The sequence below is a fragment of the Staurois parvus genome, unplaced genomic scaffold (assembly GCF_062004578.1).
Source record: "Staurois parvus isolate SC_StPar_1 unplaced genomic scaffold, SC_StPar_1.0 ptg000591l, whole genome shotgun sequence".
In the NCBI taxonomy this organism is placed as follows: Eukaryota; Metazoa; Chordata; class Amphibia; order Anura; family Ranidae; genus Staurois; species Staurois parvus.
The window spans coordinates 1,546,424-1,618,512 of record NW_028318387.1 but is presented as its reverse complement, the minus strand read 5'-3'; positions in this window follow the sequence as shown (position 1 = coordinate 1,618,512).

Sequence of the window (72,089 nt, the reverse complement as noted above, 5' to 3'; positions counted from 1 at the left end):
ATGGGATAGTGAGGTGAAAGATAACGCGGAGCGGAGAACTGAGAAAACCTGGTCTCCTGTAGACATACCACATCAATTTGTTGCGACTTGAGATGATGAAAAACTTTAGCCCGCTTCTGAGGCGAATTGAAGCCTTGAACATTATGTGAATATATTTTCAAAAGGGGTGAGGCCATGGCGGTATCAACGCAACACGCTCAGCAGAAAAAAGCCCAAAGCAGCCAGCAATTTCCACTCCCAATGGCGATCGGACCATGGCGTCCCGGAACCCTGCAGAAAACAAAAACAAAAAAAAAATAGAGAAAAAGAGAAGAACAAAGAAAGAAAAAAGGAAAAAGACACAAAAAGTATACACAACAGTGCAATCGTGTCACACCAATGGTGACGTGCATCCTACACATGAAGGATACAGTTAGGGGTAACTCTACCACCGGACAAATGGCTGCAAATGGAAACATCAAAACAGAAGCCCTCAGGGGGCAAAAAGGCAATGTACATAATAGAATATAGTAAATCTTAATAAACTAAAAGTCCCAGGAACAGGAACCTCCGCAACAACCTCCCCAGAGAAACCCGGAGAACCACAGGGGCCAACCCCCCTCCACCCAACCAGGCCCACCGGGTCAACCTCCCACCCCGGAGCCCAAGGGAACCATCACCCAAGGCCACAAACGTAGACCCAAGCACCATCACATGGACCCAAAACAGGCTGTGGCAGCAAAAAGTCCCGATTCCTAAGTCCAGGAAGAGACCCCCCCCCAACCCGGGATGAAACCCAAAGGGGCAAGCCGGAGCAGTCTCAACCTAGAATGTTGACAAACCGGGGAGACCCTAAGGGCCAAACTCACGATCTCGTCAGGGTAGTCCCTCGGTGAGACAATATGTGGGAGTTCCAAGGCGCATCTTCAGCCTGGAGAAGAACAGGAAGGACTTGATCGCGAAGGGGTCTGAGGGAGAGCCCCCCTCCTGGTGGACGACCGCTCCCAGATGCGGCCGGCCTTGCCGAGGATCCAGATGAATGAGCCGGGCTCCGATCAGCAGCTTCCGGCGAGAGAAGATGTAGAGATTCCAAGAGAGAATGGGCCTCCTCCGGCGTAGCCACAGAATGACTGCGGCCCTGGTAGGTGAAGGTGAGGCGGAACGGAAAGCCCCAGGCATATTTAATTCTGTGTTTCACCAGGACCGAAGTGAAGGGCTTCAACTGGCGTCGCTTCTGGAGAGTGGTCTGAGAGAGGTCTGCGAAAAGCTGGTAGTGGTGCCCCTGGAAGCTAAGATCAGGGTTATTTCTGGCCGCCAAGAGGATAGTTTCCTTAGTGCGGTAATAAGTAAACTTGATGATAATGTCCCTCGGGGGCCCATCCGGTCGTCTGGGGCCCAAAGAACGATGTATGCGGTCAAATTCGAGCCGGTCAATGGGAATAGCGGGTGTCAGCTCCTGAAACAGAGCAGTAGCAGTGGAGGTAAGATCCGTGACCGTTTCCGGAATACCCCTTAACCGCAAATTGCCACGGCGGGAACGGTTTTCGAAATCCTCAAGCCGCAGTAGTGCGTCCGCCAATTCCTTCTTAAGGTCGCACAGGTCCTGTTCGTGATTTTCAATGACCGTGGTCGCAGCGTCCATTTTATCTTCGAGATCATTCGTCCGATTGCCCAAATCCCGAATTTCCCGCGAAAGACGGTCGGCCAGCTTGGAGGTAGCGGAGGACAATTCTGATTGCAACATACTTTTAAAGCGGCGCAGGAGCTTGGCATCCCGCAGGGATGGAATGTGCGACTGCCGGGATGGCTCGGGATCCAGGTCCTCCCCACTGCCAGGATCCATCTCACCTGCAGGTAGTGATGGCAGGGGACCCAAACTTGCAGCCAGGGCTTCAGCTGTTGTCCCGGGCGAAAACCGCGAATCCGCGGCCGGGGTCCTGGAAGCCTCCGGCGGCCGGCCCAAAATCGAGGCCGCGGCTTCACCCGCGATCTCCGGCGGGTAGGCCGCAACCTCCCGAACGGTCCGTCGGACGCTGGAGGTGCGGGCAGCCGGGGTTTTTTTCCCCATCAGGGTGCTAGAAGGACAGGGGGACAGGGAGGAAGCGGAGGGACCCCCCCTGAGGGTCAGAAATCAGCCGATTTGTCCGGTGGCCGAGACAGTAAGTTAATAGGCAGCCATCCTGGCTGCTGCTCACGAGCGCCCCCCCGGCTTCCGCTTTTTAACCGAGGCCTGTGTTTGGCTTCCGAATACTGCTGCATCCACCGCCACTCTGCGCCATGTGCCTCTGTCGTCTGCTCACGCTGCTGACGGCTTCCGCTTTTTAACCTAGGCCTGTGTATGGCCTTCAATTGAAGCTGCTTCTGCTCCACCACTCTGCCATTGGACTCTTGATAGTCGTCGACTATCAAGACTATCAAGTCGTCGACTATCAAGAGTCCAATGGCAGAGTGGCGGAGCAGAAGCAGCTTCAATTGAAGGCCATACACAGGCCTAGGTTTAAAAGTCCCTCAGTTAATTCCAATAACGAACTCTACTCCTCCGTGCAATCTACTTACGAGACCCTGGGCAGGTCTGGGTCCAATTTGTGGTAGAGACTGGTTTTGTTCAGCCATGCTTAAGCGAGTAATAACAGGTCTGTTCTGCCCTTTGGTGTCTGGCTTAATGCGCACAACACTGAACGTCCCAGCGTTTGTCAACGATTTGCCGTTAAATGATGCAAACCCGCTGAACCACGTTCATGAGGAGCCGGTACAGGGGGCCATGAATCAGTATGGACCTGGCAGCAGCGTGAGCAGACGACAGAGGCACATGGTGCAGGGTGGCGGTGTAGGCAGCATTATTCTGAAGCCATACACAGGCCTAGGTTAAAAAGCGGAAGCCGTCAGCAGCGTGAGCAGACGACAGAGACACATGGCGCAGGGTGGTGGTGGATGCAGCAGTATTCGGAAGCCAAACACAGGCCTTGGTTAAAAAGCGGAAGCCGTCAGCAGCGTGAGCAGACGACAGAGGCACATGGCGCAGGGTGGCGGTGGAGGCAGCAGCAGCAATGGAAGGCCATACAGCACCCTATCACAAAATGGAACCCACCAACAGTGTAAGGAGACCTGAAAGTGGCACATGGCAGAGTCTGGCGATGAAGTCAGCAGCAATGGGAGGCTGTACAGGGACCCATGACACACTCTGGACCTGGCAGCAGCAAGAGGAGGCGGTACAGGGGCCCATGGCAGAGTGGCGAAGCGTAAGCAGCTTAAATTGAAAGCCATACAAAGGCCTATGTTAAAAATAATAACATGTTTGGGGCATGATTCATGGCGGATTTAGTCAGTTGTGTCAGGAACTGGTGGTTTGAAATCCAGACTAATCCACGCCTGATTCATTTTCACAAACGTGAGTCTCTCCACACTTTGGGTGGACAGTCGTGTCTTCCGCGGAGTTACAATACCTCCTGCCGCACTAAACACGCGCTCCGATGCCACGCTACTGGCCGGGCATGACAGCCTTTCAAGGGCAAATTCAGCTAGTTGGGGCCAAAGGTCAAGTTTCGTTGCCCAGTAGTCAAGGGGATTGTCTACCTCGGTTGGCAGGGTGCTGTCCAAGTAGGCCCAAGCCTGTTGTTTGAGGTCCTGGTCCAGGTCCACCTGATGCTGCTGCTGCGGCGGCTGGTTAGTAGTTTCCTCACTGCGCTGGTGAAGAAAGCTACTCATCATGGACTGCAGACTGAGGCAGCCGCTGCTGGTGGAGCTGCCACTGCTCCTACCACCCCACCCCTCCCCTGCTGCCATGGCAGCGGAACGCGAGCGCACAGGGCCCACAGTGTCTGAGGATGGACGTTGGCGCAGAAAGGCAGAGACCAACTGACTACATAGGTGGTTTTTATAGTACTTTATTTTGGCCTCCCTCTCAGCAGGTGTGAAAAAGGCCACCATTTTTGAACGGTAGCGAGGGTCCAACAAGGTGGACAGCCAAAAGTCATCCCTCTGTCTGATGGTTATTATTCGACTGTCGCTACGCAAGCAACCGAGCATGCTATGGGCCATTTGTGCCAAGGAATGAGAGGGACTCCCTGCCTCCATCTCCACAGCATACTGCCACGGTGCGTCTGGGTCCTCTGTCTCCTCCTCCTCCTCCTCTACCAGATGCTCCTGCTCCTCCACTCCTGTCCGCTGAGTGGAAAAACCACCCATTTCACTCAATAATTCCTGAGCACCAATGTCCTCCTCTACCTCCTCCTCTTCTTCCTGTCCTGCCCCCACAGGGGTCATGTGGCATTGAGATCTGTGCGCCACGTCTACTGCACCCTGACCAGCCATTGTTAACAGCATTTGTTCCAGGACGTGCAACAGAGGAATGACGTCGTTCATCCCATAGTCCTGCCGACTCACGAATAGCGTGGCCTCCTCAAAGGGCCTGAGCAAGCGGCAGGTGTCACGCATGAGCTGCCAATGGCTGACATCGAAGTTACACAGGGGAGTACCTTTATCCGCTTGTAACATCAGGAAATCGGTGATGGCCTTTCGCTGTTCGTAAAGGCGGTCTAACATGTGTAGGGTTGAATTCCACCTTGTTGCAACGTCGCAGATCAGGCGATGCTGTGGAATTCCGTTCTGCCGCTGCAGCTCAAGGAGGGTGTGCTTTGCGGTGCAGGAATGGCTGAAATGCATGCAAAGTGTACGTGACATTTTAAGGATGTCTTGCAGTGGGATGGTGGATTTTAGGAACCGCTTGACAACCAGATTGAACACGTGAGCCATGCATGGCACAACCTTCCTTGACGCAGAGCAGACACCATGTTCTTTCCGTTGTCGGTCAACATGGTTCCGATTTTGAGTTTGCGCGGAGACAGCCATCTGTCGATTTCTCTGTTCATTACACTGAGAAGTTCCTCCCCTGTGTGACTACGTTCGCCAAGGCATACCAGGTGCAGCACAGCGTGACACCGTTGCGCCCTGCACATGTGATATGCCGGTCGGGTAATGGGACTTGGCACGGGGGTGGCGGCTGAGGACACGGCGGAAGAAGAGGTGGTAGAGGCGGACATCTTTGCCGGACCAAGGACATGCAAACGTGGAGGCAAAAGCGGCGTGACCTGTCCAAGTTGCTGGTGCGGCTGTGCCGGCACCACGTTCACCCAGTGGGCCGTAAATGACATGTACTGTCCCTGACCGTAGTTACAGCTCCACACGTCGGCGCTGCCGTGCACTTTGGCAGAGACCGACATGCTCAAAGACTGGCCCACCATCTCTGCTACATGTGAATGCAGGGCTGGCACTGCCTTTTTGGCAAAGAAATGCCGGCTTGGCACTCTCCACCGCGGCGCGGCACAAGCCATCATTTCTCAGAAAGGTGCTGAGTCCACCACTTGGAAAGGGAGGGACTGCAGCACCAGCTACTTGGACAGGAGGACGTTCAGCTTCTGCACCGTCGGGTGCGTGCTCGCAAACTGTTGTCTCTTGGAAACGGATTCCAAGAAAGACTGCTGACGGAATCCGTGAAGAGTAGCAAGAGAAGGAGCATCTGAACGAGCGGAAGATGCCAACGAGCGACAACTCCCCTCAGCAGAGGTGTTGGAGCCTTGACTGGCTGATAGAGGGCGATTGACGTCGGGTGACGGAGCAAGTAACGGAGCGGGTGATGGAGCGGGGGCTGGGGCAGGCAGAACCGCCGTATCTTTATCACGGTTTTCCCAGGCCACCGAATGGCGACGCTGCATATGCTGACGCAACGCTGTAGTCCCAACATGGGCCCCCTGGCCACGCTTGACTTTCTGGCCACATAGTCGACATACGGCTACGTTTACTTCCTCGGGCGGCTTGACGAAAAATTGCCACACCGCCGAGTAGGAAACTTTGCCCCCGATACTCCTCACTGGCTGACTGCTACTTCCTCCGTGCACACCGGCACCACTACTGGCCGTGGTGGTAGGCTGCAGTGGAGCTGGTGCTCTACTCCGTGGCCGTTTGCCTCCACTGACACTGCTGTGACCCTGCTGCCTCCTGGGCAACCCACCGACTGTTTTGCTCGCTGCCAAGCTGGCACCCTCTTCTCCTGATGATGCGGAAGCAATAGCCTGATGACGACGAGGCTGCCAAGTGCGATCAGCCTCATCATCATCAATTAGGGTCTCCGCGTCACTACTAGCCCCCTCGGCTGCGTGTGGGTCAGGAGACAGACCTGTCTCTAGACCGGCTACCGAGCCACTCTCCTCGCCAGTACTTCTTCGCCTGGCTCCTGAAGAGGCGGATGTCTCCCCCCGTTCCTGACCGCCCTCTGTTAGCTCTTCCTCACTGTACAGTGGGGCTGAGCCCACAGCATGCGATACTTCGCTTGGTGAGGGAACACCAAAGGACAGGGGCAGGTAGAGGACACGTGATTTCAGTGGGCTTGCTCCCGGGCCATGCCAACTAACGGTTGTGTCTGACGTACCCACCGACCGTTGGCTGTAGGTGTCAGAGGTGACCTGGGAAGAGGAAGACGACCGAGTCAACCAATCGATGACGGCAGGGTTGTCGGTGGAGACACGACCGCTGGATGACACCGGGAGCACTGGCCTCTGGCTGCGACTAGTGCTGCCTCGACCCCTTCCTCTGCTGCCACGTCTGCTCGCTCCTGAAACATTGCCTCCTCTGCCACTCCTCTGCGTGTTGTCTGACATACTCTTTAATTCAATAGTGGTTGTGAAGCAGAAAGTAACGATTCTGTGTCCCTGAGTAACAATTCTGTGTCCCCGAGTAACGATTCTGTGTCCCCGAGTAACGATTCTGTGTCCCCGAGTAACGATTCTGTGTCCCCGAGTAACGATTCTGTGTCCCTCAGTAACAATTCTGTGTCCCTGAGTAACGATTCTGTGTCCCTGAGTAACGATTCTGTGTCCCTGAGTAACGATTCTGTGTCCCTGAGTAACAATTCTGTGTCTGTCCCTGAGTAACGATTCTGTGTCCCTGAGTAACAATTCTGTGTCCCTGAGTAACAATTCTGTGTCCCTGAGTAACGATTCTGTGTCCCTGAGTAACGATTCTGTGTCCCTGAGTAACGATTCTGTGGCCCTAAAGTCTCTGTGGCCCTAACTCTGTCCCTAATACAGACAGGTCTGTCTCTTTTGAATGACCGGAGGCTAATGGAGAATTCTAAGATGGCCGCGATTTATAGCTCCACCATTACACAGTGCTGGCTGGCTGGCTGCTGATTGGCTAATGCGATCACATGTCATGAATGAATGCATTATGGGTCAGCGCGCCTTGTCTGCGCGCCTTCCCAGAGATCCCCGCTCCGTCGCCACACATGTCGCCGCCATTTTTGGGAAAATTCGATTCGTGCATCCGAAGTTTGCTAATTTTCGGATTCGGCGCAAATCGAATTTTTCCTGATCTTCGAAACGAATTCCACTTCGCCGAGTTCGATTCGCTCATCTCTAGTTGCTACATTTAGAAAATAAAAAGGGTAGTGCATACTGCCAATGCCTCGCCGACCACCACAATAGTGGATTGTTCAGAACAAGGCTCTTTGGACGGTGTTGCTCTTTATGTGTCTTAGTACAAGGGCAAGGAATGTGAAAACAGTATTTTATTTTATAAAATAATCATTGTGTATGATACACAGTACACACAGCAAACTAAACGTCGTTCAGTTGGGGTTCACATCTACTTTAACTAGTTCGGTTAACAGCCAAAGTTTACATTTCCATTAGTGGAGGTGATAGGAACATCTTGGCGTTCTTTGAATTTTTCCAGAAATGTCTACAAACGCTCAGATCTGGCCATGGAATTTTGCCAAGGAAACTTTTGTTTTGTGCCTCCTTTGCTGACTTCCATCTGCCAGGCCAGAGCTATTGGTGCTGCCGGTTCATCAATCATCCAGGACCGGGGGCCGATACACGCTCTATACCGTGATTACAATTCTGTCCGCGGGGAGCCGCCAATGAAGTCGCACCGGCTGGGTTAATGGAAGCGTCCAGCCCGAGGCGGCAGTCCAGGCCCGTGTCCAAATGTTTTGTTTGATTACAGATAAAACCCTGACATCATAAAAAGAAAGGAAACCAATTAAACACAAAGTTTTAGTCCTGGACATAATAAAGAAAGATATACAAAAGAAACCTATGGGGGCGTATTTATAAAGCAGTGAATGTGACTCTCAGCAAACATTTACTGGTGGTGAATTAATTGTTGTCATTTACAACATGTGTGCCAGGAAGATTCACCTGCAGTGAATGTTTGATTCACTGTTTTATGAAAAAAAAACCCTCATACATCCCCTTTAAGGCATCCGATGAATTTTTTTCCAGGTAGTATCTTCTAGAGGTTGCATGGGACAATTCCTCATCAGGTTTTATAATAACATGGCTAACCAGGCTGGAAAAAGGCAAATGCCCATGCAGCTCCAACTTTCACAAACAGCAACAGTTTTGGTGTGGAGAAAGCAAAATAATAAACCCCAAATCCCAATTGTAACCAACTGCCACTGGGCAACTGTGACCAACTCTAACCATTGGGCAACTGTAACCAACTCTACCCACTGTGTAACTGTGATCAACTCTAACCACTGTGTAATTGAACAACTCTACCCACTGGGCAACTTTGACCAACTCTACACACTGGACAACTGTAATCAACTCTACCCACTATGTAACTGTGAACAACTCTACCCAGTGGGCAACTTTGACCAACTCTACCCACTGGGCAACTTTGACCAACTCTACACACTGGACAACTGTAATCAACTCCACCCACTATGTAACTGTGAACAACTCTACCCACTGGGCAACTTTGACCAACTCTACACACTGGACAACTGTAATCAACTCCACCCACTATGTAACTGTGAACAACTCTACCCAGTGGGCAACTTTGACCAACTCTACCCACTGGGCAACTTTGACCAACTCTACACACTGGACAACTGTAATCAACTCCACCCACTATGTAACTGTGAACAACTCTACCCAGTGGGCAACTTTGACCAACTCTACCCACTGGGCAACTTTGACCAACTCTACACACTGGACAACTGCAATCAACTCTAACCACTGTGTAACTTTGACCAACTCTAAACACTGTGTAACTGTAATCAACTCTACCCACTGTGTAACTGTGACCAACTCTAACCACTGTGACCAACTGTAACCACTGTGTAACTGTGACCAACTGTAACCACTGTGTAACTGTGAACAACTCTAACCATTGGGCAACTGTAACCAACTCTACCCACTGTGTACCACTGGGCAACTGTGACCAACTCTACCCAGTGGGCAACTTTGACCAACCCTACCCACTGGGCAACTTTGACCAACTCTACAGACTGGACAACTGTAATCAACTCTGCCCACTGGGTAACTGTTGTCAACTCTACCCACTTCAGTAACCATGACCCACTCTGTTTGCTGGACAACTATGAACAACACTACCCCCTGAGAAACTGTGACCAACTCTAAACCATGGGAAAATGTGACTGATTTTACCACTTGATCAACTGTAACCAATTCTACCCCCAGGCAATTGTAAATAATGTAACCCCCTAACAACTTTGATTAACTCTTACTTCCAATCATCCATGAATAATTCTATCCTGGGAAACTGCCACCAACTCTGCCCCATGGGCAGCTGTGAACAATTCTACTTCTAGTTAATGGCGGTCAACTCTACCCCCTGAATCCTTTTGACTAATTCTACCTCTGAGCCCCCTAAATGTGACCAACTCTGTCCACTACGCAACTGTGGCTAATTCTACCCTCAAACAACGGTGACTAAGTCTGTTGGGCAATTGTAAGCAATTTGAACCCAGAACAACTGTGATCAACTCAACTCCCTGAACAACTGTGAACAGTACTACCCCTGGGCAAATGTGGCAAACTGTCCAATGGGCAGCTATGACCAACATATCTCTCTCTTTCTCTCTCTCTGAGCAATTGTGACTAGTTCTACCCCTAGCTGGAAAACTGTGACCAATTCTACCCCGAGTTATTTGACCAACTCTACCCACTGGACAACTGTAATCAACTCTACCCACTGTGTAACTGTGACCAACTCTAACCACTGTGTAACTGTGAGCAACTCTACCCAGTGGGCAACTTTGACAAACTCTACACACTGGACAACTGTAATCAACTCTACCCACTGTGTAACTGTGACCAACTCTACCCACTGTGTAACTGTGACCAACTCTACCCACTGTGTAACTGTGACCAACTCTACCCACTATGTAACTGTGAACAACTCTACCCAGTGGGCAACTTTGACCAACTCTACCCACTGGGCAACTTTGACCAACTCTACACACTGGACAACTGTAATCAACTCTAACCACTGTATAACTTTGACCAACTCTACCCACTGTGACCAACTCTAACCACTGTGTAACTTTGACCAACTCTAAACACTGTGTAACTGTAATCAACTCTACCCACTGTGTAACTGTGACCAACTCTACCCACTGTGACCAACTCTAACCACTGTGTAACTTTGACCAACTCTAAACACTGTGTAACTGTAATCAACTCTACCCACTGTGTAACTGTGACCAACTCTAACCACTGTGACCAACTCTAACCACTGTGTAACTGTGACCAACTGTAACCACTGTGTAACTGTGAACAACTCTAACCATTGGGCAACTGTAACCAACTCTACACACTGTGTACCACTGGGCAACTGTGACCAACTCTACCCAGTGGGCAACTTTGACCAACCCTACCCACTGGGCAACTTTGACCAACTCTACACACTGGACAACTGTAATCAACTCTGCCCACTGGGTAACTGTTGTCAACTCTACCCACTTCAGTAACCATGACCCACTCTGTTTGCTGGAAAACTATGAACAACAATGCCCCCTGAGAAACTGTGACCAACTCTAAACCATGGGAAAATGTGACTGATTTTACCACTTGATCAACTGTAACCAATTCTAACCCCAGGCAATTGTAAATAATGTAACCCCTAACAACTTTGATTAACTCTGACTTCCGACCAGCCATGAATAATTCTATCCTGGGAAACTGCCACCAACTCTGCCCCATGGGCAGCTTTGAACAATTCTACTTCTAGTTAATGGCAGTCAACTCTACCCCCTGAATCCTTTTGACTAATTCTACCTCTGAGCCCCCTAAATGTGACCAACTCTGTCCACTACGCAACTGTGGCTAATCCTACCCTCAAACAACGGTGACTAAGTCTGTTGGGCAATTGTAAGCAATTTGAACCCAGAACAACTGTGATCAACTCAACTCCCTGAACAACTGTGAACAGTACTACCCCTGGGCAAATGTGGCAAACTGTCCAATGGGCAGCTATGACCAACTTATCTCTCTCTCTTTCTCTCTCTCTCCTCTCTCTCTGAGCAATTGTGACTAGTTCTACCCCTAGCTGGAAAACTGTGACCAATTCTACCCCCTGAATCATTTGACCAATTCTACCATCTGAGCAACTGTGACCAATTCTACACCAGGACAACTCTGAACAATTTTGTCAAATCTGACCAACTCACTCATACAACAATGTATCACTGTAACTGCATCATCCTTTGAAGGATATAATAGAGACTTCTACATCACATCCAACAACGCCAATATCAAACCCGCTCTGCAGGCCAGAGTACTTGGTGTCATTCTGGACTCCAACCTATCCTTCCAGCCCCAAGTCCAATCTTTAACAAACTCGTGCAGACTCCACCTCCACAACATCGGCAAAATCCGCACGTTCCTAACCCCAGAAACCACTAAACAGCTCATCCACTCCCTCATCATATCACGACTCAACTACTGCAACTCCCTCCTCACTGGCCTGCCTCGCCGCTGGCTATCCCCGCTTCAGTCGATCCTGAATACGGCTGCCAGACTCATTCACCTTTCCAAACGCTCCGTTTCTGCCACCCCCCTCTGCCAATCCCTCCACTGGCTTCCGATTGCGCAACGGATCAAATTTAAAATCCTAACACTGACGTACAAAGCTGTCCACCATACTGCCCCGAACTACATCACTGACCTAATATCCAAGTACCGCCCAGCACGCACACTCCGCTCCTCACAAGACCTCCTTCTATCTAGCTCCCTGGTCTCCTCCTCCCATGCCCGCCTCCAGGACTTCTCCAGGGTGTCACCCATCCTCTGGAACTCCCTGCCCCAACCCATCAGATTATCACCTACTCTCCTCTCCTTTAGGCGCACCCTGAAAACCCATCTCTTCAGGGAAGCCTACCTCACCCCCTGCTAACTTGCTGACCTCCTCCACTCTTCCTACCACTCCATCCCCCACAGCTATCTCCTCCTGTACCACTATCCCATCCCTTCTAGATTGTAAGCTCGAAAGAGCAGGGCCCTCGATCCCCTCATGTTTTGCATTGTATTGGTATTGTTCTGTCACATGTTCTGTCCCCCTTTGTAATGTACAGCGCTGAGTGAACTATTGGCGCTTTATAAATACTGTATAATAATAATAATAATAATAATATATTTCTGTTACTGATTTTGATACTACTGACTATATGTGGTTGGACTTTCCAAGGTGAGCTTCTAGAGAAGCGAGAAATAATTTGGATGAATCAGACCTTGCACAGAATGCAGGAAGTTTGATCTGAGACAGGATTTACTGGAAAGAGAATGTTCAGTTTGCCAAAATAAAACCTCAATTCAAGAGGAACTCTTAACAATTAACTTCTGAGCAGTAGGGGCCCCCAATCCTTGGAATCCATGAATGACTTCTGCTCACCAGTTAGGATCCATTGAGGATTCTACCATTTAACTCAGAGTTATGGGTTAGAAAGTGGTCTAGTAAGAAAGTATTGTACTTCCTTGGGTGATAATGTCACACATGGGGCACCCCCTGAATTCCTGTTTGGGGGCACCACTGGTCACTCTGTTGTTTGGAAGGGAACTGCTAAGGGGGTCCTGTGCGCTTTAGTTCACTAAGGTGACTGGGAATCCAAATGGGGATTTGAGGGGTGCATGAAATGAGCTTCTATGCAGTGCACTGTGGAAAAGTTAGAGTCCTGTCTGGTTTTTATGATTTAGAGAAAGTAGATGTGAGATGCAAGACTTGGATCCATTTGTCTGTCAAACAGGAGGTGTTGGCTGGACTTGAAGACCAGACCTTGGCAGCTTTACCACAAAACAGGGGTCTCCTAACCACTTGAAGACCAAGCAGTTTCTGGCATGTTTTGTTTACAAGTTTAAATCAGTATTTTTTGCTAGATTATTACTTATAACCCCCAAACATTATATATATATATATATATATATATATATATTATATATAATGTTTGGGGGTTATAAGTAATGTTCTAGCAAAAAATACTGATTTAAACTTGTATATATATATATCTCATAGCAATTTTTTATGTCACATAGTATATGTGCAGCAGTTTTTTAAACACAATTTTCTTGGAAAAATAAACTTTAATGAATAAAAAAAGAAACAGAACAAAATATATACCACTTTTTTCTTTTAAATATGAAAGAGGATGTTATGGCAAGTAAAGAGATAGCTAAAAAGTGACGCTTTAAAATCATGCATGCTTGTGGAATGGCGACAAACTACGATACTTAAAAATCTCCATAGCTGACACTTTACAAACGTTTGCCGGTTACCTGTTTAGAGATACAGAGGAGGTCTAGTGCTAGAATTATTGCTCTCGCGCTAACGTTTGCGGCAATACCTCACGTGTGCTGCAATGCTTACATAAGCGTGCGCGACTTACATGCATTTACTTCTGCACACGAGCACAGAGGGATGGGGGGGGGGGGGCGCTTTAACTTTTTTCTTCTTATTTTTTTTATTTTATTTTTACACTGTCCCTTTATTTTTTGTTTAATCACTTTTATTCCTATTACAAGGAATGTAAACATCCCTTGTTATAGAAATAAACACGACAGGTCCTCTTTATGGAGAGACCTGGGGTCAAATTACATTTTTTTTTTCTATCTTTTGCTTAAAGAAAAAAAAGTTTGTCACATCCGGCCCTCACCGGATGTGACGTCATGACGTCACTCTAGTCCTCCAACGCCATAGAGGTGATCAGAGACCATAGAGTCTCTCATTGCCTCTGGGAGCAGCCGGTCATCAGATTGTTTCTTGGGTGCGCCAGTTTTAACGGTAAGCCTGAGAAACACCGGCAAGCGGCAGGAGGGAACTGAAAGGAACCAAAAGAGTTCTAGTGGCTGATGAGCTGCTCGGACCGGGGCGGACTGACAACTCATGGGGCCCCCAGGCAATAGGGGATCATGGGGCCCCTGTGTCCTTGCCCAAACTCAAAAAAGCCTATGAAAAAGGTACCAGGGGCATCTCATGGGGCCCCCTACTGACCCCAGGCCCTCGGGCAGTGCCCGAGTTTCCAAATGGTCAGTCCGCCCCTTGCTTGGACCACTTTCACCAGGCCGTCGGCTAAAAAAAAAAAGGTTCCAGGGTTATGGTTGATATCTTCAGCCACAACCCCAGTAAACCACTTGAAAACCGTAACATTTCCTTACTATTAAGGTCTTCTGGCAACCCAAATTGGGAAATCCAAATGACCTTAATAAAGAGAGCACAGATGGGCTTCTAAAGAGTTCATAATCATTTATAGCAGATAGCAATGTAATAACGGGAGGATAATAGTTACCCAACGCATTTCAGGGGCTGACCCTTTCCCAGGGCATAACATGAAAATGATAATGCTTCTTATAAGACTCTTACACCTCTGGCTCAGGAGCCTTTCCCACATGGAAGAAAAATATATTTTAAATATATTTTAAAAATATAAAATATTCTTCCCAAATATATTGACATATATTTGAAATGCTACAATTTTGGCCATATTCAATATATATTTATATATATATATGTGTGTATATATATATATATATATATATATATATATATATATATACATATATATAATGTTGAAGTGCGTTTTTATTACAAAATATAAGAAAAATATTTTTAAAAATACATTTCAAATTTACTATATGTCTTTAAAAGTAGAAATCTACATTTTTGCAATGCATTTACAAATATATGTAAAAATATATGTAAACGAAAAAATATATATACTGTATGTTGAAATGTGTTTTTATATATATTACAAACTATATGAAAAATATTTTTTTAAATATATTGTTTTTAAATATATTCTTCAGATTTTTTTTAACATATAAAAAAGTAATTTTAACATATATTTTTACATATATTTGTAAATGCATTCCAAAAATGTAGATTTGTATTTGAGATATATCCCCCCAGAAACAATAGACCCCCCGTGACAATATATCCCCCTAGCAATAATAGATCTCCCCCAGCAACAACAGACCCTCCACAACAATCTTACCCCCAGCAACAATAGATCCACACCAGTAATAATAGAACCCCTCCAACAACAATAGGTCTCCCACCAACCAGCATCAATAGATTTTTCAGCAGCCAACAATAGACTCCTTCCTAACAGTAGATCCCTCCCAGCAACAATTGACCCCATCCAGCAACATAAGGCCCCCCAGCAACAATAGATTATCCACCAGCAACAGAAGACCTCCCCAGCAACAATAGACCCCTCTCAACAATACATCCCCCCCAGAAATAATAGATTACCAAGTAACAATGGATCCCCCAGCAGCCAGCAACAATAGACCCTCCAGCACACCCCAGCACCCCCTGCCATTACATACATCCAGTGCTGGAGGTGGCAGAACTGTACTCCCCTGCTTCCCCGATAATAAAGCCCAGCTGATCATCGTTCTAATTTCATATCAAGCTTTGCCCAATAACGAGGACTGTAAACTGCCTTCCTAAATGTATTCCTTTGACAGTCTGAGCCGGCAATGTGAAGCCACCTGCAGACTATAATGTGTTTTCCTTCCATGCTCCGGCCAAATAACTAACCCCCGTGTTTACACACCGCGCCGCTTCTCTGGTTAAGGGGGGCCCATGGGAGCGTACGTACCGCTCATTGCACGCCGTGCGTTTGAACTAAATAACCGCGTATGGCTTCTCTTAATCATCACTCAACCCAAATCCAACAGGTTCGTGGCTCCCCTGCAGCGCCGGCACCAAAAGCCTGAATTACACCCAGCTTGGATACCGTGGACCCTTGAATGTCGTAATCTCTATTTATTTCCGGCACTTATATAGTGTTGTCAATTTATGCAGCGCTTTACCAGGGGCGGACTGACCATTTGGAAACTCGGGCACTGCCTGAGATCAGTAGGGGGCCCCATAAGAAGAGCCTGGTACCTTTTTCATAGGCTTTTTTGAGTTTAGGCAAGGATACAGGGGCCCCATGATCCCCTATTGACCGGGGGCCCCATGAGTTGTCAGTCTGCCCCTTACTCTTTACATATGTACTGTATTGAACATTCACATCAGTCCCTAACCCTTAAGGGGGTATACATTCTAGGGTCCCTAACTCACATCCATACATACACATACTGGGGCCAATTTAGACAGGAGCCAATTCACCTATCAGCATGTCTTTGGCGTGTGGGATGAAACCGGAGTACCCAGAGGAAACCCACACAGGCACAGGGAGAACATGCAAACTCCAAGCAGGTGGTGCTGTGGTTGGGATTTGAACCAACAACCCTAGTAATGCCAGGTGGAAGTGCTAACCACTTAGCCATTGTGCTGCCCTGTATAGCAGTAGAGAGGCTCTCACTAATCAGAAAGTTAGGTATACTAGCTTTTCACCCTGGTGGATGATGTGGGATAACCCAAGGTGTGGAGTCTAAGCACTAACCGGAGACCAGAAGTTATATTTATTACAGGTACTTATATAGCACCATCATTTCACATATACAGTGGGGATCAAAAGTTTGGGCACCCCAGCTAAAAATTTGTATTAATGTGCATAAAGAAGCCAAGGAAAGATGGAAAAATCTCCAAAAGGCATAAATTACAGATTAGACATTCTTATAATATGTCAACAAAAGTTAGATTTTATTTCCATCATTTACACTTTCAAAATAACAGAAAACAAAAAAATGGCGTCTGCAAAAGTTTGGGCCCCCTGCAGAGTTAATATCTTGTACTGCCCCCTTTGGCAAGTATCACAGCTTGTAAACGCTTTTTGTAGCCAGCCAAGAGTCTTTCAATTCTTGTTTGAGGTATCTTTGCCCATTCTTCCTTACAAAAGTCTTCCAGTTCTTTGAGATTTCTGGGCTGTCTGTCACGCACTGCTCTTTTAAGGTCTATCCATAGATTTTCAATTATGTTGAGGTCAGGAGATTGTGAAGGCCATGGCAAAACCTTCAGTTTACGCCTCTTGATGTAATCCCCCGTGGATTTCGAGGTGTGTTTAGGATCATTATCCATTTGTAGAAGCCATCCTCTCTTTAACTTCAGCTTTTGCACAGATGGCATCAAGTTACCATCCAAAATTTGCTGAAATTTTATTGAATCTATTTTTCCTTCTACTCGTGAGATGTTCCCTGTGCCACTGGCTGCAACACAACCCCAAAGCATGATTGATCCAACCCCATGCTTAACAGTTGGACAGAGGTTCTTTTCATTAAATTCTGTGCCCCTTCTTCTCCAAACGTACCTTTGCTCATTCCGGCCAAAAAGTTCAATTTTAACCTCATCGGTCCACAGAACTTGTTTCCAAAATGCATCAGGCTTGTCTATATGTTCATTTGCAAAGTTCAAACGATGACTTTTGTGGTGAGGACGTAGAAGAGGTTTTCTTCTGATGACTCTTCCATGAAGACCATATTTGTACAAGTATCTCTTTATAGTGGAATAGTGTACCACAACTCCAGTGTCTGCCAGATCTTTCTGGAGGGATCGTGCAGTCAAACGTGGGTTTTGAATTGTTTTTCTCACAATCCTGCGAGCTGTTCTGTCTGATATTTTTCTTGGTCTTCCAGATCTTGCTTTAACTTCCACTGTTCCTGATGACTGCCATTTCTTAATTACATTCCGAACAGAGGATAATGACATCTGAAAACGCTTTGCTATCTTCTTATAGCCTTCTCCAGCTTTGTGAGCGTCAACTATTTTCAGTTTCAGTTTTCTAGACAACTGCTTAGAAGAACCCATGGTGCTGATTGTTGGGGCAAGGTCAGATGAGTCTGGGCATTTAAAACCTTTGAGACTGACATCACCTGGTCTTCCCAGACGATGATTGAGAACAATCCATGTCACTGGCAGGTCTCAGCTTGGCAAAGGGGGCAGTGCATGCTATAAATGCTGCAGGGTGCCCAAACTTTTGCAGACGCCATTTTTTTGTTTTCTGTTATTTTGAAAGTGTAAATGATGGAAATAAAATCTAACTTTTGTTGACATATTATAAGAATGTCTAATCTGTAATTTGATGCCTTTTGGAGATTTTTCCATCTTTCCTTGGCTTCTTTATGCACATTAATACAAATTTTTAGCTGGGGTGCCCAAACTTTCGATCCCCACTGTATATTGTACCTTCACATCAGTCCCTAACCCTCAAGGAGCGTACAATCTAAGGTCCCTAACCCTCAAGGGGCGTACAATCTAAGGTCCCTAACCCTCAAAGGGGCGTACGATCTAAGGTCCCTAACCCTCAAGGGGCGTACAATCTAAGGTCCCTAACCCTCAAGGGGTGTACAATCTAAGGTCCCTAACCCTCAAGGGGCGTACAATCTAAGGTCCCTAACCCTCAAGGGGAGTACAATCTAAGGTCCCTAACCCTCAAGGGGCGTACAATCTAAAGTCCCTAACCCTCAAGGGGTGTACAATCTAAGGTCCCTAACCCTCAAGGGGCGTACAATCTAAGGTCCCTATCCCTCAAGGGGCGTACAATCTAAGGTCCCTAACCCTCAAGGGGCGTACAATCTAAGGTCCTTAACCCTCAAGGGGTGTACAATCTAAGGTCCCTAACCCTCAAGGGGCGTACAATCTAAGGTCCCTAACTCACATTCATACATACACATACTAGGGCCAATTTAGACAGGAACCAATTCACCTCCCAGCATGTCTTTGGAGTGTGAGAGGAAACCAGAGTACCCTGAGGAAACCCACGCAGTCACAGGGAGAACATGCAAACTCCAGGCAAGTGGTTGCATGGTTGGGATTCGAACCAACAACCTTTGCACTATCATCTCTACACCGTACAGTCCTGATTTTCGAGGATGGGCCCCAATCCCACCACTACCCCAGGGCACCAGAAGACCGCATGCATGAAAATCAGTTGGAGCGGCCTCAGCGGATAAAGGGTTAATAACAAACACCGGGGATGAAAGCGGCATTCCAGCCAGGATGATGAATGCGCTCCCATTTCACCGGAACGCTCACAGCTCCTTCCATCTCTAGAACTGTAATTTAAAACACACGTCTCCGAGAGCCGGATATACATCTCGTGTTCTAAACAAATGTACGGGGCAGAATCGCCACCTAGATTACCCCGAGTCCGAGGGAAACCTTTCCAAATGTCAGCCTATGTATATGTGTGTGTCTGTATATATATATATATATATACACGCCAAATATTCAACTGCCAGAAAATTAGATATAGCGCCTCCAGCCCTATTTAACGTAAATGGGACGGAGCAATGTTCTGCAGATCTCTAGAGAGGTCAGTGATGGAATAATCTGTAGAATATATCAATATGAATCTGTAAGGGGGGGGGGGGGGATGGGAATGAGCAATGTTCTGCAGATCTCTAGAGAGGTCAGTGATGGAATAATCTGTAGAATATATCAATATGAATCTGTAAGGGGGGGGGGGGGGATGGGAATGAGCAATGTTCTGCAGATCTCTAGAGAGGTCAGTGATGGAATAATCTGTAGAATATATCAATATGAATCTGTAAGGGGGGGGGATGGGAATGAGCAATGTTCTGCAGATCTCTAGAGAGGTCAGTGATGGAATAATCTGTAGAATATATCAATATGAATCTGTAAGGGGGGGGGGGGTGGATGGGAATGAGCAATGTTCTGCAGATCTCTAGAGAAGTCACTGATGTGATAATCTGTAGAATATATCACTAGGTGTCTGTCAGAGGGAAGATGGGATGGAGCAATGTTCTGCGGACCTCTTGAGAAGTCACAGAAGGAACAATCTGCAGAAAATATTAATATATATCTGTCAGGAGAGAGATGGGGCAGAGCAATGTTCTGTAGATCTCTAGAGAGGTCACAGAAGGAATAATCTGCAGAATATGTCAATATACGTATATCTGTCACAGCGAGATTGGACAGGCTAATGTTCTGCAGATTTCTGGGGAAGTCAATAATGTAATATTCTGCAGAATGTATTAATATATATCTGTAAAGGTATGGGTGGGATGGAGCAATGTTCTGCAGATCTCTAAAGAGGTCAGCGATGGAATAATCTGCAGAATATACCAATATAAATCTGGAAGGGTGTAGATGGGATCAAGGAAAGTTCTGCAGATCTCTAGACAGGTAACAGAAGGGATAATCTGCAGAATATACCAATATGTGTCAGGAGGGAGATGGGACAGATCAATGTTCGGCATATTTCTAGAGTAGCCAGTGATGGGATAAGCTGTAGAATATATCACTAGGTATCTGTCAGAGGGAAGAATGATGGAGCAAAGTTCTGTGGATTTCTGGAGAGGTCAGTGATGCAATATTCTGCAGCACATATCAATATGTACCTGTCAGGAGGGAGTTGGGATGGAGCGATGTTCTGCAGATCTCCATTAAGTTCAAAGTTGGAATGACCTGCAAAATAGAGTATATTAATATGTATCTGTCAGGGATGGAGCAATGTTCTGCAGATGTCTAGTGAGGTCACTGATGGAATAATCTGCAGAATATATCCATGTGTATATATCAGGGGGTAGATGGTATGGAGCAATGTTCTGCAGATCTCTAGAGAGGACAGTGATGGAATAATCTGCAGAATATACCAATATACATCTGTAAGGGTATAGATGGGAATGTATCAATATGCATCTGTCAGAAGGAGAGGGAAAGAAGCAATGTTCTGCAGACCTCTTGAGAAGTCACAGAAGGAAGAATCTGCAGAGAATATTAAAAAATATCTGTCAGGAGGTGAGAAAGCAATGTTCTGCAGATCTCTAAAGAGGTCAGAGATGGAATAATCTGCAGAATATATCATTATATATCTGTCACAGGGGGATAGAACAGGATAATGTTCTGCAGATCTCTGGGGAGATGAAAATGTGATAGTCTGCAGAATATATTAATATCTATAAAGGTGTAGATGGGGCAGAGCAACGTTCTGCGGATCTCTAAGGAGATCAGCGATGGAATAATCTGCAGACTATACCAATATACATCTGTAAGGGTACAGATGGGATCATGAAATGTTCCGCAGATCTCTAGAACAAGCAATCAGTGATGGATAAATCTGCAGAATATATCAATATGTATCTGTCAGAGGGAAAAAGAGATGGAGCAATGTTCTGCAGATCTCTACAGGGGTTAATGATGGAATAATCTGCAGAATATATCAATATGTATCTGTCAGAGGAAAGAAGAGATGGAGCAATGTTCTGCAGATCTCTAGAGGGGTCAGTGATGGGATAATCTGCAGAAATATCAATAGGTACCTTTCTGGGGAGGAAGGGAAATAGCAATGTTCTGCAGATCTCCAGGGAAATCAGAGATGGGCTTATCTACAGAATATATCAATAGGTATCTGTCAGGAGCAGGGGCGGACTGACGGAGTTCTAAAGGAGCAATGTTCTGCAGCTCTCCAGAAAGGCCAGTGATGGAATGATCTGCAGAATTTATCAATACGTATCTGTATGGGGGGGGGCAGAGCAATATTCTGCAGACTTCTAGAAGGGGTCACTGGTGGAATAATCTGCAGAATATACAAAACATATCTGTCAGGAAGGACATGGGACAGAGCAATGCTCTGCAATCTCTAGAGCGGTCAGCAATAGAATAATCTGCTGAAGATGTCAAAATGTATCTCTCAGGTGGGAGATGGAATGGAGCGATGTTCTGCAGAATTATAAAGAGGTAACAGAAGGAATAATCTGCATGATATATCAATATGTATCTGTCAGGAAGGAGATGGGATGAGCAATGTTCTGCAGAACTCTAGAAAGATCAGTGATAGAATACTCTGCAGAATATATCAATACATATATGTCCGGAGGGAGATGGTTTGGAGCGATGATCTGCATATCTCTAGAGAGGTCAGTGATGAAATACTCTGCAGAATATATCAATACATATATGTCAGGAGGGAGATGGTTTGGAGCGATGTTCTGCATATCTCTAGAGAGGTCAATGATGTAATACTCTGCAGAATATATCAATATGCATCAGTCAGGGACGGAGCAATGTTCTGCACATTTAGATTGGTTAATACTGGAATATTAAATGGAAATAACATAGTTTGCATACACGGTGTGATATCTTTCTTCTTTTATACCCGGAATAGAGTTTATAAAACAGGAAATCCGTCTCGCTGGTATTTTCGGTATGTTATTTCAGGTATTTGCCCGCCTCCATCGCTCTCTTCTCACGGTTCCGGCGCTCATTGTGCTCTGACTTATAATTTTGGGGGGAGTTCCATCCCTTCTATTGTCACCTCTGACAGCTGCTGATTGTGGCTTTGTAACATTTCAGATATTCATACACCTGGGGGGGGGGAATCGGGGACTGCGACGTCCCTCCCACCGTCTTTTCGGTTCTGTACGGTGCTCTGCCATCCCAGGAAAGCATTCTATAAATGGAGGTACAGCTGCGCCATTAAGTCAGGATGGTGGCACTCTAGGAATCGTCAAGCTTTGTGTGACAGAGCAGGCGGTAATTACCTCGCCGTTTCACGCCGCAGTGAGCCTTTATTGAGAACATTGAACGAGACGCACCGGGACAGAAATCGCTCCTCAGTTGGGTTCTGTCAAAGTGAACGAGGAACTGTCCCCCCCCGCTGGCATCACTAATCACAACAAAATGGGGGAGAGGACCTCCTAGTGACACCATCTAATCCAAAATTCTGTTTGAACAGAGTTTAGTTGTCATTTCCTATTGTCTACAAACTGGTGGTAAAATGCCGGCGTCCGTCATGGCGTCACAAGCCTGTGTTCCCTGTCTATATGGAATCTGCATGAAGGCTGAGCAGAATATGCCAGAGATAAATGGCATGATTCCTTGCAGCATGAAATAACAAAGTAACAGGGATTGCCCTTTGCTCCCCCGGGTAATTGTTCTCGAATATAACTTGCCTGGTACAATAACACAACTTTCCTGTCCCTTAGGGGTAGTCCAGAAACTCTTGGCCCTTGGAGTTGGTACAATAACCCCTAACATTCGGAGGTGGTCCGCTAACTTGTCCCCTCGGGGGTGGTCCAATAATTCCTGCCCTTTAGGGTGGTCCAATAATTCCTGCCCCTCAAAGGTGGTCCAATTACTCCTGCCCCTTCAATAATTCCTATTCCTCAGAGGTGGCTCAATAACTTCTGCCCTTCAGAGGTGGCTCAATAACTCCTGCCCCTCCGAGATGGTCCAATAACTCATCCCCTCAGGGGTGGTGAAATAACTCCTGCCCTTCAGGGTGGCCCAATAGTTACCGCTCCTCAAAAGTGGTCCAATTACTCCTGCCCCTCAGAGGTAGCCCAATAACTTTTGCCCTTCAGGGCTGGTTCAATAACTCCTGCTTCTGCATGAAGGCTGAGCAGAATATGCCAGGTATAAATGGCAACATTCCTTGCAGCATGAAATAACAAAGTAACAGGGATTGCCCTTTGCTCCCCCGGGTAATTGTTCTCGAATATAACTTGCCTGGTATAATACCACAACTTTCTTGTCCCTTGGGGGTAGTCCAATAACCCCTGGCCCTTGGAGTTGGTACAATAACCCCTATCATTCGGAGGTGGTCCAATAACTTGTCCCCTCGGGGGCGGTCCAATTACTCCTGCCCCTTGAAGGTGGTTCAATAATTCCTGTTCTTCAGAGGTGGTCCAATAACATCTGCCCTTCAGAGGTAGCCCAATATCTCCTGCCCCTCAGAGGTGGCTCAATAACTCCTGCCCCTCCGAGATGGTCCAATAACTCATTCCCTCAGGGGTGGTGAGATAACTCCTGCCCTTCAAAAGTGGTCCAATTACTCCTGCCCCTCATAGGTAGCCCAATAACTCTTGCCCTTCAGGGTTGGTTCAATAACTCCTGATCCTTGAGGGTGGTCCAAAAACACCTGTTCTTTGGGGTAGTTCAATAAATCCTGCCTTTGGGGTGGTTCAATAACTCCAGCTCTTCGGGAGTGGTCCAATAACTCCTGCCTCTAAGAGGTGGCCCAGCAACTCCTGCTCCTCGGAGCTGGTCCAATAACTCCTGCCCCCTAGAGGTGGTCCAATAACTCCTGCCCTTCGGGGGTGGTCCAATAGCTCCTTCCCCCTGGAAGTGGTCCAATAACTTCTGCCCCTCAAAGGTGGCCCAATAACAACTCCTGCTCCTCAAAGGTGGTCCAATAACTCCTGCCCCTCAAAGGTGGTCCAATAGCTCCTTCCCCTCAGAGGTGGTCCATAAACTCCAGCTCTTTGTAGGTGGTGTCCAATAACTCCTGCTCTTTGAAGGTATTCCAACAACTCCTGCCCCTTAGAGGTGGTCCAATAACTCCTGCCCTTTGGGGTGGTCCAATAGTTCCTTCCCCTTAGAGGAGGTCCAATAAGTACTGTCCCTTGAAGGTGGTCCAATAACTCCTGCCCCTCAAAGGTGGTCCAATAGCTACTTCCCCTCAGAGTTGGCCAGTTAACTCCTTCCTCTTGAAGGTAGTCCAATAAATTCTGCCCTTCAGGAGTGGTCCAATAACTCCTGCTCTTCAGAGTGGTCCAATAGCTCATGCCACCCAGGGTTGGTGCCACTCTACCGAGTACTGTGGCTCCCAAGAGGAGGACAACTGTTGGATGCAACTCCTCTACCAGTTCTACCCAGGAGGTTTTCAGCAACAGTGAGATTGATATTTTGGTATGACATTTCAGTCACACTCCTGACTTTCTTCAGCCTGAGGCCCCTTGTACATTGGACTCTCTAGAAACAGTGCTTCCCTACCAGTGTTTTAGTGCACCTGAGAGAGATAGGTGCAGTGTCAAGTCCTGCTGCAGGTACCATGTCAAAGTCTATGGCAGGCTCCAGATGAATGGGGCTTAGTGTTATGCCGAGTGGTACCCGCATTCAGTGTCCTGGAGATTCAGAAGACCTGCATTTCTGAACTTTGCCCCCAAATGCACAGGGCCCTAAACCTGGGCATTAGTCTGTACAACGTTCAGCCCAATCCAAGTTTAAGCTGTCTGCAGTGGTGCCAGGCACTGCATCTGTCCCTCTGGAGCACACTAAAATCCCGCGAGGGACACACTGCTCCTAGATGCCCACGTGTGCAAGGGGCCTTAAAGTATCTGAAATGACATATGTTTATATTTTGCCTTCCCAGGTTCATTCATCCCCCTCATCAACGAAACCTTCAAGAGACCTTAAGCTGGGTCTCCATCAGGGGCGGACTGACAACTCATGGGGCCCCCGGGCAATAGGGGATCATGGGGCCCCGTGTCCTTGCCCAAACTCAAAAAAGCCTATGAAAAAGGTACCAGGGGCATCTCATGGGGCCCCCTACTGACCCCGGGCCCTCGGGCAGTGCCCGAGTTTCCAAATGGTCAGTCCACCCCTGGTCTCCATGCTTCTCTATTCAAAGCATGAAGATTATGGCTGGTGGGAGAGGCCAGCGGAGTGCTGTACATAGCTTCCTGAAAACATCACAGCATGCTGCCTCCGTATTCTTCCAAGAGCCCTCAGCCCTGATGCCAACAGAGGGTCAGTTCTAGGGAGGAGTTGTGAAAATATCCAAATACCTCAATGGGTGGATGTCAGTCTGGAGCATGCAGACCACTCTGGGTAAGACCCATATGTGATGCTAAGCCTTCATGATTGAAAGAACTGAAATTTAATGAATAAAAGGGGTGGGCCCGGGACAGTCATGCCGGGAAGGAAAGGACATTTGACGCCCTCCAACCAGGAAATGAGGCAGGCTCTATCTGACTTGCTGCAGCTTCTAATGCACATTGTGAGAAGCTCACAGTGTGCAGTGAAATCAGAGAAAGCCATTTCAGTCCAGGAGAGGAGCCGGTATAACTGTGCAAGACTGAAGGGAAGGCTGGAAGTCAGATTCAAAATGTGTCCTTAGTGGAGATTCACAATGAGGTCTCCAGAGTTTCTGATTGGAATACTGTCTTCTCCATTCAGTCAATTTTCTTACCCCACCTTTGTATAATTCCTGTTGTATTCAGAACAAAATGTCAGCAGAACTACTAACGGCCATTGTCATAACAAGCGCCAACTGATGTCCTCTTGGCTGGTAGCCATCTCAGAAGGTTAAGGAGCTCCATTGGTGTCACCAACCCCAACGTTTATGAATATGTATTTTTAACAGCGCGTCACAATGGCCTGGGCGAGGCTTTTCCTGGCTGCACAGACAACACAGCCCTCAGGAAGTGGAGAGTTCCCCAATGGGCCAGATCTATGGTGTGGATTATTCTGGAATATCCCATATAGAACGTATCCTTGTCTTCCTGCCTGTCCCCTCTCCGGCTCTGTCCGCCTCGGGACGTCTGAGGCTCCTTGGGGACGGCAGGAAACACATACTTTGATAAGGAGATTTCTTGTAGATGCAGCTGTCTGCTACTATTCAAACAATGACAGAATGGCGATGATATCAGGATAGCAGTGCGTGGAGTTGGAGGTCGTCCAAATGGAGTGTCTATTTTTACCGAAAAAGATCAACACTACCACACCGGACCTTACCTAACAAGGACAAAGATGACCTAAAAGCATGACTTCAGACGAAACCATTTCTTTATAAGTTCTGGATAAAAAAAAGTAAAGAATAAAACCTCTGTTGGGTTGTTACTGCTGTCTGGGGATCCCCATTTATATGGGGGACACCTATGTCTGAGGTCCAGACCAAGAAAAGTTATGGATGATGAGAGCTATAAAGAAGATTAAGAGGTCTATTTATAAAACATCTGCATAGCCATTCATCCGGGGAATCTGCATGTACATTTGTTCTGTGTGAACTGAGCAAAGCAAATGTTCTATAGGCTATTTTCTCTTCTGAACAGTAGTAAAATACTGCAATATGGCCACTAGATGGAGCTGAAAAGCCAATAGCATTACAGCAGGCACCTGAGCCCACCTGTCAGACCTCATATAAAGGCAGCAGCAGTTCAAAGCTGAGGAAGACCCTCTTAGCTCTTTCTTGGCATTGGTCACATGACACAACAGAAGGGAGGACTTCCCTTCACTTTGAACTGCTGTCCTATTTAAGGTCTGGTGAGTGGGTTTCAGGGAAGGGGAGGGGGATCTGTACTAAGGGGGGGATTGGGCCTTGGAGTGAGTGTGTAATTTTAGAGTGTACACTGGCCTGTGCACGACATACTAATGACCCCTGCACTCTCTGTGTTACATACTCCTGGCCCCTGCACTCTGTGCTACATACTCCTGGCCCCTGCACTCTGTGTTACATACTCCTGGCCCCTGCACTCTGTGTTACATACTCCTGACCCCTGCACTCTGTGTTACATACTCCTAACCCCTGCACTCTGTGTTACATACTCCTGACCCCTGAAATCTGTCTTAGTCCTAACCCCTGCACTCTGTGTGTTACTTAATACTTATCACTGCACTCTCTTACATACTCCTAACCACTGCAATCTGTGGTTTACATACTCCTGATCCCTGCACTCTGTGTTTTACATACTCCTGACCCCTGCACTCTGTGTTACATACTCCTGATCCCTGGAATCTGTATTACTTACTCCTAACCCCTGCACTCTGTGTGTTACTTACTACTGATCCCTGCACTCTGTTACATACTCCTAACCACTGCACTCTGTGGTTTACATACTCCTGATCCCTGCACTCTGTGTTTTACATACTCCTGACCCCTGCACGCTGTGTGTTACCACTGACCCATGCACTCTGTTACATATTCCTGACTCTTGCACTCTCAGTTTTACATACTCCTGACCCCTGCACGCTGTGTGTGTGACATACCCCTAACATCTGCACTCTGTGTTACTTACTCCTGAACCCTGCACTCTGTGTGTTGCATACTCCTGACCCTTGCACTCTGTGTGTTACTTTTCACCCCTGCACTCTTTTACATACTCCTGATTATTGCACTCTCTGTTTTACATACTCCTTAGCCCTGCACTCTGTGTGTTACTTACTACTGACCCCTACGCTCTGTGTGTAATTCATTCCTGACCTCTGCACTCTACACATTATGCATTCCTGACCACTGCACTCTGTATTTAATCCTGCACTCTGTATTACGTACTCATGCCACCTTCACTCTGTAATGCTGACTACTGCACCTTGTGCAATGCACACTCCTTACCCCCACACCCTGTACGATACACATTCCTGACCCCTGCATTCTCTACACTACATACTTCTGAGTCTTTCACTCTCTGTGTGATGCACTCCTGAACCATGCATTATATACAGTACATTAGGTTGTACATTTTATACTCCTCACCTCTGCACTTTAAGTACATGATACATTCTTGGCCCTTTCTTTCTTTATGTTATGTTGTACATTACATATTTGTTTCCAAACAAGTTATTGACTATGTTAACGACTATGGACTAGGTAAGGACTGTGAGATATGTGTGCTATGTGTGCAGTTAGTAGACTCGGGTCCTATTGAACCACTTGTCACCCGCTGTGGTTACATTTACTGCTAGGCTCAGCAACATACCGGTACTTCCCAAAGCACTTCCTGGTTTTGGGGCTCGTGTGCCTGTGCCTGTGCCCCCTGCTGATCTGTGCTGTGACTGGACACAGCATGAGTTTTTCAGCAGGTTACAGCCATTAATTTTAGCCACATACCTGCTGATCGGTTGTGGCCAATCACAGCATAGAGTTTTGTGTTTACAATTACACAGAACACCGATCTGGCTGTTTCCTCTCCCTGAAATCAACTCTGAGTTCATGGAAAACAGACAGATCCTGTGAGTAAAAGCAGCACAAATACACACTGTTAACCCCTTCATTACCCTTCTTGTCACCCATCAGTGTCATTAGTACAGTGTACAGTATTATCACTAATTACTGTATTAGTGTCACTAGTGACGTTATTGTCCGTTAGTGTTCCTCCCAGACAGAGTCACTTAGAGCCAGATTTCCCTCCACACTATCACAATCACACTATAAATCACTGATCAGCACCATTAGTAGTATAGCATCTATAGCTGCGTAAATTCCAGTATATTGTATATACACCATAGTTTGTAGATGCTATAAACAAATGCCATAATAGATGCTATCACACAAACCAAATAATATACACTTTTGGGGATTTTTTTTTTACCAAATACAATGTAGCAATATACATTTTTGGATAAATTAGATTTTATTGGATGTTTTATAACAGAAAGTGGAAAATGGATTTATTTTTTCAAATATTCTTTTTGTGTATATGTTCTGTCTCTCCAAGCTAAGCATTGAAAGTGTGATCTCTGTAACTTACAGTTGTGATGAGATAGCGATAACTCCAATCTTAGTTGAATAACACAGGCAGTGACTCGATCCAGGTGACATATTGTAGATCTTGTGAAGTTTATTCCATAAACTGAAAGAATCTTACAACAATAAACATCTGATAGGTCAAAAGATCATAATGTGATCTGCTTGATGACATGAGGCTTGAAGTTGAAATGCCTTACTGGGAAAAGGGGTGGGCTATCTATACAGCAGGAACTAAACCAAAGGAAAGGGAGGAGCAGAGACAAAATACAGAGAACACTTAAAGGCATATAAACATGACAGTATATATTAAATATAACTGTCAGAGCTCCGGGTATGACCAGAGGTAATACTAAAACATAACACAGTGCAAACGAACCAAACCACCCACAGATAACAATACATACAATGCAAGCATCGTCAGGCAAGCCGGGTCAATAACAACTGGGCAGGTAGGAACAGGAGGAGCAGGCAGAGAGTAGTCAGGTCACGAGCCGGGTACAGCAACTAACGGGCAGGTAGGTACAGGGGGTCAGGCAGAGAATGGTCGGGGTCACAAGCCAGGGATCAAACAGGAGAAGTCAGCAGAGGTCCGGATCAGGCAGGGTCGGCAACAAATAGTCAGACAGGAACAGGAATGCAGGTAACAAGATACAGGGGCCCATAGAAAAACACACACCAAGGCACAGACTGCAGGTCTGGCCATCCCTTAAATACACCTCCGTAATCAGCTTCAGGTGTTTGGCTGACTGCAGGGTTAGAGTCTCTGATTGCTGAGAGCACCCGCTGGCCAGCCCTGGTACTGCAGCCCACAAGGCAGGTGAGTCCCACCATTACTGGCAAGTCCATTCCTGACAGTACCCCCCCCCCTCAAGGAGTGGCCTCAGGACGCTCCAAACAGTCCTAGCTGGGCAAAATGTTCCCCGCCCGGGTCTGGTAACTGGCGGGATATCAAAGACTGGCACATCGGGCTGGACTCCGGGCAGAGGCACATCGGGCTGGACTCCGGGCAGAGGCACATCGGGCTGGACACCGGATCACCAGGCGGAGAGGCGGGCGCTGGGCCCCCAGGCGGGGCGGCGGGTGCCGGGCCCCCAGGCGGGGCGGTGTGCGCCGGGCCCCCAGGCGGGGCGGCGGGCGCCGGGCCCCCAGGCGCCGGGCCCCCAGGAGGGGCGGCGGGCGCCGGGCCCCCAGGAGGAGCGGCGGGCGCCGGGCCCCCAGGCGGAGTGGCGGGCGCCGGGTCATCAGGCACAACAGCGGGCATCGGGTCACCAAGCATCAGGTCATTTGGCTCACCAGCGGGCACCGCGTCATCTGGCAAGGCAGTGGGTACCGAGTCACCAGGCACGACAGTGGGTTCCGAGTCAACTGGCATGACCGCGGGCACTGGGTCAGAAATTGGATCGTCTGGCTCGACAGCGGGCATCGGGTCACCAGGCATCAGGTCACTTGGCTCGACAGCGGGCACCGCGTCATCAGGTACCGGATCTTCTGGCTCGACAGCGGGCGTTGGGTCACCAGGCATGACAGCGGGCACTGGGTCATCAGGCATTGGATTGTCTGGCTCGACAGCGGGCATCGGGTCACCAGGTATGACAGCGGGCACTGGGTCACCAGGCATCAGGTCATTTGGCTTGCCAGCGGGCACCACGTCAACTGGCATGACCGTGGGCACTGGGTCAGACATTGGATCGTCTGGCTCGACAGCGGGCATCGGGTCACCAGGCATGACAGCGGGCACTGGGTCATCAGGTACCAGATCGTCTGGATCGACAGTGGGCACCGGGTCATCAGGCATTGGATCGTCTGGCTCAACAGCGGGCATCGGGTCACCAGGCATGACAGCGGGCACCGGGTCATCAGGTACCGGATCGTCTGGATCGACAGCAGGCACCGGGTCATCAGGCATTGGATCGTCTGGCTCGACAGCGGGCATCGGGTCACCAGGTATGACAGCGGGCACAGGGTCATCAGGTACCGGATCGTCTGGCTCGACAGCGGGCATCGGGTCACCAGGCATGACAGCGGGCACTGGGTCATCAGGCATTGGATCGTCTGGCTCGACAGCGGGCATCGGGTCACCAGGTATGACAGCTGGCTCCGAGTCAACTGGCATGACCGCGGGCACTGGGTCAGACATTGGATCGTCTGGCTCGACAGCGGGCATCGGGTCACCAGGCATGACAGCGGGCACTGGGTCATCAGGTACCGGATTGTCTGGATCGACAGCGGGCATCAGGTCACCAGGTATGAAAGCGGGCACCGGGTCATAAGGTACCGGATCGTCTGGCTCGACAGCGGGAACCGGGCCACCAAGCACGACAGCGGGCACTGGGTCATCAGGCATTGGATCGTCTGGCTCGACAGCGGGCTTCGGGTCACCAGGTATGACAGCGGGCACCGGGTCATCAGGTACCGGATCGTCTGGCTCGACAGGGGGCATCGGGTCACCAGGCATGACAGGGGCACTGGGTCATCAGGCATTGGATCGTCTGGCTCGACAGCGGGCATCGGGTCACCAGGTATGACAGCGGGCACTGGGTCATCAGGTGTGATAGGATCATCAGGCTGGATCAGTTCATCAGGCTGGGTACAGACATCAGGCTGGGTAGAGACATCAGGCTGAAGTGCGGGTGCCGAGGCACCAGGCTGAACCACGGAAGGCAGGTTCTCAGACGGCAGGCTCACCGGTTTGGATACTGGCAGGATGGTACTGTTTGGAAAGAATTTTTGCTTTTTTCTGGTTTTAACTACTGGAGCACTGCAAGTAAATGCAGGTCTGCAAATGAATGGAGCAGCTGAGGACAGAGAAGAGCTGGAAGATGGAACAGAGGAGGATGCAGTTGCTACAGAGGACTTCTTTACAGGGTTAAAGAAAGGATAGGTGCAGCGAGTGGGAGCAGAGGACTGGTATGTGGTAGTTAGCAGAGTATACTGGGCCGTCACTGGGGTGCTGTCGGGGATGTAGGAAGAGTGCCTTGAGCGGAGGAATGACGTTGCAAGCTGACTGAGGCTGGGTGCAACAAGTCTGACCATGTCTGCAGTATGGGTTGAACAAAGCTGAGCTTACACAGAGCCTGTCTGGTCAAAGACTGCACTGCGTATATACAATCCCTTAATACCTGTGGTGAACATGCAGAATAACGCTCCAGAAAGTAATCCATATCATCCTCTAATAACCATACCAGGGACTCTACCTGGTCTGCACCAAATGGTGGCAAAAAGTCATTCCTGCTTTCAGGGGTACCAGATGAAGCCAACTCTACACAAACCTGAATCAAAGGTTGCACCTCAGAGAACTCTGTGCCCTGATCTACTAGAACATGAGCGATCCGTATGCATTCTAGCAGTTCATCCCGGGTATACTCCCTCAGAGTCTGATGAGCATATTCTCTGTCATCAAAAACCAGCAGCGGCAAATACACAACCTCATCGAGATCCATCCTTCCCAGCAACAAGCCAAGATGGCTTCCCTGTGCAGCCACTTCTGGTCAGGATTGGCCTTGGTGTAATGTCAGAGCTCCGGGTATGACCAGAGGTATGTGAACTGACGCAGGGAAACGCAGGCTTCAGATATGTTATAAACAATATAATTTATTAATACTAACAATACAAAAACGCAGTGCAATACTAAAACATAACACAGTGCAAACGAACCAAACCACCCACAGATAACAATACATACAGTGCGAGCGTAGTCAGGCAAGCCGGGTCAATAACAATCGGGCAGGTAGGAACAGGAGGAGCAGGCAGAGAGTAGTCAGGTCACGAGCCGGGTACAGCAACTAACGGGCAGGTAGGTACAGGGGGTCAGGCAGAGAATGGTCAGGGTCACAAGCCAGGAATCAAACAGGAGAAGTCAGCAGAGGTCCGGATCAGGCAGGGTCGGCAACAAATCAGTCAGACAGGAACAGGAACAGGAATGCAGGTAACAAGATACAGGGGCCCATGGAAAAACACACACCAAGGCACAGACTGCAGGTCTGGCCATCCCTTAAATACACCTCCGTAATCAGCTTCAGGTGTTTGGCTGACTGCAGGGTTGAGTCTCTGATTGCTGAGAGCACCCGCTGGCCAGCCCTGGTACTGCAGCCCACAAGACAGGTGAGTCCCACCATTACTGGCAAGTCCATTCCTGACAATAACAAAACCCAGTGGCGATCAAGTACCATCAAAAGAAAGTTCTGTTTGTGTGAAAATACAATGATATAAATTTCATTTGGATACAGTGTTGCATGACCGAACAACTGCCATTTAATTTAGTTTAGTACTGAATAGCAAAAAAATGCCCTGGCCAACAAGGGAGTAATACCTTCTGGAGGCTAAGTGGTTAACCACGCCCCTCCCACTGTTAGCACAGTTTGGCCAAACCCATAAATGACCTCATATCTCTCATCTGGGTTCCCCAAGTCTTTCACAAGCTTAGTAAAGCTTGTGTTTCCATTATGGATGGACTTTATCCATGCAAGGCTCATAACAGGGGTGGACGTAGCAGACCATGCAGTTGCACAGGAACCCTTTATACTAGATGTGGGTCAGATGTTTGCTGCGAATTCTCCCGATGTCATATTGACTTGGACACATGTAGGCAGGTGGCAGAGTGGGTCCCCCTTTAAGGTGCCTCTTCTCCCTGGGGGAAGGCTGGGAGACTAGGCAGGACCTAGGAGGGTAGTGGGTGAATCTGGGGAAGGAAAAAGAAGATGCAATTTCATCTGCTGTTCTCCTGCTCTCTCCCCTCCTGGGGGAGGGCAGGGTGCCCAGAGGACCTCCTCCTAGTACCAGGAGAAAGATAATAGAACCAAGGAGCTAGTCTACCTCAACATTTCCCCCATCCTTGGCCAGGAAGAATGTTTGGCATCTAACTGCAAGGACAAGAGCAGGGCCTGGGACTAAGAGTCCATTTGTCACTGAACTGTGTTGTGCTATTGGAGGCACTGTCAGTTGAGGCTTTCAGTAACAAACATTAACCACTTCTAGCCTCGTGGTGCCTTTATTCTTTAAGAATGCTGCTTGGTAGAGTGTAAACTTGAGTTCTACTGGTGCTCTCTGGCTGTTGGTCCTGCAGAAGGATCCTAGTGTCTGGAAACCTTATGTCAGGCCTAAGAGAGTTAAGTTGAAGACGTCTCCCATTTTAACATCAGTACCACCTGGGGAGACCCGTGCCCTTTCGCTCTGAAACTTGGATCTGCTAACCCAGGACTTTGGCAAGTACCTTAACCCTTTCACCTCTCTCTGATATCTCTTTGCTGTGCTGTTGGTCTCTGTATATTTATATATATATCTTAGTTACATCTTTTTCTGTAAATATTTTTATTGCATCCGTTTAACCTTTTAGTAATAAATCTTTCCTTCTGAAAGTGTTGAACTGTTTCTATAGCGCTTTATTGCAGTTTACGAATTCCTGCCTCTAAAGAGAACGCTGCTGTGTTTGTTTAACCCACTGTATAACCGGCCTGCGGTGACCGTTTTATACAGATTATCTCAACCATTATAGTGTTATAGCTGATAACACCGAGTTTCCTCTTTCTCTGTACAAAAAGGAGGTGGTGGCAGTGTGAAGGGCTAATTGCGTAATTAACCTGACCCAGTAACAATCGATTCAGGCTGCTGGTGCATCGATTGTGGTCCAATTAGCTGGAAAATCGTTGTGCAGGGTGCAGCTGAGTGTGACATTGTTACACAGGTGACATTGCGGTTTTAGATTGGCTAGTCCTTCGGTCGCGAGTTTGGTGAGAAGGGCTGGGGTCTGACGCCGCGATCGTGACAGATTGGTGGCAGCGGTGGGATAGTTGCACTAAGAGCTTCAGTGTAGTGTTAAAAAATTGTCTCTGCATTGAAGAATTGTAACCTTTGTGGAAACAGTCCTTAGAAACAAGCGGTGCATTTTATTTATATATATATATATATAAAGATAGTGACATTGACACGTATTTACTGACATTTGAAAGAACGTGCCGTCAGTACCATGTGCCCCCAGCTTAATGGGCTCAGTACCTGACACCAGGGCTATGAGGCAAGGCCCTCTACGCGTTTGTTGAATTGCCAGAGGGGCAGGACGATGATTACGAAGTTCTAAAAGGTGCCATCATCTGGAAGTACCAGATGACCCCGGAAGTGTATCGCAAGCTGTTCAGGTCCATGCAGAAGGGACCTGGGGACTCTTACACAGATGTGGTGAGTCGCTTACGCACCACATTCCGACAGTGGACTAAGGGACTGAAAGCTGACTCCTACGAGTCTTTGGAAGATCTCACGATATGAGATCAACTTCTGCACATCTGCCCGGCCGACATCAGACAGTTTGTCTTGGAGAGAGAGCCAGCATCTACTAAAACTGCAGCCGATTTGGCCGATATCTATGTTCATACGCGAGTGTCTGACCATTGCAAGGCTCCTCCGAATGGCTGGAAAGGGGGGAAATCGCCCCTAGCAACCCCTCCGACGTCAGTGAGTCAAGCTTCTCCTCCACCCACACCTGCAGGGCTTGGAGCCAAGCCATCCCTGCCTGACAACCGCAGATGTTTTACCTGTGGGAAAGCCGGACATCTCAGGACGCAGTGTCCTGAGCAGAAGCAGATGACCTCATCTGGTCAGCCGGCCAGCAACTCTTCTTCTGTGCTGTTCGTCCGCAGGAAGATGTGGGTAACCCCTGCCAACTTGCAGCCAGTCACTGTGGGCAACCGGTCTGTAACTGGTTTCTGGGACACTGGGGAGTTGAAGGGGTTTTGATTTAACTCCCCCAAGAAAAGTTTTAGTTCCTCCAGTGTTCCTCTCCATACAAGAAAAATATCGTCAATATACCTCAGGCAAATCTGAGCATATGCAAGAAACCTTGGTAACTTGTAGACAACCTGCTCCTCCCAAAAACCCAAATGTAGATACGCATAAGCTGGGGCCCATGGCGCCCCCATACTCGTACCTCTAGTCTGTTGATAAAAGATATTATTAAATTGGAAAAAATTATGTCGTAATGCAAAATCAAATAGCTCACTAATAAATTTGTTCTGTTCCCTCATGTTAGGATATACTTTATCAAGGAAGTAAGAAGTTGATCTTAGTCCACATTCATGTGGGTTTGATGTATAAAGTGACTCAACATCTATTGCAACCAAAATAGACTTCTCATCTATTATTAGATTTTCAATTTTAGCTAATACATCTTTAGTATCCCTAACATAGGAGGATAAATTAGGAACCATATCTTTGAGGAACAGATCAATATATTTCCCTGTTCTATCTAGGGGGCCATTTATGGCAGAAACAATGGGTCTACCTGGAGGATTTTCTAGATTCTTATGTATTTTAGGGATAATATAAAAGGTAGGGTAATTAAATTAGACCACTACAGGAAAAAGGTTAGTAGTCAGTTTTCAATATGTAAATGAATCCCCTAATAGGTGTTTCACCTCTTTAACATAATTTTGTTCATTTAAAATAACTACGTTCCCACCCTTATCACTTCTTTTAATTACTATATTTTTGGCCTCTTTTAGTTCTTTAAGGGCCTTTCTCTCCTTTTTTGTAAGGTTGTCACCTAATGTCATTTTCCACTCAAGATTCTTAAGATCATCCGTTATTAGGTCAAGAAATGCCGCTATCCTCATGTTGGAACGTTTTTTTGGCATTTTAGTCGACCTAATGTTTAAATTGACCTTCCTAATCACATCATAGTGAGTATCCACCTCTAACTCATTCTCATCACACTCATCACTTTCCTCCATGAGAGATATCAGCATATCCAGCACTTTTCGATCCTCCATGGATGAATCTGAACTTATATCCTCCAACATGGTAGGGTTGCTATGTACCAGTCTTAGGAATACTTTTCTCAAAAATAAATTGCCATCTTTAAATACTTCAAACTCATCCATGGGGTTTACTGGTGAAAAGGACGTACCTTTATTCAACAAAGTAATATGTTCATCTCTGAGTGGAAAATCAGCCAAATTAATTACTTTCTTATCATGGGGGGTTTTATCAACTACCTTTTCTGACTCCTTGTTCTGCCCTTGTCCTCCTGATGTTTGTTTTTTGAGGATTCCTCTATTTTCTTTTTGATTCCTCTTCTTATTTGAGATTGATTGGTTCAGTAAAGCTCCCCATCCTGTTGATCTAAAGAAGATACAGATTTACCCAGATTTTCTGAGTCACTTTCACTAGACATAGTTCTCCCATTGATCTAGAACGTGAACAAAAAAAATCTTCGTTTGGATCGACTTCTACCTCTTTTTATGGTGAGATAAAATATCTCCTGTTTCTCAATCCTTAAGGTCACGTCTAAATTTAGCTTGTTTAGTTATTCTAAGATTTTTTTGGACCTTTTCCACTTCCTTCTTAAGTTGTTCATTTTGTTTTTCAAAACTCTCCTGGCTTTTATAGGGATCTAATCCTTCCACACTTTTTTTGATAGCTAAATCTAATTCTTCCAATTGCAATTTTTTTCCTCAACAATAAGTTTCATACCATTAATTCCCTGTTCTATACATAGCACCTTCCATTTCTCTAAAAATCTTTCATTATGTAAATGTTCTGCTGGAACCACCTTATTTCTCAAACCACGTGCAATGATATTCTGTTTGATATATGCTTCCAAGAAGCATACCATCCCATTTCCGGTTAAGGCGCTTAATAACTAGCTTTTTATGTTCCCGAAACTTAATCTTAATATCCTCATCTTCAGCTGACAACCAGGACCCTCTGATACAAAGGCTCTATGCATTTCCAACTCAATATCTTCTCCGGGTATAAATGCCATGAATAAATCTTCCCTGTCGGTATGTTCCAGTTGCCATATACATAAAACTCATCAACTGAGGTGATGGGTAACCATTTTTGTATGTCAAAACCTCTATAGGAATAGGTCCATAGGAACCCAAAAAAGACACGGATAATGAATAATAGGGGTTAGAGGTTCATATAAATATTACTGTATCACCCAATAAAATGGCTTCCATCCAGTAGCCAAAAATATGCAGACAAAAAAGAGGTTGTGAAAAGAGATTCACAGGAAATGGGCCACCATCTCTAACCCAGGAGGCTCAGGACAAGCCAGCCTTCACTACCCCATGTGGCTTGCCTGAATCCATGGGAGAGCTAGTTGGGGTTGAGAACACACCAACTCCAGGGGTCAGGAGTGACCTGCAATGTGGAGTGGAACTGGGTGCAGTTGCCCACTTCAGGGACGAGTAACTTGGGATGAGTAGCTTGGGCCCCTGTCGCTAGTCAGGAATAACCTGCCCCTGCCTAGTCTGACAGTTGAGAAGGGTAACTGTCAGAGGGGCATGTCAGTGGTTCAGCTTTGGGAACCACTAGTAGGAAGAGACCCCCAGAGGTCTGGGCATGGGGAGACTGAGGCAGTTGTGGCCTTGTCTGCTCCCCAGGCCAAAGAGCAGGTTACATCAGTCGTGGGTGCAGCTGGCTACGATAAGAAGCCTGGGTGCAACTATCATGGCTCAGCTAGACCCGTGACTGACCTAGCAGACAGGAAACTGAAGGAACTGGTGTCCCGGATGCTAGCAGGTAACGAGGACCGTTCATCTTGGATGAAGGTACCTGTGGACACATCTGGGAGGCGAGTTCCAAAATTTGCCTGTCCGGTTCTGGTGCACACAGGCGCCACTACCTTCGGGCTACATGTAGTCTTAGGCCTGAGGAAAAAGATGGGAGAGGGAAATCTTCTCTACCTCGACAAGAAGCTACATATTAATATGTTAGCAGATGACACCCCTGAGCCGAAGTGTTTTGTGAACAGGTGGGCACCCCGGCTGTCGCCACGGTATTCGGATAGCCACAGCCGACTGGTGACCACTCACTTGGTCGGCACAGCAGTGTTGCCGGGGAGAAAAGATTACTTTTCCAGATGGAACTTGGTTCTCCAGCAGTGCAGCGGTACCAGGTCGACCCAAGGTGAACCTCTGGGCAGAGGTCGGTTTGCTTCAGGTGGCAATTGTAGTTCCCTCCCATGCAACCACCTGACGGGGAGGTGTCGCAGACGTGCGCACCAGAGACTGACGCAGTCCTCCATTTTGTTAAGAATCACCATGTTGTCCCTCATTTTTCCCCCTTTCCTCTGTTAATTCACAGGACATATGTGTGTTAAAGTGTCACAGGCCAGAGCCAGCAGGGGGCTATGAGCTATAGGAGCCCCAAGGGAGCCAGGGCCTTGCTGTCCAAAGAACCTGTAAATTGTAACACCTAGTATAAGATAAGGTGAGCTTTCCCAGGAGTTCAAAGAACATTCCAAGGAAACACGACCAGATAACCTTTGTTAAAATCCATTTTTCCCCTATGTCTCATATCTTGGAATATGAGAGACTTACATAAAAACCAGCCATATCGTCAGATTGGCTAAGAAGAGACAAACCATTTGTCTTGAATACATAGGGAAGCAGAAAAGTAGATCTTGGGAACCGATCAGTGTATAATTTCATAATTCATATCTAATCAATCCTCAGACGTGTCTGCATAATAATCTACCCGCAGGTGGAATGTCACTTGTGCAGATGGAAAGTTTGGGGCCAAAATATGAGTTATGGGAGATTTTGGCTCTAGTTGAGGTATTCGCCCAGACCTCCACGCCCTGAACGGGGTATTGGTCCTTGACCTTAGAGACACCCCTTGCTAGGGAACTACAAAATGGGCTGTCAGGCCTAAGAGAGTTAAGTTGAAGACGTCTCCCATTTTAACATCAGTACCACCTGGGGAGACCTGTGCCCTTTCGCTCTGAAACTTGGATCTGCTAACCCAGGACTTTGGCAAGTACCTTAACCCTTTCACCTCTCTCTGATATATCTTTGCTGTGCTGTTGGTCTCTGTATATTTATATATATATCTTTGTTACATCTTTTTCTGTAAATATTTTTATTGCAACTGTTTGACCTTTTAGTAATAAATCTTTTCTTCTGAAAGTGTTGATCTGTTTCTAGAGCGCTTTATTGCAATTTACGAATTCCTGCCTCTAAAGAGAACGCTACTGTGTTTGTTTAACCCTTGGTATAACTGGCCTGTGGTGACCGTTTTTATACAGACGATTATCTCAACCATTATAGTGTTATAGCTGATATCGCCGAGTTTCCGCTTTCTGTGTACAGAAAGGAGGTGATGGCAGTGTGAAGGGTTAATTAATCTGACCTAGTAACAATCGATTCAGGCTGCCGGTGCATAGATTGTTGTCCAATTAACTGGAAAATCGTTGTGCAGGGTGCAGCTGGGTGTGGCATTGTTACGCAGGTGACATCGCGGTTTTAGATCGGCTAGTCCTTCGGTCACGAGTTTGGTGAGAAGGGCTGGGGTCTGACTCCGCGATCGTGACAGATTGGTGGCAGCGGTGGGATAGTTGCACTAAGAACTTCAGTGTAGTGTTAAAAAATGGTCTGGGGTCTGACGCCGCGATCGTGACAAAAGGTACCAGGGGCATTTCATGGGGCCCCCTGCTAACCCCGGGCCCTCGGGCAGTGCCCGAGTGCTCGAATGGTCAGTTCGCCCCTGTGTGAATATATTCATCCTGTGTAAAGTTATCCTGTGGAATTTTCTGTAATAAAGACCGCTCACTGCTGCTCCCTCTCCTCTAAGCCGGCCATACACGGGTTGAACTTCGAAAGAATTTTCTTTCGAAAAAGTTTTCTAAGAGTTTTCATTCTAATTTTGCATCATTAGTGGGCCACAGAAATGCCCGATATTTGTGCCACCATCGGATTTGAGTTCTCGGGCATGTTGGAAATTTTTAGAAAAACAAACAAATTTCTAATCAGTGATGGGAGAATCGTGTGAGAAATATAATCGAAAAATAAATTAAGCCGGCCATACATGGGTCGATTTCCTAAATAATTTTCATTCAAATTTTGCACCATTTGTAGGGCCACAGAAACAGCCAATTTTCATGCGACCATTTGAGTGGCCGAATAAAATTTGAGTGATCAGACATGTTGGAAATGTTTTTGAAAAATTAACAAATTTCTCATTAATGATGGGAGAATCATGAGAGAAATATAATCGAAAAAGAAATGAGCATGAGCTGTGATCTGGAAAGAAAAGAAAACTCCTGGTCACAAAAATTCTTTTCTGTAGCAACAATCCTTCAGGATCAGGGTGGATTTGATTTAAATCACTAGTGAAAAGGCTAGTACATAAAAATATTATGTAATAATAATCAAGCCTTTTCACTAGTGACAGCAATGTTTTCTATATGGAAATGGCAAAGAGAATCCATCTCATTCATATTTTGCATCACCACTGGACACCGGGGTTCCTTTTATCCCTGGACATTTATAAAGCGTTCGATTCACTTTCTTGGGAGTACTTGACATATAAGCTGTCTAGATGGGGGTTTGGTGACGCATTTCTGGCTTGGATCTCAGCATTATATTTGTCTCCCTCGGCCTCTGTTAAATATGCAGGTTTCTTTTCCTCATATTTTTAGGGGCACGAGACAGGGATGCCCATTATCACCTGATCTTTTTGTTCTCGCTCTTGAACCTCTAGCTGCAGTCATTCGAAATCACCTGGATATTTCTGGTGTCCCCTATGCCGGCACTCAATACAAGGCCAGCTTTTATGTGGATGATGCTCTTTTGGTTTTAACCAATCCTCTCATCACTCTCCCCAATCTCCAGGTCATATTGGACTGTTTTTCGACTATATCTTTTTTTTTTTTTTACTTTTTATTTCATACTTATACATACAACATTAAAACATTCCATCTTCCAAATTATACTTTTTTCTTTTCTCCCCTAAATGAATAAATACATTCTATAACCCCTCCATCCCCGCCCATCCCCCCATCATTGTCTTATCTTTCTCTCTATATCCATTTCTCCATAACTTGTTATTCCAACCAATTTCATCATGATTTCTTAGGCTACCTCCTTTACTTTATTTAGTTCTGTATAAGATTCTGCGGTTTTAAAATTTACCTAAACACTCCATATTCTTTTAAATATTCCCATCTTATCCTCTTCTAAACTTCTCAGTTCTTCCATTCTGAAAATGCCTTCCACTCCATCTATCCAATCCACCACCCTTGCAACCTCTGCCACTAACCAAAATTTTGGTATCAAACCCTTTGCTGCACTGATTAAATGGTACACTACTTTATTCCTATTTACTTCTGCTATGGGCTCAGAATAGTAGAATAAGTATTTCAGTGGGTCCCCTTGAATATCTACCCCACATATTTCCTTGATATAATATGTTATTTCCCTCCAATAAACCTGTATCCTAGGGCAACTCCACCAGATGTGCTCCATATTGACCTTTTCTCCACATCCTCTCCAGCACCACGGGGAGCTTTCCCCTTGCTACTTTTGAGTTATACTGGGTGTTAAATACCATCTCGCCAAGAATTTGAAGTTCATCTCTACTGTGCACATGTTTATTACCTTGTGTGTTAGGTTAAGAATACCTTCCCTTTGCTGAGGGTTGATTTTTATTCCTAGTTCCCTTTCCCATTTACTTAAATATCCAGGGGGCTCTACATTATCTAAGTCCACAAGGATTTTATATATCCTAGAGGTGATGTGTTTTGCGCTTAATTCAGCATTCATTCGTTTTTCAAATGGGTTCATTTCTCCTACATCCCTAAATGGTTCTGGTAAATTTGCAATGAAATGAGACAACTGGTTATACTTCCATTCATCTATTCTAACAAACAAATCCTTATTCTTTTTTAAATTCTGAAACGTGCATGATCTCCCCCGTTTTATAATATCTTTCAAGCGTGCGTTTTTATCCTTTATCCATATTCCACTTATTTTAACATTTCCTGGTGCAAAAAAAATCTGTTCCCATTGGTGGTATCAATAGTGAATTAAATCCCCATTTTTCCTTATTGTGTAATCTGTCCCATGTATCCAATACTATCCTAGTCAATTTACTTGTTTTTACATCTAATGTACAAAACCCGTGAGGTATCCAAATCATTTTATCTAATTGTGATTTACTTAATTCCCCTTTTATCTTTACCCAACTTTTCCCTTGTGAATTAAAAAACCAATCTATCACCCGTGACAATGTTACAGCTGTATAATACTTCTTTATATTTCAGTAAACCCCAGTCCTTTATTTGCTTTTACTCTGCATAACACTTTATAACTAATCCTAGGCCTCTTATTTGCCCATATGAACTTAGTAATCATCTTTCTAATTATTACAAAGAACGTTCCCGGTAAAGATATTGGGAGCATCTGAAACTTATACAGAATTTTTGGGAGTATCACCATCTTGACTAAATTAATTCTTCCAATCCACGAGACTCCCCCTTTACTAGTCTTTTCAGCTCATCTTTTATTTCATTTATCAGGTTATCAGGGGAATATAGTTTATTTGGTATATGCTTTTTAACAAAGTTGTTAATTTTATTCCAAGATATCCTATTTTGTTTTTCCTCCAGCAAAAAGGGAACACATTTTGTAATCTTTGCTTTTCTGTGACTGCAAGATTGATATTTAGGATTTCCGATTTAACCGGGTTTATCTTCAAGTTTGATACTCCTCCATATTGTTTTAGTTCTTTCATTAAGTTGGGCAAAGTTGTCCTAGGGTTAGCCATGTAGAACAGCATGTCGTCTGCATAAGCAGCGACTTTGTGTTCCCTATCTCCTATTTTTAACCCTTTTATGTCATTACGTTTCCTGATCCTTTCCAACAGTGGTTCTAATGACAACACAAACAACATGGGGGAGAAGGGGCAACCCTGCCTAGTTCCATTATTCATCCTATGGGGCAGTACAGTGGCTAAATGGTTAGCACTTCCGCCTGGCAGTACTAGGGTCGTTAGTTCGAATCCCAGCCACGGCACCACCTGCCTGGAGTTTGCATGTTCTTCCTGTGCCTGCGTGGGTTTCCTCCGGGTACTCTGGTTTCCTCCCACACTCCAAAGACATGCTGGTAGGTTAATTGGATCCTGTCTAAATTGGCCCTAATATGTGTATGTATGAATGTAAGTTAGGGACCTTAGATTGTACACCCCTTGAGGGTTAGGGACTGATGTGAATGTACAATATATATGTGTAAAGCGCAGCGTAAAATTGACGGTGCTATTTAAGTACCTGAAATAAATGAAATAAATAAATCCTGAAAAACTGGGATAAGGTTCCATTTACCTTTACAGCCGCTGATGGGTTCTTATATAATCCTTTTATCCAATTCATCATTTTAGGTCCCAGACCCAATTTTTCAAGCGTGTCAAACATAAACTTCCAGTTGACCCTGTCAAATGCCTTTTCCGCATCGATCGACAATAAGATCGCAGATGTAATTTCCTTTTTAGCTTTTTGTACCAACATCAAAGATCTCAGACCGTTGTCCCTCCCCTCTCTCCCTGGTATAAAACCCACCTGATCTAAATGCATCCATTCGGACATCAGATCCTTCAACCTTGCAGCCAGTACTTTTGCGTACAATTTGGTATCAACGTTTAGCAATTAAATCGGCCTATAGCTTGCACACTGAGAACTATCCTTCCCCTCCTTCAAAATGAGGGTGATATAAGTCTTGAGGGATTCTTCCCTCATTTCTACTCCCTCTCCTATCACATTCATATATTTACATATTTTGGGAACCAATATCTCTTTAAATTTTTTCAGGTATCTTACTGTATACCCATCCTGCCCGGGACTCTTACCCACTTTTGTATTTTTTAAAGCAACATTAATTTCCTTGGGGGTGATCGGGCTTTTGAGACTTCTAGTTTTTCCTTTGCTATATTTGGGAGCTCCACCTCACTTAAATAGTCCTGTATTCTTTTCTCTTCCTCTTCACTTTCCCTGTACTTATTCTTTCTTACATTATAAAGTTCACTATAGTAATTATGAAACCTCCTAGCAATATCAGATGTTTTAAACAAATTCTCTCCCTTCCCGTCACTAATTTTTTCAATAAAATTCCTTGCCTGTTTATTCCTGCGTCTTTTCATTAAATATTTTCCTGGTTTATTCCCCCATTGATCTCTTTCTTTAGCCATTCTATTAAATATACTTCTAGAATCCTGTTCCATTTGTTCTTTCAACTCATCCTTTTTTGTATTATCTTCTGATATTTATCCATCCCCTTTTCCTTTTTGTGAGTTTGTTCTAGTTTTTGCAGTTCTTCTATGGCCTGTTTTATTTTTTTTCCCTTTCCTTCTTCTCTATGCCTATGGAAATCAATATTTCTCTGATGTAAGCTTTATGTGACTCCCGCACTATTGCCTCTGACATTCCCTCGGTCTCAAACTTCAACCTTAGATCCATTTACTATCTCCAACTGTCTATGCTCCACCATTATATAATCCAATCTTGAATATGTACCATGGGCATGTGAGAGGAAGGTGTAATCTTTTTCACTCGGATGGTTTATCCTCCACACATCAACCAACTGATATCTATACAATACCCCCTTCAAAGATTTAAGACTCCTTTCTCCTTCTCTCCTCTCCTCAGATGACACATCCCATCTGGGATCCAAACACAGATTAAAATCCCCCGCCACAACCAGGTTCCCCTTTTTAAACTCCATGAGTTTTCTTAATGTCCCTTCCAAAAATCCTGCTGTGTTTTTATTTGGGTAATATATGTTAGCGAGTGTATATTCCTTTCCTAATAATTTCCCCCTAATAAACAAGAATCGACCTTCCAAATCTTCCATTCTATCCTCCAATTGGAAATCAACTTTTACTGAAAAACCAATTGCTACTCCTTTTGCCCCCTTTACAGATGAATCCACATATATCCATGTTTGATAATGCTTCGAATATAATCTCACATTTATATGTCTAATTAGGTGAGTCTCTTGGAAGAATATTATATCTATTGAATATTGTTGGACCTCCCTCAATATCTTATGTCTTTTGCTGGGTGAGTTTAGCCCTTTCACATTATAGGTCATAAACTTAATCTCATTCATACCCTCTGTTCTTTTTTTGATCTGTTCCCTTTGATTCCTTTCCACTTGAATACAGATAATTACTACTAAACCCCTACTCTACTCCATCTCCTCCCTCCCCAACCCTCCCCTCCTCCTCCTTAGAAGTGGTTTAAGGGCTCTCCTTCTCGCCAATGTCTCTGGGGAAATAGCATAAATTTGTATGACTGAATCTTCAAATTTTATTTCTGGAATATCCCACAACCCTATCCAAATCTGGTCCCGATCTCCAAAATCCTGAAATCTGGCTATCACGTCTCTGGGTCTTTCTGCTGATATACCCTTTGGCCTTCTGACCCTATTTACTCTGTCCATTTTTATACAATCTGTCTCTGGTCTTCCCATAATTGGGTTGTAAATTCTTTTCATTTTCCCCTGCAAGTCTTCCTCTTGTCCTTTTTTTCCGGAATACCTCTAAACCTCAAATTAGTCCTTCTACTGCGGTTCTCCTGATCTTCCATTTTAAATAATACTTCTCTCATTTCTAATCTCTCAATTTTTAGTGTGTGTTCCTCTACTCTTTTCTCCGACTCCTCCAAACGGGACAGTACATGACCCAGATCGCCTCGGTGGTTCCCGATCTCCTTCTTGACAACCATCTCCAATTTCGTGAACATTTCTATCAAATCCTTTTTTGAAATGGTATGTACTGAGGACACTTCCTGTTCCACTTTTCTTTGTTCCCCTCTCCTCTCTCAGGGATGCCCATTATCACCTGCTGTTTTTGTTCTCGCTCTTGAACCTCTTAGCTGCAGCCATTCGAAATCACCTGGATATTTCTGGTGTCCCCTATGCTGGCACTCAATACAAGGCCAACTTTTAAGCGGATGATGCTCTTTTGGTTTTAACCAATCCTCTCATCACTCTCCCCAATATCCAGATCATATTGGACCGTTTTTCGACTATATCTGGCCTTCACATCAATTTGTCTAAAACCACGGCATTGAATATTATGCTCCCTGCCGACCTGGTTGAACAGTTGCAGACACAATTTCCCTACCGTTGGGCATCCCATTCTCTGGCTTATCTTGGCGTTACACTTACTTCCTCCTACTCTACCTTATTTTCAGCTAGCTATTACCCCTTATTGTGCTCTGTTACTTCCCCTCTTCATTCTTTGCAGTTTCCTTCTTTATCTTGGATTGGCCAGATACATGCTGTTAAGATGACTATCTTACCGAAGATCCTGTACTTTTTCCACACTCTCCCTATTCAGGTCCCTGCGTCTTTTCTTTGTGTACTGCAAAGCCGGATTTTCCGTTTCATATGGGCTCATAAACGTCCCAGAGTGCCTAGAGCCACTCTGTATACTCATAGATTGCAGGGAGGTTTGGGAGTTCCACATATTTCTAGATACTACTTGGCGGCTCAGATTTCCCAGTTGTCTATGCTTCATGCAAAGACGGATATCCCGTTATGGGTACTCTTGGAATTACCCAACTGTGCTCCGCTTTCTTTAACTACATTGCTTTGGCTCCCGCCTAAGTCACGCCCTCCAGATTTGAGCCCTATCATGCTTCACAGTTTACAAACCTGGGACTCTGTTAAATATTCGGGTAATTTGATATCATCATTTCTACCTCTTTTGCCGATTACAAATAATCCTCTATTTCCACTGGGCCTAGAACATCCCCCTTCTTTCTTTTGGTGGACCTCCCATGGCATTGTACATGATTTTCTGTATGCTCGTGCATTTCCATCATGGGAATCTCTTCGAGAATCAAGGGAGGTCCTGCAACGTGAATAATATCGGTATTTGTAGTTGCGCCACTGGGTCTTATCCCTTCGTCGTACCTCTACATATCTTTATTGCAAAATGCCCTTTGAACAAGTCTGCCAGCATTCTCAAGGGTCCCCTGGTATCATTTCTGTAATTTATGCCTCCCTTAACAGTAGGTCCTCCTCACCACCCCTGTCTTATGTCTCTCAATGGGAGCGAGATCTGGGTGTCTCAATTGCGTCGGAGAATTGGCGTAGGGCCTGGGGGATGGTGGCGAAATGTTCATTCAATACAGTCACTCTTGAGGCAGCCTACAAAGTTCTCCTGCGGTGGTACTGGGTCCCGGCTCGGACTGCTCACTTTAATCTGACTGGCGGAGATAGGTGTTTCTGGGACTGTGGTCTGTGCGGGGACGTCTTGCACATTTGGTGGTCGTGCCCGTGATTGATAGGCTTCTGGTCTAGGGTTTTTGGGTTGCTACAAACGCTATTCCATATTACAGTTCGCAGGGATGCAAGGGTGGCCCTCCTGCATTGCCCAATTTTTGGTCTGTCTAGGTCTCAGCAGAAATTGTCATCCTACCTATTTATTTCGGCCAAACGTGCCATAGCTCAAGCCTGGGGAACCACTTCGGTTGTGTTCCAGGGGGTGAAGACCCGGATGAATGCTATGTTGCTCAATGAACAGATGTCTAGCGTTCTTCATGATTCTCATCCAAGATTCCTTAAAGTTTGCGAACCTTGGATACGTTATTCCTTGCCATCCCTGCCCCCTACTAGTTATGGCCTCTTTTAGTCACTACCTGTGCTAGCCCTGGATCTGTGATTATTCTAGTTTTCCTTTTCCTCCATGTTTTCTTTCTGATTCTTTTTTTTTTCTCTTCTGCTTTCTTGTGGTAATATGATGGATTGTTACTGCCATTACTTGGTTTGGCTTTTTGCCGTCCCTCCTTGTTGTCATTGGACATTCCATTATTTGGCTAAAACAAGTCAGCTGGATGTACCTAATTATCTAATATTGTTCTCCTCTGCCCCTGCGTGGCATATCTTGAGCTTGTTGTATTCTTAAAACAAACCTTTCTTAATAAAAATATTGAACCAGAAATGGGAAGGAGAGAAACTCTGTCAAAGAGGAAAAGAGAGAACAATGACAATGTGTCACGTACATGGTTGGGGAGCCTGACGTGGAGAGAAGGTGTCCTCTTACAACTCCTGCTCAGAGCCCCTGATAGTGGGAACAGAAGGAGCAGAGCCAGGAGTGGCATAAGTGCTGGGTAGATCTGTAGCTGGTGGCAGGTAGCTGAAGACCCAGGAGATCCGGATGCAGGCCAGGCACGGATGCAGGAACGTAGGTGCAGCAGCAGGCAGGTATGGCTGCAATCAGGATGCAGACTGGGACTGGACACAGGAGCGTGGATGTGGCAGCAGGCAGGTATGGCAGTGACCAGGATGCAGGCCGGGTGCAGCAGCAGGTAAGTATGGCAGCCGTCAGAATACAAGCCAGGTGCAAGTACAGGTAAGTAGGTACAGCAGAGTCAGACAAGCTGGGTCAGTATTAAACAAGCAGATCAAGTACAAGGGAGCAGGCAAGCGGATGGTCAGGGATAGCCGAGGTTGGTGCAGGCGGAGTTCTTTCTTAGTCAGGTCAGATCAGGATACAGGCCACAGAATCAGGTAATAAGTGCAGGGACATTGTAGACCAGAAGGCATTGATTTTAATGTCTTGCAGGTTTAAATAGCCTGCCTAGCGGTGACGTGTACGCTATTGCATATGCGCGCGCTTCTGCGCATGCACGCCCCTGGGCACTCGCACCTCCATGGCCCCAGGGGATCTGTTGCCGTCGCATGGCTGCACGGTGATAGTATCCCTGACACAGTGTAGTTTGCCAACAATGGAGTTACACTTGGCATAATTGGTGTCAGTTATTATTTTGGGGTAATTGGTGTCAGTTATTATTTTGTGGTAATTGGTGTCAATCATTATTTTGGGATAATTGATGTAGATCATTATTTTGGGGTAATTGGTGTCGATCATTATTTTGGGGTGATTGGTGTCGATCATTATTTTGGGGTGATTGGTGTCGATCATTATTTGGGGGTGATTGGTGTCTATCATTATTTTGGGGCAATTGGTGTCGATCATTATTTTGGGGTAATTGGAGTCAATCATTATTTTGGGGTAATTGATGTCAATCATTATTTTGGGGTAATTGGTGTCAAGCATTATTTTGGGGTAATTGATGTCAATCACTATTTTGGGGTAATTGGTGTTGTAACGTACATGTAAGATTTGAGTGATTGAGATATGTAATTGTATATCTGGCTTCATTCCATGTTAATACTAAGATGTGTACAGAATTAAGTCAGAGACATATGGTCACCAATTAGCATCTGAAAGGACAGAGCATCCTCTAGGCTGGAGGTGACACCTGTGTGCCAATAAGACATGGTCACCTTCTGGAAATCTGGAAGGAAAAGGCTCTAGACAGTTCAGCTTCATGACACAGTGGGAGACCAGAGGTAGTTCCAATGTGTCTAGGAGCTTTGACCTACAGTATATCAGCAGATCAATGGAATATTTTTCATCTCTCATGAAAGCTAAAATATTAGTTGCAGAGAGATGAAAATAATTCCTTCTGATTGGACACACTGTAGGCTACATCTGCGTGTAAAACTGTATTTGTAGCCTATGTAGAATACCAGAGAAACGCAGAAAATTGTTATATGGCGCTTGATTGCGACAGCTGAACAGTGATTGGTACTGTCGCGATCGGACTGATGTGCTGGTTTCGGAAATTCAATACCTGACTTGGTGATTCAAACCGTTCGTGGTCCAATCGACTTTGGCCATTTCAGTACACAGAATGTCCTGTGGGCTGGTACAGGAACACCCCCTGGAGTTGATTGGCCAAGGGCTAATGTCCAGCCTATGTCCATATTCCTATAAATTGAGGACTTGAGATATGGACAGTGTGATTCGCACAGAGCCCGTTGACTGACGGATCGCGGACTTTCTCTGACTTGCTCCAGTCGCAGGATAAATCTTGGTAAAGTTTTATTCCTGGTTTTATCCCCCTTTATTTTATAGTCAATAGTGTGTCTTTTTGTATTTTCTGTATTTTTTGTAACTCTTTATACTTTGTACATATTTTATGCACTGCCCACTTTCGGGATATTAAAACATAAAATTAATAGGTGACTTCTGAGTACTTAAACTTGGGCTCATATCTCCGGAGAGATTAGATTGTATAGTATTGCAGTGTCTTTATATGCTTGGTCAAGTTCATTGCCTATCTGTATGCAATTGCACTGTGTGTTGGCAGATTGCATGCAGATTGTAAGGTAGCAGATCTGCCAGACGGAGATCTGTGTGTGTGGTTGCCCAGCAGACCATTCTGCGGATAAACTGTTGGGTGGTGGCAAGCTACTGTTTGGTGTGTCTGGTGTGGGGGTGTGTGGACAGTGGAAGAGTGATTAACATCGGGGTTCTAGCTTGTAGGATAGCTGGAGGAATCCTAGAAGGGTGTGCCGATTGCTAGGCTACTCCTCAACCCTAATTAGGGCACCAGATTGTATATAAGATCGAAACTGCCTGTGTGTGTGGTCAGCTAGCTGGATTAGAGTGGAGTCTCCCTCCAGTGGTGGCCAGAGGTAGTGCGGGCTGTGAAAGTATATCACGGCCGGTTTTGTATATTCAAGTCAAGTCCCCCTTTTTCCCTCTTTACCCCAAGTCGTGCACACCTTGGTTGGCTAGTCACTGTGGGCGTGGCGTGCGGGTGAATCTGTGACAGGTGTCGATCATTATTTCGGGATAATTGATGTCAATCATTATTTTGGGGTAATTGGTGTCAATCATTATTTTGGGGTAATTGGTGTCAATCATTATTTTATCACAATGTTGACTGAAAACACAAAGTCCTGTTACCTCTCTGTGTGATCTCATCCAGAACGGCCAATAAATTCGGATGAGGATGATCTTTCTTTAACATAGAGACATTCCCAGAGTCCAATCACAGCTTCTCTTCCCCGATTCCGAATGTCTTGTAACAAGGTGCGAGAGAAGGAACATGGATCTTTTTCCATTGACAGGTATTTCTGCAAAAAGACATCTTATGATTGTCCCATTACCACATTTAGAAATGTGATTTCAATATAGTGTTTTATTAGGTAAAACATAAAAAAATAATTCTGGTTGCTCTGACTGCTCTGTTCAGAAAAGTAAATCCTGTCATAGTGAAGTTACACTGCCTGACTTTTGTGTGCTTTTTCAGAATGGCTCCTCCTTCTAACACCAGTTGATGTAATAGGATCAGGGCTTTTTGTCAGCGAGAACGCGGGGGAACGCAGTTCCGGTACCTCCAGCACTTAAAGTGTTACTAATCCCCGGACCCCGCATTCACTATATCCAGTCTCCCCGGACCCTGCATTCACTATATCCGCTCTCCCCGGACCCTGCATTCACTATATCCGCTCTCCCCGGACCCTGCATTCACTATATCCGCTCTCCCCGGACCCTGCATTCACGATATCCGCTCTCCCCGGACCCTGCATTCACTATATCCGCTCTCCCCGGACCCTGCATTCACTATATCCGATCTCCCAGGACCCTGCATTCACTATATCTGGTCTTCCCGGACCCTGCATTCACTATATCCGCTCTCCCCGGACCCTACATTCACTATATCCGCTCTCCCCAGACCCTGCATTCACTATATCTGGTCTCCCTGGACCCTGCATTCACTGTATCCGCTCTCCCCAGACCCTGCATTCACTGTATCCGCTCTCCCCGGACCCTGCATTCACTGTATCCGCTCTCCCCGGACCCTGCATTCACTGTATCCGCTCTCCCACAGTACACAGACCATGGAAATGCAATTATTTTAGTAAATATAAACTGCTAAATACCTTTTCTCACCAGCAGTATATAGCAGTCTTTGGACTTCTCTTACAAGCTTTAACCAGTGCTGTGCTGGATACTGATAGAAGTTTTCTTTCTGCTCTAGGAGTTTGCAAACCTCTGTCTGACCAGTGCTGATTGGCCCTTTGCTGAGCACTCTCCCAAGGAGAAAAAAAACCTCTAGCGATACACACCAAACTAAGCATGTGCAAAGTGCCTACGGTTCAGTCTGTCTTATCAGGAGATAAGTGGTGGTCACTTGATAAAGGGGAGGAACAGAGAAGACAGGATCAAACGGCCTTTTTACACAATGCAGAAGATTAACCCCTTAGGTACCATAGTGAGTAGAACAAGCACGCTTTACTGCATATACAGACTGATTGTACTGTTGGGGGTTTAGTATTGCTTTAATGTATGGAATGGCAAGGGAGGCTGGAGGGTCTATTGATACTGACTGCTGGGGATCTATTGTCACTGGAGGCGATATATTTTTGCATGGTGGTCTATTGTTGCTGGAGAGGGATCTATTGTTGATGCAAAGGCATCTATTGTTTCTGGGAGGTCAGTGGTTGGCGGAAGAGATTTACAGTACTTTTGAGGGAGGACTCTATTCTTGCTGGGGTGGAATTTTGTTGTGATGGCCCATAGTTGCTGGGGGAATCTATTGTTGCTGGGGAATCTATTGTTGCTGGCTGCAGAGTGTTTTACTGTTTTTCTCGTTAACATTAACAAATTCTTTACAAAATAATACTTGGCTTTGTATTCTCTAAAAGGAGCGGTACCTGGGGGGCGGGTAGGAGGTGGAAACAAGGGACGGTGCTCAGAAGCCTCCTGCTTCCCTGTCCGAACACAGATCCATGGACATCACCACTGGCCTTACAAGACAAGACAGCACCAGGCTAGAAGGAAACCCAGGAGATATACTGCTTTATTTTAACATAGATACAAGATATATATACAGGGAGGGGAAATACACCCAGTCACAGGAAACACATCAGCAGGCAGTCCCATCAGGAGGGCTGCCGGAAACACCCCCACCAAGCCAATACACAAACACATACATCCCATAATTGTTTGCTCCCAAGCAAACCACACAATAGAACAATGGGATGCAGCCGCATGGCAGTGAACAATCCCCACACCAATATTAGAACATTTCACCCTGTACCCCTAACAGGCACAGGGTGACTTACACATAATAGGGATATGGGGAGCTGAGACAGGGGTCTCCCCACCCCTCAAAGTCACTCCAGTCACAGGAACCAAGGGACGGTGCTAAGAGTTGGGGTAGAGAGTGGAAACAAGGGACGGTGCTCAGAGGTGGGTAGAGAGTGGAACCAAGGGACAGTGCTCAGTGAGGGGTGGAACCAAGGGACGGTGATCAGAGGTGGGTAGGAAGTGGAACCAAGGGACGGTGCTCAGAGGTGGGTAGGGGGTGGAACCAAGGGACGGTGATCGGAGGTGGGTAGGGAGTGGAACCAAGGGACGGTGCTCAGAGGTGGGTAGGGGGTGGAACCAAGGGACGGTGCTCAGAGGTGGGTAGGGGGTGGAAGCAAGGGACGGTGCTCAGAGGTGGGTAGGGGGTGGAACCAAGGGATGGTGCTCAGAGGCGAGTAGGAAAAAAAAGAAAGGTTGTTGTTGGAGCTGGAAGTGCTTTATGAACAAAAAATGAACTCTAAGCATATATTATTTTATTGATTTACAGCATTTAATAGAAAGGTTCAACTCCCGGAGATCGCTTAGAGCAAAACTTTCAGAAATCACAGAATTGGGAACATGGAGGTCAGTGTGATTATCTCACTTCTTACTCACTTTTACATGCAGTTTATTATAAGTCATGTGATCAGCAGGTCAAGCAAAAACATAATGATCACTCGCCTGCCTTTATATATATATATATATATATATATATATATATATATACATACACACACACACACATTATATATATATATATACATACATACACACACACATATATATATATATATATATATATACACACACACACACACACACCTTTTTTGCATATTTTAAACTACATTTTTGTTTCTTTTTCTGATCTTTTTAAAAGCTTTTTATTCTAGATGCTACAAAACATCCATTCAATGTTGCCAGGCCAGTAATGCTCACAGCTTTCAAAAGAAAACTTTTTTTTTTTTTAATAATTTTGAGACAGTTTTTGGAAAAATTTCACAGCAAAACCAAGTTGGCCGATATTAGCTGCTCGTCCCCAATCAACATGCAGAGAGAGATAGGAAGAGGTATCACCCAAATGGAAGAAAAATCTATTTGAAATAGATTTTAAAAATATTCTTCCCAAATATATTGACATATATTTGAAATACTACAATTTTGGCTGTATTCAGTGTGTATTTCAGAATATATATATATCTCATGTTGAAATGTGTTTTTTATATATTACAAAATATATGAAAACTAATATTAAAAATACATATTTTTTAAATATATTTTTCCGATTTCTTTTACATATTAAAAAGTCATTTTAACCTCTTCAGGCCGGCCGAATGCAAATGTGTGGCCTCCCGGCGTCTGGGCCTAGACACCGAGCGGCCTCACATTTGCGTTCTATTAAAAAGGAACATATGTGCTGAGAGTGCGCGCCCTGCGTGCTCCCAGCGCACATCCAGTACTCACGGAAAGGTCCCGATCTCCTCTTTCGATCTGGAACCTTTCCCGATCATGTGACCGCCATGACGGCGTGTCACGGTGGTCACATGACCCTAAACCCCGCCTCTGGGCTTCTGAAACCGTTAAAGGGCCGGGAGGCGCCGGAGCGAAGGGGTTAACATATATTTAAAAATACATTTAATCTACATTTTTGGAATGCATTTACAAAGATATACACTATATTTGAAAATTTATTTTTAATAATATTTTTGATATATTTTGTAGTAAAAACGCATTTCAACATAGCAACAGTGTGTGTGTGTGTGTGTATACATATATATTTATATATTTATTAAAATATATTTTGAAACATATTGAATATGGCCAAAAATGTAGTATTTCAAATATATGTCAATATATTTGGGAAGAATATTTTTGAAATATATTTAAAATATATATTTTATTCCATGTGGGCATGTCTAACATGTATATGGAGATATGGCTTTTGTGATGTGAAAAGAAACAACATAACACCGCGGGTAACGTACTCATACAGCCATCTTTGCTGTTAAAAAAAAATAATTATATTCTGGTGGCAACAGTTGTGTAAATGGCTTTAAAAGTTGTATGTGGGATGTAATGAAGTGTGAATGAATGAAATATGATCACATTTATCTTGCGGATTTATTATAAAGTTCATTTATTTACGATCAGTATGAAGTGATTTGGTGTACAATTATAAAGGATTGGGTGTTTTATATGGAGTTCCCCTGTACCACACATACTGTATTTTACTGTAGGAAATGTAGAAATATCTTACATCCGTGTTTAAAACTTTCCGACCTTGTAGTTCTACCAGGATGGAATGAGGGTTCATGTTCTCCAGGATGTAGGTCAGATCATCTCTAATACTCGTATATCCTCCTCAGTGATGGACCGTCATACTCAGACAGCTGACGGTGGAACTTTCTGATGTCATCTAGAAAAGCAGAGAGAATCATATTTTCTGGCCTTCCTAAAACCAGCTTTATAAATGCTGTGAATTTACTTCCATCACAAACTTTTACTTCTATGCTGGATCAATGCTCTGCAATTGGAGGGATGTAACAAAAGGTAGGCCCGGAGCAAAAAAAATTAAAAAAATAAGTGCAGGGTTGACATGACTATGGGGAATAGAGGGACAACAGACGGTTAAATGATGGGTAGGAAGTTTTTGGGGATTATGGCTTACCTTATTGGATGAGGGATGTTGGGGAGGATCTCACAGGGAGGAAAAGGGGTGTCTGACCTCAGGAAGTCCAGTGGGAGAATTTTGGAAGAAGAAGCTTCCCACCCTCCCTCCCCTTTGTGCTTTGGTTTGGATTGGATTGTCATGTCGGCCTTGGCAGTGGTTGGTCTTTGGAGGAGGAAAGAATTCTGGATGGAGACAGATTCAGGACCCATCAGTGGTATGGGGACCTCGGTACATTCCAAGGGGGTTAACTCGGAATAGGTAAAATGGTGTTCACTGCGGATAAGTAGGGTTATCTCCGAGCCAGAGTGTTACAGCTGGGGATAAGTAGGATAGTCCCCAAGCCGGTGTGTTGTGGCTGGGGATAAGTAGGATTGTTCCTGAGCCGGTGGGTTGAGGCTGGAGATAAGTAGGATTGTCCCTGAGCCGCGGCTGGAGATAAGTAGGATTGTCCCCGAGCCGGTGGGTTTTGGCTGGAGATAAGTAGGATTGTCCCCGAGCCGGTGGGTAGTGGCTGGAGATAAGTAGGATTGTCCCTGAGCTGGTGGGTTGCGGTTGGGTGCCTAAGTTGAAGGAATGTTTTTCGCAAAAATGAAGTTGGGTTTATGGCCCTCAAATGACCACCACGTTTTTCCTCTGTTTAGAATATTATTTATGTTGAAATAATTTATTGGTTAATAAAGGGCTGGTATGGCCATTTTGACTCCAAAAACTTGGCTTGTGTATTTTGTATAGCTGGGTCAGTGGAGGGTAGGGCCTAGCAGGCTGGGTTAGGTTGGAAGGCGTATATTGTACCCTTGTCATGACATTTCTATAAGGAGCACAGGAGGTGGGGATCACTATAAGGACCATTACATGAATTGCCCTGTGATTGGGGATTTATATTTGTACATCCCAAGCAAACCAACTATGAATCCTTACTGATCTAAGGTTACGCTTGCCATGATTATGAAAAAAATAATTGTGTGAGACTAAGGCAAGAAACATTTGGAGATTGCAAGAATGGAAACAATGTTGTATATAAAACGTTTAATTTGTGTATATTTGATCAAAATTTTCTTTATGAAACAAACGTTTGTTCTGTTTTTGTTTTTCAGGGTGAGCATAGGTGGCGGTGAAAGGGACAGTGTGAAGGGACTGGATAGGAGAACTATGTTGGTGTAGGGAGATTTATCGTAGGGGTAGTTTGAAGTCTGAGAATGATGGTGGATACAGGATTTTCTGTATATGTTAAATTTTACTTAACTGCTTCATGTCTGCTCTATAGCAGAAGTACTGCTACAGGGTGGCAATGGTGCGCAAAATCATGTATATATACGTGATTTTGCATTTCCGGGTAGTGGGTGCGTGCGAACGCCAAGCGCGCAACCTACCTGTGCCAACATTTGCGGTCTCAGTTGTCAATCACCAGGTCCCGCCCTGTGATTGCCGAGTTTCTCCGTCGGGCGAGGGAGAAGTGTTTGTAAACGAAACAGTTTTTTCCCCTGTCAGCTCCTGCACACTGCTTTGCATGGCTCTGCAAAGCAAATCCATACAAAGCAGTGTGCTTACTGTACAGTAAACCACAAACAGCCCAGTATTTAAATGCACACAGTTAACCCTTTGATCGCCCCAGATGTTAACCCCTTCCTGCCCAGTGCCAGTGCTTTTTATTAGCTCTGATCGCTGTATTGGTGTCACTGGGGATGTCAGTGACACAAAGTAAGTTCCCCCCCCAGTGTCAGAATGCCTGCCGCAGTCCTGCTATAAGTTGGGATTTGTAGGCTGGCTGCCAAGTTAGAGCTGGGAATTTTTTTTTTTTTTTTTTTGGAGGGGTGGGCTCCCTCAGGTTCACCTGATTTTTTAGAGGCGTTTTAGATATGGACATTTATAGTGAGTGTTCCCTGAGACCGAACTATTTTTAGGGTTTCTCTGTGTTTAAAAGGTTGAGCAAGGCTGATTTATATATCTATATATAAATAAAAGGCAAGCCGTGACTGATCTCTAGATTACCGGGAGCAATGACTCTTCACTGGCGCCCCAACAAATTTTTGAAGGCCCTTCTCCAACTCTTCCTCTTTTTTTCTTGCTCTTAGTTTTACAGCCGAATTCCAGTCATGCCACGGAACACCTAGACACAGAGATACATTGTGACTAATGGCTACTAGGTTGTCCAGATCCCCCAGAAGAAGTAAGATGTCTGAGACTTCAATTCCTGATGCAGATTAAAATTTCTATGAAACTCTTTTTTTTAATAAATATATATCCAAAACTAAAAACCAGAGAAAAACAGCTTTTACCAAATTCCAGGCAGATATAAATAGACAGAAAAGAAGTGCCCTCAAAAAGGTGGAAACAGCCACTGGATAAAACTTCGTAAGGGTAAAAACTGAAGCCCAGGCAGACGTTTTACAAACTTGAGTTACTGAAGGCCGATGATGAATATCCCAGGAACACTCCTAGCAGACTGGGATTTGACCAGAAAGGTGGAATCTTACCCTTAAAACATAAGCCTAAGGGAAACATTGCCAAATTCACCAAAAATTGAAGATTTATAAGCTGTGTGATCCTTCTTTGGGCTTTCAGGAATCTAGCAAAAATAATAAGTTAGTTAGTGTATGGAGTACCCTACCCTAGGTTATGTCACAAAGGAAGCAATACAAAGAACAGGAGACTTTCATAAAAGTACATGGTACAGCAGGCACATATCAGGAATAGGAAATGTTGGGGTAATACTGTAGATTAGCACCAAATGGGCATGATTCATAGAGGAAGGGAGCTTACCCAAAGATAAACTGTGTACAGGGAGGCTAAAAACAGGGTGAGTATATCACTGAGTCTTGTATAAATCAATGGGGAGGCCGTCAGGGCCAGGGGCTTTCCCATAAGGAAAGGAGTGAATAGCGGTAGAGACGTCCTCTGGAGTAATGGGCCTCATCCTCTGCATCTGAGAGCCATCCCAGTGCTAACTGATCCAGTAAAGCTAACCAGGTCATGAGCCTGGAAATCTGGGGGGTAATTTAGAGGTGTACAGGGTATTGTAAAATTGCCAGATATTTTCTATAATATCTGACAGTGAGGAAACCATTCCCCCCATGGAGGTCTGAAGCTGGGAAATTAAGGTGATCGTGTTGAGCCAGCATTGCTAGTTGCCACCCATTACGGTCACCTTGTTCACAAAATCGTTGTTTGCTATTGAGAAGATCCAATCTGGTAATTTCAACTAAGTGAAGGTGCAATTCTCTTTTGGCCATGGAGGGGAGGTCAAAGTTAGGTTCAGAGGGTTCTGCTGCATATTAGGTAGTACATTCCTCCACTGACTACTGAAAGGTGTGTGTGGTAGTGGTGTGTGCTTTGCGGACCGCAGCAATAGAGGAAATGTATTGTCCTCTTGTATATGCCCTAAAAGGCATCCCATGTAACATCTGGAGAGGATGACCCAGCATTGTCGCAAAACTCACTTAGCTATGGTGGAATAGCATTTGCAACAGTTGGGTGGGAGATCCAGTGGGGTCCCAATCGCCAGAGGGAGGGGTTACGAGAAGAGGGAGAGCGGAGCATCAGGGCCAACAGACAATGGTCCGACAATCCACTAGGTAGGTAGGAAGCAGTTAGAACATCCGCAAACAATGCGGGGTTAGCAAAATCCAGGTCAATACGAGAGGAAGTTTTATAGGACGTGGAAAAAACAGGAATAAGATTGAGTGGTAGGTTTCCATCTCCAACCTTCTTCCAACCGTGCCGCCCGTGCCCAATTAACCAGATCAGCGGAAAAATATTTTGGGGGTAGGTGTGTCCAGGTCGGGAGACAAGGTGGCATTAAAGTCCTCCATGAGTAGCAATTTAGCGGGACAGTGCAGGTGAATCCTCTCCAGAAGTGTACGTAGCATTGTGGAGGAGAAGGGCAGAGTGATATATATCGAAGCGACCACATTTTCGACCCCATAGCGTGAAAACCAGAAAAACATATATTTCCCTTGTGGGTCAGTATGAATGGTCTCAAGCACACAGGGCAGGGATTTGCTAATCAGGATGGATACCCCTCTGGCATAAGTGTAATAAGTAGCATGGAATGCCCTCTGAATCCAAGTCAAATAGTTGGCCCATCAGTCCATACAGACAAGCCTAAGTCATCTCTATAGGCTCTGTTTATATTCTACTTGAATTCAAAGACCATTTAATCCAAATGCAAGAAAGCTGACCACTACCTCTAGTCTAAAAACAGATTAAAAAAAGATGGCAAGTCGTGACTTAGGTTAAAAAAAGTCAACATTTTATTGTACAATAATTTGTATTTCATATTCGAGACAATGGTAGAGGACAGTCAAGAAGTGATCACAAAGTGGCTTTGGCTTGATGCTCAAAACAAAAATTGTGAAGGAAAAATCAGGCAAATTGATAAAGATCATGTCGTTGCAGTTCACCTTGACCTTGCTCACACTTCAACACTGCTAGTTCAGTCGAGCAGCTAAAAAGAGGAGAGGTATAGGATTAGAGAGGGCACATTTGCAAGCATAGTATGGAAACTGAATTTCAACTTTTGCAGCCAAATTGGGACAACACCTACTTCTTAATTGTTACGTTTCCATCAACATAGCACAACTTAAAATACATTTTAAAAAACTTTAGGTGGTTTATACTTAAAATGTTTACATGCTCTCCCTGCTTTTGTGATGTTTAGAAGAGGACTGGAGTTATGTGATGCTGGGCACACACCAATCTGTCAACCTAGCTGCTGAACAAAAAAAAAAACAAACAAACAAAAAAAAACACTGAAGCGCTCAGGAGGAGCTTGCTGTACTAATGAGCTCAGTAAAAGTGGGACTCAGCGAGCGCTTAATAGCAGTTAGTACACTAAAAAGGTATACCTTCTAAATTACAAATATATGTGCAGCGCTAAAATGGATATGCGTAAATGACTGTATAATCTCAAGGATATATAAAATGCTAGAGATATATACAGTACTGATGATCTGGAATATATAATATTTATATATTATAAATTATATTTATATTTTATATTATTTATAATATAAAATATAAATATAAAATATAAATAATAATATATCTCCATATCCCAAATAAAGTGCTAATTATCCAGAGAAATATGATGTCATGGTGGATAATCAAAGAAATTAAGAATGTCCAAACAAATGTAAATAGAAAAAATGAGAGTTCCAATAAATATCAGTAATCCAGATAAATGTGAATCTTGTTATCCCAGTAGTAGGCTGACTTCTTACCACCCCAGGCTCCAGAGGGTTATCCATCCCAGGCTGTATTCCATCCTACCGTAGAGGGGACCTCTGGCTGATTACTACATATTTACATAATGCACACTTAAAATGCGCATCTAGTGAGTGTGCATTTTTACTATACCCCACACATCACCGGAATATTTGTTTACTACTGGGATAACAAGATTCACCTTTATCCAGATTACTGATATTTATTGGAACTCTCATTTATCTGTACTAATGAGCTGCTCTTCTGCGGAGCTATTGTTCTAACAGGGGGACTACCCACCACCCCAACACACCGGCCATTGGCTGCCAACACTGATTGAATGCCGAGTTTTCTGGCAAGCCTGTTTGGCTGGATTTTCATAGGCGGGTGTACACACAGGCCGAATGTCAGACGGTTTCTATTGAACTGGCCAATACCGGCTGATATTCAGGCCATGTGTACAGGACTTGAGGCTGCCCAGTAATTCTTAAAACAATTTCTACCTTCTTGGATATTTCTATAAAAAAAAAAAAAAAAAAAAAAAAAAAAAAAAAAGTGGTCATGGTTGATTCCAAGTACTCATACAGAGTGTCAGGGAGGCAATAGAAAAAGGTTGGAAGACTGATGGAAGCAACCAACCATTCTTCAAATGTCAGACCGAATGCTAATTCTATAACCAGATTTCCCTATAAAAGGCAACACTCCGAAGCTGTACAAAGCCCTAATGGCAGGAATATACGGTAAGAAAATTGTACGAAAAATTGTTGAACAAATGATCAACCCAGGATGTTATAACTGGTAATGATATTGTGAACAAAAAAAAAAAAAAAAAAAAAAAAAAAAAAAAAAAAAAAAAAAAAAAAAATCGGGTTGAACTGAAAAATGTTCGTGAAGAAGCAACGGTCGTACGAAGATGCTTCCACCTCGAAGCCAGCAAAGTATCTATTAATACGTTCTAATGCCGGTCACAAAGGAGAATGCTCGTTCTGGGTGGCAGGGCGTGGCTACAAGGTCACACGCACACTGCATCACTTCCACTTGTATGGAAGACGTCAACACTACGAATTGCTTGAACGTTTTTTTTTCGACTGGTTAATATGGGCCACGATTTCGACCAACGAACACCGATAGGTCGATTTTCTTACCGTGTATTCCTGCCATTAGACCAGAATTTAAAATTCTGCACATCTGGAGGCACCCTATTCCATATGTAAAGAATGAAACAAATAGTTTTCATAATGCAGCAACATCCATACACGTAGGACACCCAACAGTGGAGGGGATTTATTCTTACAAAGCAATATACCTTTGCACACTGGTACTGACTAGTATGCCAGTGTTTCTCTCCGTTTTCTCTCCATCACTCAGAAAACATGACCCTAGAGCTGAAGGAGAGAGACAAATGAGGATGCAGTGCCATGTCCTCCTCAGCCAATTACATCATTGGTTGTTAGAATGCAAGCAGCTGGCCCTCAAGGTGTCCAAGGCTGTGATGCTACAAAATGAAAACCTATGGCTTGTGAAACAAAAAAGGCCAAGGCATTCTGGTTGAGAGACTGTTCTAGACGATGCACTCCAGCCAGAGTGTCCATTATTGGACTTAGGAAAGCTTTATTTATTAAAAACGATTCTGGTTTGAAGAAAAGAAAAAAAAAAAAAAAACCCACACGTACTGCATTGCATGCTTTAAAGTTATTCTAAGGCATTATTTTCTTAAAATAACAAACATGTCATACTTACCTGCTGTGTGTGGATTTTGCACAGAGCAGCCCAGATCCTCTTCTTGGGTCCCCTGCCGGCTCCTAGTCCCTCCCTCCTGTCATGTGCCACCATGGCAAAGACGCTTGCTATGGAGGCACCCAAGCATGTGCACTCCCCAGCCATTGCTCCATGTGTCCATTCACACATGGAGACTGACTCTGCCCCACCCTCTCTCTTCTCATTTGCACACTGGCTGTGATTGACTGCAGTGGGAGCCGAAGGCTCCTGCTGCTGTCTCAGCCAATGAGTAGAGGGAGTCCCAGGATAGCATAGACTCCAGTTAGCATCACTGGATTGGGGGGAATCCTGCACAGAAAAGGTTTTTTTACCTTGATGCATGAAGATAAAAACCCCTTGAGCCTTTACACTTTAAACCAAAAGAGCCCATCTTCATAAGCTTATAGGCAGAAATGACAAAATACATATAAAAAAGGTAATTAACCAATTATATCCCATTATCCCTGGAACTCTCAATAATAAAAAAGGATTCATTTAGATACTTGCCTGTTTCCCACATTCTAAATCAAATCGCAGTGTCTTGCCAGAACCCAGCCATGCTGCTCATCCACTTATCTGAAAGGAGATAGAAGTTCCACTTAAAAAAAAAAAAAAAAAAAAAAAAAACAAAAAAAAAAAAACACAAAAGGGATGACAAGGGGCAATAAGCACCAATAATTTATCAAATTTTAAAACAAGTTATATCAACTAAAACTTTAGACAAATCTGATATTGTATAAGCTTGGAAAGTATTTTACGGTTATAAAAACACTACTTTAGAAGACTCAACCATTCAAATTACGAGCATGGCACGTGAATGCTGCTCTGTTGGGACCACAAAGCCTGCAATCAATGGGAAATCCTTTGCAATGGCATTCTACACTGCTCCAAGGTGGGCATAAATGAGCAGCGAATAGGGAATTACCAGCATTGTATACAAACAATGCTACAGTGGGCTTGGGGGTCTTATCTAAATGCTGCTCCAACAAATGATCAGTAAGAGATGGCTGTGAGCATTGCGTCTGAATGCTGCTGCCCTGTTGGGACCACTAAAACCTGTGACCAACACGGGGGAGGGGGGGGGGGGTTGGCTACTGGATTTTGAACATAAAATATGAAGCAAAAGTGAATAGCTAGCATTGTAGAACAGACAGTGCTACATTTGGCTTTTAGGAGTAAATAGAATTGTTCAAGGAAGTGTGAACCTATTTTTTTGAAGTGGGAGTGGCACGTCTGACCTTTTCCCCAAGGGGATAAGGATTCTGACGTAGTACCAAAAGTCTGACCCAGGAATAGAGATTGTTGATCTTGGCTTGGCCAAAGCGTTTGTTGACTCTACTATGGTGCCCTCATACTCTAATCAAGAAAAACTCCCAGGAAGAAAAGGATGAACAGTTCTAGGACAATCCTCCCATTTCCATCATAAGCCATAATTGAGCGTTTAGACCAACTGTGAGGCTGCAGTGAGGCAGTGGGAAAGGAGACTGAATCATATCCAGCCCCGGCCTTCTCAGAGAAGGGGGCACTCCTTCCCTAATCCAGCAAAGTCTCAGATTGACTCAGTCTCCAGGCCCGCTGCTACATAGCAGCTTTGCAATTGGTCCAGATGCCCAACCATATCTCACAATGGAAAGTTAAGGTCTTACAACAGTAGACCCTTTACTTCCAGAGAGTGGGGGCACTATCCGTAGACTTTCCCAAGAGGGATCAGAGTGAAATCCTTGCTTAGCCTTCCATCCCTGTATTCTGCTGAAAGAACTCCTTGAAACCGGTAACCTGCAGGGTAAGCACAAGTTGTGGGCTGAAGAGACGAACTGAGCACCTGATGAAGATGTATTGCGTTGCCCTGATCCTTCAAAGCTCATCAAAGACAACCTACAACCCAGGAGCTCCTTCTCAGCTAGAGACTTCAGACTGAACCAGAAAGACACTCTAATCTAAGGAATTAAAGAGTTATGATAACATTTCATAACGCTGGTGATATTTTGCAAGCTATAGACTATACTTATTTGGTAATACATTTAGTAAATTTAATTTTGGGTCCACAAAACATTGTGGCTAACCCAAGTCATGAGAGATGATAAAAGCTCATAACTCCATCTGTTAATATTTAGCAAGCTATAGACTCATTCATAACTCAGCTTACAGAAACAATTGAGTACTGTCCGTGATAAAAAAAAAAAAAAAAAAGTATTTGCACTAACATACAATTTTGAGGACAAGCTTTCGGGGAGTGTCCCCTTCTTCAAGGTCCAAGCAGTACTCGAGTACTCACAATAAGGTTAGTCACCAAAAGATGTCTATGAGTATAACACTCAAGACTCTTCTTATACCAACATCATTGCACCAATATGACTAGAGAATAAATATAAACATTAGGTGCTGCTATTAAAAAAACAGTAAATAAATTGTGATAAACCAAGTAACCACAAATAGCGCAATCCTAAATTAAATCAGTAAAATTATACAAATATATATATCTACCACCAAATATGTGCAAATTAATAGTGCAAAAACACATATAGGAAGTCTCCATATAGTCCATTCAGAAAAAGTCCATATATCAATGATCCTCAATAAATGAAGTAATGAGATCCTCCATCAAATGTGATATCCAGTGCACAGAACACCCCAAATTGCGCACTCACCATGTGCTGGTGATTAACCAGCATTCCAGCAGACTCCAAATTAAGAAGATCCTCTCATATCCGATTAGCACATGTGAACAAAAAGAATACTCCCCATAGTGCAATATTATCCAACAGATTTAATAGTATAAAACAGCCCCCCTTAAAATCACTCACAATGAGCAAGAAAATGTAAAGAGTTAGTTACATCAGAGCTCTAAGCTCTGATGGTGGCTGATGACGTCACCGCCCTGCACCTCCCGGACTTCGGAGCTAAAATTCAAAAAGGAAAGGGGAGATCTGTGGCTGCTGGGGGTTTATCGGCCCCCCAACGAGCCCAAAGAGGGGGAACCGGAAATCGGCTCATACAGGAGGGGTCTTCGGCTGCTGAGAGTTCCTCTGCCTCCCAGCGAGCCCAACGTGGGATGGATCATGCTGCAGCTCTGGGCTCTGTTGTGGTGGCTGCGGATGGTGACTTCGGGCGCCACACTGGCTCAGCAGCCTGGACCGGTCCGAGAGTACATCGCACTTCGGTCGTGGAGCCAGAGGAGGAGGGTCAGCCAGGTCGGAGGGGGAGCTCAGCGGCTCTGAAGATGGTGCGGTCCCTGCATCCCTGCCTGGATCCGGAATGGCGGCTCAGAGTCCCCATGGGCAGACACAGCCTGGTGCGTTGTATTCTGGGCTGTTTTTTCATGATCTCTCTCGTCTTCTTTGCTGGGGGGCCTTCGGGACATAGGGAGTAGCGTTCCCGGGTTAGGAGCAGCAGGCAGTTCCGGTGGTAATGGGGTTGAGGCGTCACTTAGGGGTTCCCTGGGCACTGGGGGGGGGTTGTGGGTATGCTACTGGTGGGTTTTAGGGACTTGCTGAGGTGGTGTGAGGCGGGGGCTGTGGCTCAGGCGCCATCTTTGGTGGCGTAGTCAGCAGTACAGGATGCGACCGTTGGGAGCGCGTTGTTTCCGTGGGAAGTAGGGACGCTGGCGGGCTGGTTCACCCTCACGTATTTCCGGTACCGGTTCCACAAATCAATGAGGGTGCGTCAGTCCTCGGAGCGGGGGTGGTTTCGGCTGTGGGTGGTTCTGTTGGCCTGGTGGTTGGGGGGAGTGCGGCTGTTGTGGGGCAAGGGGCTCACGGGGTAGACAAAGCAGTTCTGGGGGTTGACTGGGTGTGTTTAGCTGATGCGGCCAAATGTGAGGTTTATGTGTGCTTTGAGGGCCCCTTGGGGGCTCATCTGAAGCAGGAGGTGAAGGAGCGCATTTGGAGTGGGGAATACGTGGAAATTCTCTTTATTGCCGTTGGAAAAATTCAACTTGGACAAAGTGCACCCAGATGAGAGTAGGAGGGAGGAGAAAGAAAAATGTCAGTACAGTTTGATCCCCCGCACTCTCAAATTGGCTTCAGGCTTTTTCCGTACTCGTGAGCGTTATTGGGGAGCAGATGCCTGAACAATGCCCCGCTCTTTTTTGTTACCTGGATGCCATCGGCGAGGCGCAGCAGGTTTATGGGGGCATCATGTGGCTGCGGTATGACGAACAGTTTCGGCAACGGAAGGCAGTTCGGCCGTCTGTGGCGGGACCACAAAGACATAGGTTTGTGAATAAAGCTGATGACGTCAGTGTGTACCACAGCTCATCCCTTTCAAGGGGGGGGGCCGGAGGTGCAGTTTCGGGTGCACAGCCGGCCACACATAAGAAAGGATACTGCTGGCAATTCAACGAGGGGTCGTGCAAGTTTGGATCTGCCTGCCGATTTCGTCATGAGTGCTCGGGCTGTGGGGGGTTCCATTCCTTGTCCCGGTGTTTTAAACAAGGAAGGGGGAGGGGTGGTGATGCTGGAAAGAGGGAAGACGCCGGTGAGAATAGAAAAGATGGTCCAGTTTTCAAAACTGTACCCTGATCGGGCGATGGCTTTCATGCTGTAGATCGGGTTTGAGGGGGGTTTTATGATCCCTTGTACGTTGGCGGTTATCCCCCCCACGGCAGATAATTTAAGATCAGCGCAGCTGCATCCGGACGTTCTTGCAAAATTGAACAAGGAGGTGGCCTTGGATCGCATGGCAGGCCCGTTTGCTTGCTCGCCGATGCCTGATCTGGTCATCTCACCGTTGGGTGTCGTTCCAAAAAAAGGAGCCCCAAAAATTCAGATTAATCCATCACCTCTCACACCCGAGAGGGGGATCGGTTAATGATGCGATTGACCCAGTTTTGTGTTCCGTTTCATACACTTCGTTCGATGCGTCTGTCACGTGGGTGCGTTGATTTGGTCAGGGGTCCTTGGCAAAAAACGATATTGAAGCAGCATTTTGCCTCTTGCCGGTAAATTATAGTTGTCTCCGCTTGTTGGGTTGCAAATGGCGTGGAAACATTTATGTGGATCGTTGTTTACCTATGGGCTGTGCTATTTCTTGTTCCTTGTTTGAGACTTTTAGTTCCTTTTTGGTATGGGCGGTGAGGTATGTTGCGGGCCTTGCATCCATTATTTGGACGATTTCTTGTGCATTGGCCCCCCCGGGGAGCTCCATCTGTGCGTCGCTACTGAGCACGGTGCAACATGTGTTTGAATATTTTGGAGTTCCCTTGGCTCCAGATAAGACAGTGGGTCCGCACACAGAGTTGAGTTTCTTGGGCATTACTATTGATACGGTTGCCATGGAATGTCGTTTGCCTCTTGAGAAGTTGGAGGAGCTCCGGGGTTTGTTAACTGCGGTGGGCAAATGCAAAAAAATTTGACTTCACGATTTGCAGTTCTTATTGGGGAAGCTGAATTTTGCTTGCTGCATCATGCCCATGGTGCGTGTATTTTCAAGGCGCTTGTCGGCTGCCACGGCTGGCGTGGTGGCCCCGCATCACAGGGTCCGGCTGAATTATGAGCTACGCGAAGATTTAGGTGTGGAGGACGTTTCTGGATTCCTACAATGGCAAATCACTGTGGTTGGATGCGGCTGTATCCAACTTTGATTTGGAGTTGTGGATGGATGTGGCAGGCGCCACTAGTTTTGAGGCTTAGTTTCAGGGTCAGTGGTGCGCGGGTCTGTGGCCGTTGCAATGGGTGGAGGCGGGTTTGTTGCGCAACCTCACGTTGCTGGAGCTTTTTCCGATTGTTTTGGCCATGTCTTTGTGGGGTTCACTTTTCCAGAATAAACAGGTTCGTTTTCGTTGCTACAATCTGCAGCCTTGATTAGACACTCGGTTTGCGAGTCCACTTGCGCCTTTTACGAAAAGGTTTGGCGGGAATGGGTGGTTTTGGCTAGTGAGGTTGGGTGTAGGTCGGGGGTGGACTAGGATCGGTGCCTCCTCCCTTTATTTCATTGGTCGGAATTTTGAAGCGGGTGTGTCTGCATCTTTGATGTCCAAGAAACTGGCTGGATTGGCGTTCTGATTAAAATTGGCTGGGCGCTGTGATGTTACAAAAGATGTCCTTGTTAAGCAGGCTTATCAGAAAGGCCATTCAATTCTTGATACTAGACCTCCTGTTTCTTTTGAGCTTCTTCAGGGGGTGGTGGCTCAGTTGGAGGGTCTGTGTGCCTCGTTGTATGAGGCCACTTTGTTTCGGGCGGCATTTGTGCTAGCCTTTTTTGGGGCTTTTCGAATAGGGGAGCTGGTTAGTCGGAACACGTGGGGGGGAGGGTGAATTGGCTGTTGATGTGGTCTTGCAAGGTGGGGGGGGGGGAGGGGGTTACGTATTTTTCTGCGAAGGTCAAAAACTGATAGTTTGGGTCGGGGCACATGGGTGGAGTTGGTGGGGATTCCAGGGTCCTGGATTTGTCCGGTTCAGGCCGTCCAGGGATTTCTAGGTCTGAGACCCGCTATTCCTGGGGTTTTCCTTTTGCATGCGAATGGGACAGCTTTGTCTCATTTCCAGTTTGGAGCGGTGTTTACAGGTGTTGGGCTTGGGTGCAGAGCAATACTCGTCCCATTCTTTCCGTATTGGGGCGGCTACGGAAGCTGCCTGTTGGAGCTTGGGGGATGACGTCGTTCGGCGCATTGGTCATTGGGATTCAGCTAGGTTCCATTTATATGCGCGTCCTCAGCTATTGTGATGGGGGTGAGAGGGGAATTCGGGTGGTTGGTTTGTGTTTTCTAGTCTTTACGCCAACTGTCTTTTCGGTTATTGGTGTTTTGTTTCATTACAGGTTCAGCTGTCAGTTTGGTGTGGATCCTGGGCCATTCTTATGTTTTTTGGGGGGCAAAGCAGACGACAGTCCGGAAGGAGGGTCGGCAATTGGGTTTTGATAGGAGGGAGGCCAGGGTTCAGTGGCTTGGCATACCTGGGATGTTGTGGTCACGGGTTGTACCTGAGGTCCATCCGTATTCCCGGTTAGACTGCCCTCCAGATGCTCTGGTGTTGCATGTGGGCGGCAATGACCTTGGGCTACGATCTATGCGTGAGGTGATCCGGGACATTAAAACTCGATTTTTTGTGCCTTCGGTCCTTCTTTCCACAGACTTATGGTCTGGTCTGACATGGTGGCCTGTACGGCTTGGCGTCAGGCTCATTCAGTGGCCAAACTTAACAAGGCCCGAATTAAGGTCAACAAGGAGGTGGCACTTTTTTTGTACGGAACGGAGGCCTGGCAGTCCGTCATCATGAGTTGGAAAAGGAGTGTTGGTGGTATTTGCGGGCGGATGGAGTGCATCTCACTGCGGTAGGCATTGATTTGTGGTTCTTAAGCCTCCAAGATGATATCCAGCGGGCATTGAGGGTGTGGCGGGCTACACGTGTAAGGTTTCACACTCGTGTGCTGTGGCAGGGGGTCGCTGGGTCTTTGAAGGCAGTGCTGGAGTGACGAGTTGGGTTATGGGTTAGGACCATCGTAGGTATGGGTATCCCTTCCCAGTTATAAGGTGGTTGGTAACGTGGGGAGGTCATTGGCTGTATCTGGGACTACGCAATTTGTAGTATTGTCCCCGAGGCGGTGTGGCAGCGGCTGGGGGCCTTTTCGGTGGGAGTCGGATACAGCCAAGTTATCGATGTGAGTAACATTGCCTTCGAAGACCTGGGACCCGGTTCGGGAGGGGGTTGTTAATGTCAGTTATGGTGTAATTGTACCAAAATGTTATGTTTTCTTGTAAGAGATATGTAAATAAATGGGACAGCTATGGCCAGTTTTCACCAAAGAAAAGGAGAGTCGCGTGGTTATTTCGGGGGGAAGATGGTGGTTGTTAAGAGGTAGGTGTTAAGTACTAGCCTCAATATTCTGCAAGTCCCTCAGTCAAGTTATTCATTCCTGAGAAGTCCCGCTTGAAAAAGTGAGGCCACAGCTCAGGATGAACGTTTATGATACAGTTCACCAGTGTTCAAAACCAGATGCACACAAGGATTGCCCAGTAGCTGATTCTTTTCTTACAGGTTTCTTCAATCACCTGTCCATTTTTCTGGTGGATCTGATAGGTAGCTCAGTGTAAATCTATAGACTTGCATCTCTTTGCCTCCGAGTTTAAAAAAAGATGCAGTCTTTTTTTTTTTTCCCCCAGACCAAAACCTTATGTTTCTGGGGAAGCCCGATTTAAACTGATGCAAGTCCATTTTCATCCAGCTGCCCATAGACCGAACACGGGGTCTGAAAAGGACAGCTGTCAAAAAGTGAAAATACATTGGACAAGCACAGATGAGACAGTGTCACCTGTCCCATTCTGCTCCAAATTAGGGATGAGCTATCACGAGTCTGAACCCAACTGATTTATCCCACCGGAAGAGCCCATCTTCATAAGCTTATAGGCAGAAATGACAAAATACATATTAAAAAGGTAATTAA